This window comes from Chanos chanos, chromosome 3 (assembly GCF_902362185.1).
Source record: "Chanos chanos chromosome 3, fChaCha1.1, whole genome shotgun sequence".
Taxonomy (NCBI): domain Eukaryota; kingdom Metazoa; phylum Chordata; class Actinopteri; order Gonorynchiformes; family Chanidae; genus Chanos; species Chanos chanos.
The window spans coordinates 10,414,242-10,465,966 of NC_044497.1; the positions used below are offsets into that span (position 1 = coordinate 10,414,242).

General features: G+C 39.6%; 4 protein-coding genes across 7 annotated transcripts in view; 1 reads left to right on the forward strand and 3 right to left on the reverse strand.

Moving 5' to 3' along the window:
- ube2wb (ubiquitin conjugating enzyme E2 Wb) overlaps positions 1-6,248 on the reverse strand; it is a 10,359-nt gene extending 4,111 nt beyond the window's left edge. The window contains exons 1-2 of the mRNA XM_030767553.1: positions 6,234-6,248; positions 5,190-5,281 (exon numbers count right to left, since the gene is read on the reverse strand). Coding sequence (XP_030623413.1) covers positions 5,190-5,281; positions 6,234-6,248 — 107 coding nt within the window. The remainder of the gene's footprint in view (positions 1-5,189; positions 5,282-6,233) is intronic.
- Positions 6,249-8,017: 1,769 nt separating this feature from the next.
- eloca (elongin C paralog a) lies at positions 8,018-9,990 on the reverse strand. The gene is made up of 4 exons (XM_030768985.1): positions 9,964-9,990; positions 9,047-9,092; positions 8,788-8,931; positions 8,018-8,554 (listed from the first exon to the last, which is right to left on the reverse strand). Exons 2-4 carry the CDS (start codon positions 9,048-9,050, stop codon positions 8,364-8,366), a joined length of 339 nt encoding a protein of 112 aa, XP_030624845.1. The 5' UTR covers positions 9,051-9,092; positions 9,964-9,990; the 3' UTR covers positions 8,018-8,363.
- Positions 9,991-21,479: 11,489 nt separating this feature from the next.
- jph1a (junctophilin 1a) lies at positions 21,480-43,590 on the reverse strand. Of its 4 annotated transcripts, none has more exons than XM_030769538.1 (6): positions 43,212-43,590; positions 40,973-41,735; positions 28,816-28,934; positions 22,190-22,367; positions 21,676-22,117; positions 21,480-21,560 (listed from the first exon to the last, which is right to left on the reverse strand). In XM_030769538.1, exons 1-6 carry the CDS (start codon positions 43,588-43,590, stop codon positions 21,480-21,482), a joined length of 1,962 nt encoding a protein of 653 aa, XP_030625398.1. The 4 variants fall into 4 exon arrangements, with proteins under 4 accessions (XP_030625398.1, XP_030625397.1, XP_030625399.1 ...); XM_030769537.1 differs by having other exon boundaries at positions 21,676-22,011; positions 22,072-22,367; XM_030769539.1 differs by having other exon boundaries at positions 21,676-21,960; positions 22,039-22,367.
- A 1,501-nt stretch (positions 43,591-45,091) lies between these two features.
- gdap1 (ganglioside induced differentiation associated protein 1) lies at positions 45,092-48,236 on the forward strand. Its single transcript, XM_030769798.1, has 6 exons — positions 45,092-45,259; positions 45,914-46,106; positions 46,742-46,915; positions 47,254-47,348; positions 47,675-47,789; positions 47,881-48,236. Exons 1-6 carry the CDS (start codon positions 45,092-45,094, stop codon positions 48,234-48,236), a joined length of 1,101 nt encoding a protein of 366 aa, XP_030625658.1.
- The last annotated feature ends 3,489 nt before the right edge of the window (positions 48,237-51,725 follow it).

Genomic DNA, 51,725 nt, shown 5'->3' on the forward strand with positions numbered 1-51,725 from the left:
ACCCCCACAAAAGTCAAGATGAGCATTCCCGTACAGCTGTTCACCGACTCTGATCTAGCCTGACTTAAAATGTGAACACTAACGACAAACAAAAGAGAACCCTCTGTCACAACAAGCACAAAAACAACAGCCAACAGTAAGGAGAATAATTAAATTAACGCGAGCTTCACTGACAAAACAGAGGTGTTTTTTCTGCTCAGGTGTAAGCGGTCGCGTCGGCAGGGTATACAGACAACGGTGGTGTTCAAAACGATTCTTTTAGTGATTTTGAACGGCTTTGTTCGGTACACCAAAATGACTCATATCTCTGACTCGCTGTTTCATTCGTTTCCACATCTGGTCAGCGTACGTGAACCAGTGAATCGTCAGGCTGTTTTCCAAATGACCAAATTCAAATCAGTGTAGATCACATTGGGTAGCGCAGCGGTAAAAGTGCTATCCCACCTCCGTGGACACTTGAGTTCACATCCCATGTGTGGCAGCCATGTGAATGCAACAACAGCATTCTGTTTTAAAGCTCACCCAGCATTCTTCCAACATTGTGGGCCTTACTAGTCTGCTGTGGGGTGAAAAAGCATTTGTGAAACCAAACGTCGTGAAATTTAAAAAGCAAATGATAATGAAGTTGTAGTATTCATGTTGCAAAACTGAATCAGACGGTTCAAACCATGCCATGCAACTGCAAAATTTAAAAAAGAAAAAAAAAAAAACTTGAACTTGAGAACTTGTATTTAACAAGGAACCCTGCCAGTAGGGGGCGTTTCGACACTTTCGGCAGGTCGCTGCCAGATCTTCATAGTCAGTTAACCAACGTACTGGAACCTTATCACTTCCTTATGCCGGGGGGGGGGGGGGGGGGTTAAGTCACACAGACAGCATAGTCGCCTAGTGTCTTATATTGGTGTAGTGGTGTGATGAACTGGGACACTGGTGTACTGATGAACTGGTGCATTAATGAAGTGCTCTACTGATGAATCTTTTGAGTCTAAATCAACCATGAGGAGTACATAAGGCCAGCGTGTACTGTAGTCACTGCAGTTACACATAGCACACAGAATATATAGTGGGCATATGACGGTTCCACAATGACCACAACATGCTTGTTAGTCATATCCCTAGATGTAAATGATGTCATAGCATTACCACTGCTACGAATTCTGATTCAAATTACACAACAGATCGTTTCAGTCAAGTAATCTGGTTGGGCAGGAGGCACCTCATGTGTGCTGCTATTCAGCATAACAGCACTGGTATGTTTTGCCACATGTATCACTCAGCTTGACAGGTGTGCTGATATAACCCTTGATAAGGCCTACACAAAATTCAAAATTCATGCGAACACAGTGACAGCACAAATGTGGATCTATTTCTGAAATATATTTCATTGGCTGCACAAGCAACGGAAACATGTAAATAATGTATATAATGAAAATTACGCAGCTAACTGGAAGTGGAGAGAGAGCCTGTCCACCTGCAATCTCGTGCCTACACCCAAATCACAAGCATGTCAATATCCAGTATAACAGCACTCCCTCCCATGAAATTATGTTTAAATGGCAGAAGGCGGGGCAGATTCGAATCAAAGTGGAAAAAGCGAGAAAGACTTTTAAAAGAGAGAGAGAGAGAGAGAGAGAGAACCCTGATGACTTCAGTGAAACGAGACCGACATGTCGTACACACAAGAGAGCTATACCACATAAGGGAGGGAACACATGCCTTTGGTTCACTCACTTGCGTGATACTGATTCTGATCTATAGGGTGAAAGTGAGGGAAGCAAAAACTAAAAGAGCAGCCTGTTCCGTTTTCCCCAAAAGACACAGTGTGAACTTTGTAATCCACGTGAGCAAGACTGTGCTGCTGCACGTCAATAATCATACTCTCAAAGTGAAGCAGGGTGTCGTCAGTCGAGATTCATGATCGCTTTTCAACAATTTGCCATCATTATAATAATTATCATTATTGCATCTTAAGCATAATTATCATGATAAAAGCAGCTTTCGCGATCATTCTTCAACTGTTGTTGCGGTAAACAAATTCTATTACTTTAAAACTTTTGTCTGAGTAGTACTTGAAGCCTGGAATAATCCATCAAAATTACCACTCACAAATTGGTATAGTAAATTGGTTAGCCTGGTATTCATGCATTCACTTTAACGAAGACCGTGACAAAGACTTTTAAGTACTTGGGGCGAGTGGTCAAAAGACCACAACGAATGGATTGAACTGACTCGTCGGAAACATACTACAGGTGGGGCATCCCGAATCTGAAAATCCAAAATGCTCCAAAATCCAAAAGGTTTCTGGGTGCCGACATGACACCACAAGCGGAAAATTCTACACGTGACCTCACCTGCCCATGTGGGACTCTGGCGCTCTGTTGGCGCTGAGATATCTCACTGTGTATGTCTGAATACGGTTGGCGTTAGATTGGATCCGGGGGAAGGATGAGAGTGACGCTCTGCTCCGTGTGACAAAATCGTTTGCATGCCTCTGATTGGCTAACCCTAACCCTAAGCCTTTTGAATGCTGAGCATCATCAGTTGCCTGACAGCAAAACAACCAATCGCAGGAGGAGCGTCCCTCCAGCTGATCCAATCTAGCTAGCACCATTCCAAAATCCAAAAAAAAAAAAAAAAATCCAAAATCCAAAACACTTCTGGTCCGAGGCATTTCGGACAAGTGATACTCAACCTGTACTTCAATGGTCCATGAGGGTCTGTGTCCTTTTCTCACCCTGTCGCCTCTTAATGCTTTTTCAGACCACCATTACACCACATTCAATTTGTATATGTTCTCTATGTAACCTCATCCACTGCACACTGATTAATATTAACAACCCTGGAGCAGTCATTCATGGAACATATTATACCAAAAAGATAATGCAAATGTCAAATTAACATATTGTTTGAGTATATATTTACTGTACATATGCAGGCTTTTTTTATTACAAGCTTAATATGGAGATTTGGTGACTATCCTAATTAAATCATTAAGATCCTGAAAAAAACAAAGTGACTGGTTATGAAGTGGCATGAAACCGAGATAAACAAGGAAAGTTCTCCAGAGAGTCACTTATGTGAATCCTGCGCCAAAAATAAAGCCAGACTCGAGAGGATTTGCTTTGGTTCATTGACGACGTTTTGTTCCTTCATCTCTATGCTGACTATGATGGCAATAAGAAGAAGCACCCTCTGCGTGCAAGTCTCTCTGTTCAAATGACTGGTTAGGAAGACAGAATCAAACAAAACCCGCTAGGAACCTACACTTTTCACATCCCCTTTACCTGACAAATGGCAAATGACTCATTTTGTCGTTTGCATCCACGTAATGTCCTTGATTTAATCAAAACATGACATTACGAGCAATCTGTTCTGTCCTGACATTACTAGCAATTAATCATACTGAGAATAGCCAAGATAAAACATAGAGTTCTGACAACTGAACAAAGATACACTGTACCATTCACTGCTGCATCTTTGATTGTTTTAACAAGTCTGATTATAGGTTTATACAAGCAAATTAAGACAGCAGAGGGTTTTTTTTTACCCTTAAAAAGTCAAGAGAAGAGAGGAGAAGAGAAGAGAGGAGAAGAGAAGAGAAGAGCAGAGAAGAGAAGAGAAGAGAAGAGCCTGAATCCTTTTTTTTTTTCTTTTTTTTATAATTTACTGCCTCGATGAGAGAGCGGAGTAAACCTGCACAGAAAGGGTTAATGCAGTACTCACTTCAGTCTCTCCAAGGTTCAATAGTCTAAATTAAAGTAAGAGAGCGTAACTATTTGGATTCAATGGCTTTGAAAACAAAATTGTTATGTTAAAGCAGAGGGTAAAAAAAAAATCAAAGCTCATTTGAGAGGATTTAAACCCATATGGCCAGTTTCCCTGATAAAGATTAAGCCTAGTCCTGAACCGGGCCGTATTCTGAGAGGACAATTTTTCAGTCATTATGCAATTTAGTCCCAGACCAAACTTAATCCTTTCCAAGAAACTGGTCCAGGATCTGCTCAATAACAACTGACAAAAAAAAAACCCACCAACCACATCTACACATCAACCAAACATCGTCAGGGAACAAGACTCAGCCAAGACTTGAGGCACAATGCCAAAAAAAAAAAAGATAACAGTCAAGTCTCACTGGTCTGGCAAGTTTCTGTCATACAGGTATTTCATTTCTGCCATTCCACGGCCAGACATACATAAATGAATAGTTAACGATAGTTATTAATAGCTAACTTCATATCACTGCCTACTCTCTATTCTGCAGACAGCCTTCACCCTTCGCAACCTTTGCCAGAACAGAAGTGGAAAATTTTTGATGACTTTAACAATAACAGTTCTGTAATACGTTGGAAAAGGAGGTATCAAGCACAAAGGTCAAACTTTTTAAATGAACTTAACCTGTTCTGAGCAAGGTAGATAAAAATCTGTTTTACTGTGTCATGCTGACAACCAAGTGACGCATGACAGCTCAACAGTGTCAGACTCAGGAAACAGATAGATATTTTTAAAAACAATGGAGTCCGTCAGTCAGGCTACTTACGAGTGAAACAAAACATCTTTGTTTGTGTTGTTTTAATGTTAGTCTTATGCTACTTATTCCACACAACTTACTCGCACAGCAACAGTAACTATGGCCGTGGCAACGCAAAAAAAAAAAAGGGTCAAGCGACATTCGTCACTGCAATGCTATCCTCTGACAACCAACCTCGTTCATATTTTATAAGAGCGAACAACGATACCTGACTGTACATTAGACTGGCTCAACTTCAAAACAGTGACATGGAAAGTAATGAAGATGCAATTGTATATAAATTAAGTGTCACAAAAACAGAAGCTTTCCTTAAGTTGATAAGAGTTCCATTGTAAATCTTTGTGTGTCTGACCTCTAGTTAATCTGTATACTACACCAAATCTCGTCACACAGTGGTAGCAGGCAACACTGGAGCAGTAATCTTGCAGTGTTCCACAATGACCACTCTCTTAAATATGTAAACACATTTTCCATTCTAAATCTAAAACATTCCAGAACATTCCTGACATTTTTCAGAAGGTTTACTCAGAAATAACTGTCTGATGATTGTTCGCCCACTGTGTAAGAAGATATAGGCTGAATAAGTAGATATTGGTATAATTTATATGGTGTGATAAACTCTTCACTTTGAATTCGAGTTTAGAGATACAGAACTACTTACTGTGTGATTGTATTCTGAACACTCTTTTCATTCAATGTCATTCCTGGGGGTGGATCATTTTGCAAAGCTAACAGTTCCTTCTGTAGCCGTTTCTGTGTAGAAAGAGGGAACAACAATGGAATGAAATTCACAACAGCCTAGTGGTTAATAAAATATTACTAACAAGCTAAGTGTACTAGGGTGAAGATCTCGCGCTTTGAGCATTTCTTGACATTGAACACTTGCCTGATCCTTCATTTCAGACCGGCTTGTTATCACACCGCAAATTTAAATGTCATCAGCCAGCTTGTTCTATAATAACTCACACCACTATGACTTAAAAAAAAAATATATATATATATATTGTTTCTCTTTTTTGTTTTATTTTACATAAACTTAAAGACTTCAATCAACTGACGGACTGTGTGACTTCTTTTTTTTAACGGTCGACAGATTTGATGAAGATACAGAACACTTCACAGGCTTAAAGTTCGAGGTACAATTCTGATGACGAAAAGCAAAGCAGCTACATACTATCCAATAATATGTCAGTCAGTGAGGGTGATGAGCTACATGAATTTGGAAAGTATTATTTTCACATGAGTAGCCCGCAGTTTACAGCCGGTTCAAGAAATAGTAAACAAATCGGACAACTAAGTAGCAGAATCGCTAACCTGCTATGTAACTTACGCTGGTTGTCAAGCAGGTACCTCAAGCTATTTAACCTACCATATCAGTCATTTCTCAGCATTCAGAAAGAAAGTACAGGTTTCACATATATCGTTTATGTACAGTGTTTAACCGTTATAACGGTAATAATAGTACACATTGCGGTATCAAGCTAGCGGGCTTGCTACCACTAAATACACCGATAATTCCGTCCTGCTGATGGATGAGCTGGGAGGTTGCTACTGCAGTCGCTTGTAAACAAAAACCACAGTATTCCAGTTTTCATCGCCAGTGTGTGAGCAAAACGTTATTTCAACTGCAATTTAAACTCTATATAATCATGAGGAACTCGAAAAAATAGACAAGACAAATGATGAGTGTTTGTGGACATCTTACCTGCATCGACGCCATGATGGTCCCCCCGCATCAGGGAGCTGGGTGTGAACTGAGCAACAATAACCAATTTCCAAGATGGCTGCTTAGCCAGCATGTTTTTTTTCCAAAATAAAACGCCTCTGTACGCAAACAAGACATCTTTTCATTTTTCATAGAGGCAGAGCGCAAAAGAGGCCACTCCCATCGCGGTGGAAGATAATTAACTTATATGGATAGAGTCTCTGTGCGTCAGCTTTGTGGCCCAAAATGTGTGTTTTGTGTCTGATGTAGCTGAGTCTGAGTATACGCCCTTTCCTCTGCATCACCTCACCTCACCTCACAAAAGGACAACAGCACCCCAATTCTGCTAGTGCTTGATGACCCTAAAAGTACCAACCCCAAACAATCAAGGATGCTCATCAAAAGGGCAGCTCTGTCAAGGCTAGTAAGCGAGTAGAGCAGCTGGGGAATGAGGCACAGGCTCACATCAAGCAGTTTCAGAGATGATGACAGCTAGTGCAGACTGATGATACACATGTATCATCTCAAAAGAACAGAGACCATTTGCTGCTGTCTTCCAAAGATGTATTAAAAGGCATGTGTATGAGTTATCGTAATCTCCTCCTTCTGAATTTTAGTTCAAAAATTGCAATGCTAGACAAAATTCATTGATTTTGATTTCGGACATAAACCATGAAAGTTTAAATTAATTGAACATGAATGATGCGGGATATCAATGTTGGTGATAACTGGTATTCAGGGATATTTTGTCACCATTATTACGGTTAACAAAGCTTAAAACCAGTAGGCGATTTGTAGGGGGATGCCATCTCCCTTGTTAGCAAAATGACCAAAATGCATCCCCCTTGTTAACCTGCCATTCTCCTATATACTCTATAGAGTAGTGTCAGTGAACATTAGACACCCCCCCCCCCCCCCCCCATTAAAAAATAACAGATCACCTACTGCTTACAACTCTCATTTAAAGCTATCAGAAGACAGCATTGTTTCACGCTTCATGTTTTTAACGAGGTGAGGATCCTCAGTGCAGGATCTTCAGGGTTTCTTGATACATATTCAGAAAGGAATTCTGATATGTATATTGAAACTAAACCAACCAGGGCTTCTGTCTTTAGCACTGTGGTTACTGGACCATCAGATCTCCCAATCTTCAGTTATTCATGCAAATAGTTGCACTCAGAGCTAAAATCAGGCCATAATTTCACGCTTTAGCTTTATAGTGAATGCTACTGTGTGTGACTACTTCTTATCGATAGACCCCTGCTAAACAACCAGGGCCTGACTACTGAATTGTTTCTGAAAATTCAGTTTTTTGGAAAGATTGCACTAAAGATATCACCTCAACGAAATGCTCAGAAATGTTCATTGGGAAAGTGTGTGATTATATTGCCATCACCGAGTGGCACATTTAGAGCCCAAACCTACTTCATCAATGACATCTGATAATCTTACAACAGCTATACCTTATATGTATCAACACAGACATTTGTGTCAATCAGCCAAACTGAGAAAACTCCGGGAATCTGTTATTCAAATATTAATAAAAAAGTTTGGACACAATGTAATACAAACTAACTCAATGCGTGGATCTGTTGATAGGCATTTTGCTACACAGAGGTTAAATATAAATGAAATAGAAGCTGTAGATGCAGTGAAGTGCGGTAAACCGCCTTTAAAATATACTTGTGTGCAGAAAAGATGCACATGCAATATGACACTTACACTGACAAAATCTGAATAAAAAAAATAACAATGCACACAAAGATCCACTGGACCATGAAGAATTTATGATATCTACAGATTTATTTTCCAGCCATTCAAGACCAATTCTTTCCTTTCTGAAACTGAATATTACTCTTTGACTCTTTGTACCTCATGTGCATTGTTAAGCAAACACAATGAATGCTTGTTCATTACACATGAGAATATCTGTGCAGTATGAAATGTTTATTATATTAAAACGAATTTTCTTGTTTTATGACAAATAAAATATTAGGCAGTGCAAAAAAAAAAAAAAAGATCTATGTATACAAACACACTTTGAACACAATTGAAATTGTAATACATGGTGAATACAAATTAAATACTACAAATTTAAAATATTTCAAATGTAAATCTTACGTCGAGAATTTAACAATCTAAGAAATTTGCAGCCATCAGCAGTTCCAGGGCAATCTCTGGTGCTATTGGAAATTCCGGAATTTCTGTCGAACTGTTGGTGTAGCGTACTTTGTAAGTGAAGTACATACAGACTTTTGAGAGCACATGAGAGGGGATCTCCCTGAAATTGACTTCATTTGTTTCATTTTCAGAAAACTGACCTTCAAACAAAAAAAATATTAATTACGGTTACTATACATCAAAGATCAGCATAAGCTAGAGAAAAAAAAAAGGAATCTTGACTTGGTAACTAAAAAAAAACTTTGATCTCCTATACGGTTAATCATCAAATCTAGCGATATCCACAACCTGAGATCGCTAAGATTAAAACGAAAAGAAAGCATTTACTTAATAATCATGACAGTTAGCTTTATATCTTTAGGAGGTTACTGACCTGGACCACTTAGCATGGCTTTAATTGTGCCAGAGGTTAAGGCATGCTCTCTCTTCACGATGAACTCATGACCATCAGAAGAGATCAGCTTCACATACATAGCATCTGGCCCTTCACAGCCACCGTATATCTTCTCTTCACCATCTGGATGATTACAATTGAAATATTTGAAAATTATGGCCACTACACACACATCTACAGAAATCAGAGCCACATCTAAAGCAGTTAAAAGAATAGAAAACAGAAAATCAACACAAACCCATCCTTTCTCGAACACCAAACTGAACTCCAAGAAGGCCTTTTTTCTGAAATACAATGAGGACGTTTTAGTGCGTCTTATTCAAAAAGAAACACACGGTGCATAAGGTGTGGAGTAACGTTTGGAGCTTATTAATAATTAAGTCTTAATTAATTAACTTATTAAGAATGGAGACTGTTAATGATCACCTCGATTTGAAGACCCGTGAAGGTCAACGACTACACAACAAAACTTATTCTTTAGCCTGCACTTATTTCAAAGAAAAATAGCTTGTTTTGTTTTCGTTTTTTCTGACCATGCGTTGACACGAGCACCAGTTTCGTAGGGTCAGACCAAAACGAGTAGCCTATGTCACTCGCTGCTGATGAACGACATTAAGATCGCTTGATACTTTATATATGTGTGATTCATATACTTCGACAGTCATCAAATTATATATCATAACATATATCGTGTAACCTAGCAAAGGTATGGGTAAAATAGAAATTCCTTGTTGCTGGGGGAGGGGTAATGCTAACTTCAAATATATAGGTTATCTTCCGTGGTACTTTGCTCACCTCTGGGCAATGACGAACTTTTCCTAAATTGGTGATTATCCAATGACAAAGGCTTGTGAGGTGAGGACTTTAATTGAATTATGTATTAACTTGACAGGGTTTTCACGTCATTTGATCACGCAAGATGTAGCTATAACGAAATGCGAAACCATGATTTAGCTAGCGCAGTGGATTTGGCTTAGCTTGCTATTGCTCAATCTATACTTATAAATGCCGTGAATCATTACTTTATTCACATTTGAAATATCACATTTTGTGTGCCTTTACTAACACTATCGTACCATACTTAAAATATTCAGCGCAAGAATGACAGAAGTTAGACATTGACTAATTTGTCGAAAAAATTCTAAGAACACTCACCAGTTCCACCACCGGCGCTTTTAGTTTACATAGGGTGAATTGAGCAACGGTGACGCAACATTTCCAAAACGGTCACAAGAGAAATCAAAATAAAAGACCGGGAGAGAGCGAGCGAGACTTACGAATATTGAATTCATCCTATCCAAATTTCAAAACCTTGCTCCAGAAAACACTGCATATATTGTTGTTGTTGTTGTTGTTATTGTTGCTGTTGTTGCTGCTGCTACTGTTAATTAACCGGTTAAATCCACTGAAAATTTGCATACTGCCCTCTTGTCTTCGGCTTTGAAGCATAAAAACAAGAGCAAGAACAAGAGCAATAACAAAACCCAACAATAATAATGATAATACTGCTACTACTGTTGATAATAATAAAAATAACCAATCACAATTACCAATCACTACCTGCAGTTGGGTGGGGTGGGGGGCAAATTGGGATTAAAAGACCAGAGTTTAGTACTCTTTTGAAGTAGCCTAACTACAAACTATCATCTAGTCTCTAGACTCCAGCCATGATCCAGATACAAACACATGACTTACACTGCTAATCCTCACTTCTTGTCCGGTGTGGATCAAGGATCAGACAAATGTCTTTCATAATTGCTATTAAATAGCTTTAACAATTGATTCTGAGCCAAGTAAGGCATTTTGCCCTCAGCTGAAGTGATGTGCCTTAATTCTGAGTGTTTAAGAGGAATGAACAGGACAGTAATCATTAGGCCTACATCACATTTATGACTGGGACAAATCTCTGGCCTGATTGATCTTCAGTAATGATTATATTAAATTGCCTATAGATGGCACTCTTGCTCCATTTTCATAACAACAGGGTATTTGCAGTGTGCCAGTTTCTCTTGATGTTCAGCAGCAGTCTGTCAGCCTTGACCCTGACATGGTGGAGCAGGTGATACCAAAATACTAGTCAGGGATCATACCAGTCCCTGTGGATCTATCAAACAACATTGTTGTGTTTGTGTGTGTGTACGCGCGTGCTTTCACATTTCTCTCTCTCTCTCTCTCTATCTCTCTCTCTCTCTCTCTCTCTCTCTCTCTCTCCATACATATAGATATATATATATATACACGCACACACACACACACACATATATATTTATATATAAACTTGTATGTTCCTCTGTATTTGTATGTGGGGGGGGGGGGGGGGCTTCAAAAATTAGAGGCTGTCATTCTTAACGCTATGTCTACTAACTCTATGTGTGCAGAACCACGAATTTCTCAGGCACATATGAATTGCATCAATTTGGCCATGGAGGTACTGTCAGATTTACAGTATGTGATGCACAGTAGTGATCAAGTATAATACTGAGTTACTGAATTTTGACCAGCTGTTCATTCTTAATATAGTATTAAATCTATTATAATTGCCTACCATTACCACTATTAATGTCAGCTGGCAAAAAATACATTTTGGGTTGAATTTTAGAAATGACACTGAAAACAGCTATGTAGAACACTGTTACAGTTACATTTTTCCCAGTGTTGAGGTTAAACCCTTAACTTACACATCTTAAAACATCCTTCAGGTGTTCTGATACAGGTTCTGAGATGTTACAGAGAATTTATTTATGTTGTTTTGCCTTGAGTAATGCAAAATTTAATAGAACTGTGAAAAAAAATCTCACAGACTTGGCATTTATTTAAGTCTTATCTTTATTTTACTTAGCACTGAAGTATTTTCAGTAGAAAAAGTTGTTTAGTTTAACATTTTTAAATTGTTATTATGATGTATCAACATTTGCAGGTGATCAGTATATAAGAATTTCCTTTGAATTTTTATTTTAACACAAGTAAAAGCTAACAGCTATAACTTGTGAAGTCTCACGACTACTCTGTTCAACTGTAAAAACTCAGTGGTCGGTGCTTTCAATGTAATGAAATATTCCAAAGTTTTAGAATTTCCCCTTAAATATCTCTTTTTATGTGAAACATCAGTAAGCTCACAGAGAACATTCAGTAAAGGTCATGGAAGTGCCATACTATATGAGGCTGAACTAAAAGAAACAAGAAGGCAGAGGTATGTGATAGGTATCCTGTTCAGCCAATGACTTTGCCTTGGTACAGAGCGGGTTTCTTTTATAAGGGAAAAGTGATGACCAGTGAAATGTGAGACTGCATGTAGTATGAGACGTCTGAGGTTTGGCACTTGCCAGAAGCTGCGTGCTTAGGATCTTTCCTGTTCGACCTATGGCTCCTTTTATCAAAAGATCTCTAATGCCGCGGTTTCAAGCTCTCTGGAATATGTAAGCAATGAAAATGTTGTTTTATGTTCATGAAAAAATTGATAACGGTTTTCAACAGAAAAAAACTCACTCCCCTCAGACATTTTTCTTTCTTTTTCTGATGAAGGTAACCATTAAGCAGGTTGTGACAATAGGACAGGGTGTGATTACACTGTCATTGTGAAGGAGAAAACCTCAGAGAACGGAAGGGGGGAGAGAGGCAGTGCTCTCATATCAAAAGTGTTGGACACCTTATAATTTCTCTTAATAACGGCCTTGGGCTGGCTTCTGCTGCACATAACAGGATGTTCCTCTGATCAGCTATGCTCTTAAAGACTCTGCCTGGGAAGTGTTACTCTCACCATGGAGTTCATCAAGGTGAGCATCAACAGAGTGGACATCAACAGGGTGGACACCCAAACTGAAACATGCAATTGGGGAATAAAAGGTTTACTTTGATAGGGGATCTATTCTGAACACTACTCACTAACACACACACACACACACACACACACACACACACACACACACAAAGTCATACACAGGTTTCCCATCTCCGCTGCTGTAAAAATAAAGACATAAAGTTCATCAGTGTTATTCACGGAAACACACACTCACACAGTCTCTCTCTTAACAATCAGTGACTGACCTTTTGGTTGACCGTAACACCATTTACGCAGATGATCAAATGAAGCCGCATGCTCCCAGTGCTTTGAAGGCTCTCACATATGACACTTCCCAGAGCAGCTGCCCTGCACTATTTTAGAACTTCCACTGCAGCCTCTGTGACTAATGTCCCTTTACACACTGGGAAGTACACCCTTCAAATTAAAACATATCTTCATGACAAATTGGCTCCATTGTGGAGGCAGGTACATGGCTGCATGTCCAGATTTAATTGAGACAGAGAGATGGATAGCTAAATTAAGGTAGGATTACCTCCTGGAACTAGCAAAAAAAATAAGTTAGTGTATGAAATATAAAACTAATATACTGAGTCTGTGTTACAATATTTGAGTGGAAGGAAGTGTTTCCAAAATGAGTATCTATTTTTCTAAAAGTTGGGAGAGAGGACATTCATAATGTGAATGTTTTTCAGTCCACAGAGACAGTATAATTGTGGGTTTGCTGATGCTGGGTTTACTCATAACGGTAATAGTTAATAGAACGTTAATAGTTAAAACAGTTAAAAGATAGTAATAGTTAAAATTTCACCTGTCACTCATCAAAGCTGTATTCCTTTATTGTGTTTTGGTGTGTTGTTTTTGTGACAGTATTTTTTCCTTTTCACATGAATGAAAGGTTTAAAGGAAAGCCCAAAAAAAAGAAAAAAGAAAAAAAAGCCAAAACAATGAAATTCTGCGCATATGGAACATGTAAGATGTGTTTCTACATTCCTTTGGTTATAACATTAAGTTGTGACTTCACGTTAAAAACTGAGGTAAGGTTCAAGAATGACAAAAACCAAAATGTGCATGAATATTGAATATTTAGTAGCATACCACAATTTCGAACTTGTGGTCACTCGAAACTTGGGATCATTCAGAATGCGTGCAGCACCGTGTGCTCATCTGCCACACATCAGTTTTCAAAGAGGGGACGAAAGCAGTCTAAACCCGTGCAACGGACTGCTTTTCCCACCTCACAGTCCACAGTACTTCTTAAAGCATTCACTCTCAAATAGGACAAAAATAATATGCGCATTGGTCACATGAAGGACTCCTCTGAAATTTGTTGCTGAACCTTGCTAAATCAATGAGTGCAGCAGCTATTGAAGGTCTTCCATGACAAAGGGGCTTTTTGAACAAATTACTGTATGCACTGGAGGGTCATAACATAGCTGTCATTGCTTTAGAATTTCCAGCTATTGGCTGGTGTGCTGTGTAAAGTCCAGATAAACATGGGCCACCAACGCTTGTTGTTTGACACTCTCACTCTGTGTCCTAAATCACTCACTACTCACTATATAGTGCACTATACAGTGAGTTCACCATTTTGTAGTGCTGTCTAAATGTATAGTGAGAATTGTTATACCCTATATAGTGGACTCAATGTATCCCACAATGCATCGTGAAAAGTAGTGCACAACCGATGTACGCTCAATGGTCTAAGTACCCGATCAACTTAGACCATCATGCATTGCGGCCTGTCTCATAAAAGTGATGTCAGAGTTGCAGACCAATCAGATGCAGATGTTCTAGAGTTTGTTTATGTGACAGAGATAACAATTACGAATATCCGACGCATAATTATGTAGCAGCATAACATCCAAATAGTGTCCGAAATATATCAACACCTGTCTGCCCTTATCCGCTAGTGAGTGTTCTATGTAGCAAACACTATATAGGGAGTAGGGAGTAGTGAATGCGCGAATGATTTGGGACACAGCTTCAGTCTCCGATGTCAACCCCACCCATGTGTTTGTTATCCAGGTAAATCTCAGTGTGAGCTGCTCGTGGAACTCTGTTGTGGGCGTGCTTCTCCTTACTCCATCTGATGACAAATACCTCAGTATCTTGTTTCTTGATTTGTGCTATTGGCATAGTTACAACACAATTGTTCCTCTTTCAAGCCAGCATTTTCTGCCCCTTGTGTGAAAACTTCAGAGTTTCCTCTAGGACTTTCAGTGGCTTGAAAGGATCATGAGAGATGCAGGTTGGTTTTGGTGTACCACAGTCCACAAATTTCTTCTACTGTCATCTCATCGAGGTGGAGTAGAGATGTGAGAAGATTAACATGGCTTGAACTTGCATTCTTGTAGCGCTGCAGCTTCGTCATCGACAACAACAACTTGGGCCCCATCAAGTATCCAGTCTGAGGGAGGAGCATACAGGCTCCACTATGTGGATCCATATGTACCTGTGCCCATTCGATGAGGAAAGACTCCAAAGCTTGTAACCAAACTGGATTGGTTTACCCCTTGTAAATTGCCTCCATTGCTGTCAGCCATACATGGTATTGGGCAATTCACTTTCATTCAGTGACATATTCACGCTTGCGAGGATGCACTGCATAAACAACAGCCAGCACACATTTCTCTGTGTTCGTAAAGATCTGTTGTGGTATTCCACTATGGCCCGCGATGACCGCCAACACGTTTAATTCAGCTATAAACATAGAGCGATGATCTTAACACTTTGAAGAATAAATGATGATACGTGGTATTTTAATAATCATTAACCAGTTCGTGTCCGTTGTTGGGCAAAACGTGTGTTTTTCTTCGTCTCTTTCAGATAAGTGAAGATAGATGGGCTGGGCCGGAATGTTTTGAATGAAAATAGGTCACAGGGGCTATTGAGACAGGGGAGGTAGGGTGGTGTTGCTTTCCTCCACATGTACAGAGGAAAGCAACTTGTCACATTGAATTTAATGCTGTAAATCCTCCAGCCTAAAGCCAGATCTAGGTCCCTGTTACTTCAACGTCAGCCTTCATCTCCGTAACCACGTAACAAAGAGCAGCACTGACCCAGGGCATTGGCTCCTGCACTTTGCCTTCAGCGTGAACTCTGATTTACTGCCCATTCAATTCTGAATGCTGTTGGATACGTATTTAATGCATTGCTATTTATTGGTATTTTGTTAAATGGTTGGGCTGCCTCCCCTCTCTTGATTGTTTAACCTTGTGCATAAATGGGCTTTACAAAATAGTCCAACTACAGTAAAATCATTGACTACTCAATAATATTAAGAACACAAAATACTCATAATAAGAAGAAGAAAAAGAGGTATTACTTTATTGATCCCTGTGGGGAATTTCATCCTTTGCGTTTGAGGATGCAGTGAGCGCACAGTGAGCACACACACATTAGGAGCAATGAGCACACCCACACACACACACACACACACACTAGGAGAAGTGGGCCAACTCCAGTTCTTTTCGCCAGTGCCTTGGTCAAGGGCAATGACAGGAGTATTAACCGCAACATACATGTCTTTGATGGCGGGAGGAAACTGGAGCACCTGGCAGAAACCCACACAAACACAGGGTGGACACGCAAAAGGACTTGGGATGGCCAGGATTCAAACCCAGGACCTTCTCGTTGTAAGGCAACAGTGTAAGCACTGAGCCAACACTCTATGGTCAGATAGCTATCTTCTTTTCCCTTATTGGGGTGAAATAAGCCTGTGAGTCATAGGCTTCAGACTTCCCAGAATTGACACTTCAGACCATTTTTTAAAGGGAGAGTAACAGCTGAGAATGCATAATAATAACACTGCAGTTCCATGGAGAGGAAAGGAACTTTTGTCTCCTATATACCTTGAGTAAACTTTGGATTGATTTTTATCAGTGAATCGTATACGCTGACAGTCAGTGATCCACTGTTTGTTTAGATTATTGTGAGTCATCCAGTACTGACCTTCGTGTGCTTACTACAACTGCCTCTCACAGTCCCTCAGCCAAAGATCGCTTAACATTATTCAGCGCATGTACCTGTTGTATTTTTGGTTTTGGATGTTCAGTATGCCACTGGGGGAATGCTAGAGTTTTGATCATTTTGGCTTCTGTTTGTGTTTTTGTTCAGTAACCTAAAACAAAGAAAAGATATTTTTATATATTTCATTGGGAAGAGTGCTCATAAATCATTTCAATCAATGGCATAGTGATGTGATGTGATCAGCAGCATGGTGCAGTAATCAGCGGTGCCATCTGAGATGTGAGAAAATTTTGTCTGGCTTATGGAGCTTTGAAGTTCGAGGAAACAAGATCTACTTAAAATTGATGTCTTAGCAACACTTTTTTCACAAACAAACAGCCAGCACTATCCCGTCACTGCTTACAAGCCTTAATCCAATTTTAGCAGCATGCCATGGACACTTTTTAGTAGGTGCTGGAGATCTGGCTTCAGAAGAAGTTTAAGATTACATGTGTGAAACTGACGCTGTAGCATGGTTCAACATGGCAAGGTATACAAGTCTACGTTTAGTCATGCAAAAGTGAAATGCAGACAGTATTTTAAATGGCTTCAAGTATTTATAGCTTCACTCAGAGTTATACACAGCTAAACTGAAAACGATTTCCCTGCTAACTGAGAGTTTATCAATCAGCTCTAAATATTCATCACTACTGTTTCAAAGTAAGTGCAGTAAGTAGAAAAATTCTTGCAACAGTTCATCCAATCATCCTCGACTTTCTGTTTCACTTGAAAGGCCTTTGAGAGCCTTGCTTAAATGTTAATTGTAAGTGTGTTAATATACAGTGCTATTTGCACAAAGGAAGTGCATTAATATCATTTGATCAGCATTCCTTCATACACTATAGCCATTTTTGGTTATGTAACATGATCCTTACAATATGTAACCCCTTATAATCCAATATTAGGTCAGTCTACCTTGAAGATTGCTAGCAAAATTTCAATCCATACCCAAACATTGGTAAGAAAATTTATATAACAGGTGATCATATGGTTTAAGAAATTTACTGAGTTACTAACCTCAAACACATTTATCTTTGGTAAATATGTCAGCTATAGTTGTTGTGCATGTGAATATTTATGATAAAGTTAAATACGAAAGTTACAGCAGAGTACATCATTTATGTATGGATATATGTTTGCCAATGACTATATGTTGTAAAACAAAAACTCTTGTCTTATTACAGGGTTTCTCTCCTGAAATGTTAGGGCTGCCCTTTCATAGATGGATCAAGCTTACAGTTACAATTGATCTGGTTGTCAACCACAAATGGCTGCCTCTCCAGTTTGTATGTTAGATGTATCCTCATGATGAAACATCCACTTAAAAGGTATGAGGTTATATTTGTCAAGGATGGCCTGTATCCTTGAGTTGGATCCAGCATTCTGGAGTCTGTTAGAATAGAAACAGATTTACTAAGCTATGTTTGATAGAAAGTATCTCAGTACACCACTAGTTGGTGGTACAGAGCTGACATTTACACATCTGAATGCTTTAAGCAGCGAGGACATTGTTGTTCACGTATATATGTCAATTTAGATTGGTAATTTTACTCTAAAAAGCCATGATAATGTTCATCCATTGACTACAGAAATGAACATTAAATGCTTTCATAATGTTTCAGAAAGAAACCCTTGACCATTGACAGTAACTGTGAAGAGTTGGTTCAAGTAACCCTTCAGTCTTCAGCCTCACTGACACATTGCTTGTTTCTGACAGATGTCAGTGCTGAGTACTGCAGTAATCCCATACTGGCACAGAGTGGACAAGCAATGCCTGAGAAAGAAAAAAACCCAATCACAGTCAGCACACATGAAGAATGCACCTGCCTTAGCAGGGATATTGTAACAGGGGAATTGGTTTGCAATGAGCGAATGCCAAACATGAGCTATAACATAAATAACAGGGCTTAAGAAAGAAGGAAGATCCATCTTTTGAACGGAACAAAGTCTTAGAAGAGCAGAGAGTAGATATTCAATAGAGAAATACACAAATAACATAGAGATATGAAGACTTCAAGGCATAACAGTTTTATTGTTATACACAGAAATACATCTCCAAAGACTTAACAGAAATCAATGGGGTCCAATCATCTTGACATAACAAAAGCCACACAGTACGAAACTGCGTGGTAAAAATTGAAAGAATACTTGCATCTTGTGGGTCATCCATTAGACCCACCATAAAGTATATATACTTTGCTGTCAACGTTGAGTGAACTGTATTAGTGATTACAAATACTTTTTTATCCAATTGACAAAATACAGGTGTGCAAACATTTAGAAAAATACAATAGAATTAATCAAAGTTTGAAGATTTTGCTCTGTAAAAATCCTTACAAATAGAATATAATCTTTATTGTATGTAAATGTTTTCTACATGCAACAATTTTTCTCTCTTTCTCTTTTTTTTTTCTTTTTAAAAAAATAATCCCAGGTTCTGTTTTTCCATCCTCCAATCCAGCGTATCCACTCCTAACATTTTGATGGAGAAAATGTATTAAAAGAAGCCATATACATAGCTCTAGAAAGAAAAATGATTGATCAATGTCCCATATTCATAAAACAGAACAAGGCAGCACTACACAAAACCATCTACCAAAAGCAGACTGATGTTTATGTTTGTAAAGCATATAGCATTGAGCAAAATGTTTTCAATTTGCCAATGATTCACTGCCTTGCTCTACTGCATACCAGAATACAATGCTTCCATCTCAAAATTCCTCATAAAATGCTTTCCATTGTGATGTCTGCATTGCCCTTAAAATATTACAGGGTGTCTCCAATAAATCATGCAAAATATAATTAAATTAAATATGCAGTAAAATCCCACTTTTTCCAAGCCCTTTTACATAGACCAAAAATTGAAACTATATATGCCTGTCACTGTATATATAATAAATAAGTATTTCATGAAATGACAAAAAGCACATGAATACGGTAGTATTTTCAACAAAAAAAATAAAATCATCACACTGTACCAGCGACATATAACACAACAGTGACAATGTAGTGGCACAATTCAAACTATGTTTCCACTGATTTACAACAGTCATAGTTTCCACACTTCATAATTAAGACAAAGACATCATCTCTCTTTTGAGGCTTCAGTTTTTTTTACTTTCACTTTTGAGGTAAACAGCAGTACTGTTAAAGACTTTGTAAAGGCAACATCCCATCCCTTGGGTACCACATTAACTGTGACACAACCCTGACTCCTTTCAACACAAAAAAAAGTTGCAGTGAATCAATCTGCTGCAAACATGCAATCATGCTTAGGCCCATTAGCTCTTTTCACTTCACCTTTTTCTGTTGTTTTCTTTTTTTTTTTTTTCTCTTTTTAGAACCTGCCAACCTGCGCTTCACAGCTTCAATGGTGCAACGTCAGGAGCAGAAAATAAAAGAAATGTATATATATAAAAAAAAAAAAAGTCTCATGCATAATGGTTGTTGCTCTTGTTAGTTTGCTGTGAAAATTTGCGCTCTTTAGAATTCAGCTAATAAATCTTCATGTAAGACTTTTCCAGTTCTTTTCAACGGTGTTTCGTGTGGGGAAGCCCCCCCCCCCCCACCCCCGCCCCATGTTAGCGTGAAGGCACTCACATAAGCCTATCAATCCATAAATCCAAACTTTGACTCAACTAAATTCAAGCTCTGTATTCTTGTTCTATGATGGAACAAACAGGCCAGTCATGGGACTAAAATGATCAGTAGACTTAAAAAGCCCTTGTTGGCAAAATATATATTTTTTTCTTTTAAAAAAATAAAACATATTGCACTTCTTTTGAGATAAGATTTTTTTTTTTTACTTGGAGATCATGATACATACACACGCACACATACACACACACACACACACACACACACACACACACACACACACACACACACAAAAAAAAAAGAGGGAGAGAGAGAGAAAGTCTGCATGACAGATCCACTGTGACTTCTTTTTCCTTTAATTTGTTCAATTCAAATATGTCTGTTAGTGAGGATTGCAGACACAACGAAAGAGACTACAATAAAGAAACAAACAACAACAACAACAACAACAACAACAACGACAAAAAAAAAAAAAACACCTAGGGCTGAAACAGTACCATGCAAGAATTCGACGAACTCAGAGTCTCCTAAGAGAAAGCAGGAGATGTTAAAAGAAACTGAAGCACTGGGTGATGGAATAAGACTGCAGAGTGACGTCCCACCATGAGATCGATTACTTCTTGTGAACATGGAGTGATCGTCGGAACGCGCTCCCACTGCAACAAAGTCCCCTGAACAAATTCCTCTGGCACTGTATGTGCATCTCCTCTCGAAAACGTCAGATGGTAAAACAGTAAGGCAGCTGTTAGTGCCCGTCATTTTAAAAGTGCATCTCCGAACATTTCCAGTTAAGTCTCTGTATATGCCGGGGCCAGATGGAGTGGCCATACTCTTCAGTGGCTTTAGGGCTTGGATCAGCACAATTTCCATTTGGAGATGATTTCTTTTAGATTTATTTTACATTTTTATTTATTTATTTATTTATTTTACTCTTTTTTTTTTTTTTAATTTATTTTTCAACATTATTACTCACTTCAGCTTTCAAAGGATCCAAAAGAGCCACAGATGGAGGTGCAGGGGAGATGCTCGGCTCCTGATGGGATGTGCCATGTCTCGTGTGAATTCCAGTGCACCCCTGGCCAAGCCTGAGTTGACCGTTGACATAACAGTGCTTGTTGCCATGACTTCACTGAGTAGCCAAAACAGTCGGAAGATTTAAGCATGGAAGATTACGTATGCTGGATCATATTCAGACATAGCACTACTAAAACGATCTCACAATGAAACAATGAACAATGCTTACCTGAAACACTTGAAATGTCTATCATGTCAGGAAGTGGACAAAAATGATTGCTAGGCCAATATTCAAAAGCATAACCATGGCAACCAAAATTGAGTTAGGACCCTGGGGTATAAAGAAGACAGGAAAGTTGTATGGGTAACTTTAACCAAGATACAATTATTATCCAGTGCAAAACAGAACATGTGAAATAAAATATATATGAAAAAGGTTCACTTACTGATTCTTCTTCGAGCATTTCATCAGGAATATCTAAGCTGGCTTTCTTGGTTTCTGCTAGGCTCTTTGGCTTTATAGATTCCTGTTTCCTGAGCTTGACTTCAGGGGCAGGTTTAGGGGAAGGGGTCCTGAAAAGCTTGGGTGGTGATGGTGGCATTCTGGCCAGATTTAACTGTGTTAGTTCAGGCTCTTCATCCTCAGGTTCCTCTGGAGGGGGCCCCTTTACTGGTGCCTTAACATAGTAGCTGTGGTACTGCGCATGGACCTGCCCATTTCTGGGGATAAGCTGGTTGTCTGCAAGCTCGGGGGCTTTGGGGGGCTTTGGTGGGGGCACGTCCTGTAGTTTGAGTGGGGCTTGGGGTGCAGGGGGTGCTTTGGTAGCTTCTGAAAAGGAGGCTTTCTCGTCTTTGCTTATTTTTCGAGCAACGCCGGTGCTGTCTTTGCTTATCTTTCGGGTTACACTGGTGTTGTCCTTGCTTATCTTCCGGGTCACGCTGCTGTTGGCAGGCTGGGACTTCTTTTTAGGAGAGGGAGGGGGCGTGGGACCCGGACTCTGAGCAGGAGAGTGGGATGGCGTTGTACCTCTCCGATAGAAGTGTGGACTTCCTGAAGGAGATTTATCCTTCTTCTTCTCCTCTGGGACCTCCTTGATCTCTGCAGGTTCATTAAACTTCTGTTTGATGTAGTCAAGACCTGAAAGGCATAAACCAATGGGAAATTATAAACCAATGTTCAATTATGTCACTTAGTTTTATTCACTGGTTTGCAGGATTTTCTTTTTCATCCCTTTTAATCGTCAATGTCCAATGTCCCGCAATGGCTCGACCCCTGGGGCAATCAGGGAAGGTGAAGACTACTGCATTCATCCCCTAATGTATGTAAACCACCACTACTTTTGACCTGCCCAGTGAATAAGAACACCCGTTGCTATTCCCTCTAGATTTGGCTGTAGCTGCACAGGCACCCCAAAGATGCAAGGGGTCGCTGAAGTACGACGACTGGGAGAATACCTACCAAAACATGAACCAATTGTGTTATTTGGGGAAACAGAACCCTGCTAGCAGTATCGCTGAGATCCCAACTGGTGATGGCACGCAGTATAATTTACTGCTCTGCTATCTGAGCACCCCAAGTCACTCAGTTTGCGCACTGAAATTACTCAAGGGTCACAGTCGCTGCTAACGATTCTTTTCACTGAGAAAGCTCTGGGGAAACTTTATTTCCCATGTAATGTAGGGCCTTGGTCCAAACATAACAGAGTAGTAGAAGAGTTCTTCACAATACCGGACAGTATAAAGATAACAAACAGTGTCATCTATTCCAAGGCTAATGTCCATTTCAGTGCTTACATACCTTAGCGGATACAGGGAGAATGGTTATGTATTTAATATTTTACCAATATTCACCAAGTTTACATAGCAAACATGAAATCTATCACACAGATCAATGGCTGAGACACTTTAGTGTTGCTACGTTTAGTATATAATGATCTCTCATCGAATGAAAAAAATGAAAAACAGTGCCTGTTGTTTATCTAAATTTGTTTTTGTTCGTTGGGAAAATGGCATAGGAAGACTAACTTCAAGTACATCCTAAATATTAGCTTAGACGCGTGTCCTCTGAATAAAACTACATAAAACAATATCAAGATAAGCTGTGCTTAAGTTCACAGTGTAAATCTTGCTAATAGACTGCCCTTGCCCCCTCTTTGATTTATATGTTCTTTTCAGAGAGAACACATTGTTCTAGAACCAATTAAATGATGAAACTCTTGTGCTGACAAGCTAAGAGCAGAACCGAGGTACACAAAATCCTGACTTTGCATAATGAGTCTTTCTCGGAAATCTGTCGGCTCTTAAGCCCAAAGTATTTTACTGTGGTTGGCAATTCCTAATTCACTTGACACCAGTGACATCCAATAAGACCTACTACAAAGCAAGGGAGTGGATTTTGAAGTTTACTGGGCTTAAAGTATCTTGTGAACTTAATTTTATGCTATAACTCAATATGTGGTCTAGCTTCATGGGAGGTTCCATGTGATTTTATTCTGTCTGTGTACACACCCGTGTGAGCCTCCAAGCATTGTCCAGATACCATTATCCAGTGAGAGAGCCAAAGTAACTCACAACTGACTGTCATTCTGGTAATGAGAAAAGTCCATTCTAATACCCAATACAGAACATTTTTTGATTCAGACATATTGGATTTCACTGCATGACAAAAGTTGCTTTTGATTGACTTTCAAATCAGAAACGGATGAAGTCAGCATCTGTTGTTGTATTACAAATCAGTGCCACAGAATTTTAATCTGAGAATGGAGACAAGTTTTAAAAATAAAGCCAACCTGAAGCCAAGAATAAGAAGGTGTAGGGTTGGTACCTTGTTGACAGTGGCTAAAATAGCTAACGACAAACAACAACAATACTACTTCTGCTACTACTACTCCCAGTAATAATAATAATAATAATGTCTAATAAAGCATTAAAAACAGAATTCCTTGTGAATATTTCATAGAATGAGTCATAGCAACAAACAAATTTAGTCTAAAGTAGATGAGGAAGATGGCAGATGCTTCTAGATGAAATACAAATTCTGCTTAATGACAGACACTAATGTGTTTCTAGCCAACATTATTTACATATTATGATGGCTTGGGTATTATCTAACACAGCCTATACTCATATCTCTGAGGCTTTGTAAGAATAATAGATTTCTTTGTTTGGTCCACAGATGCCAGCTCTGATCAGGATAATCCCGGGCGTGTTTCTGCCGCAGCGAGCATACACGGGTGGAATATGATAGATTGGCTGTTTAAAACCTTTAGACCATTTCATCCTTACTGACCTTAATTTTGAATGAACTGACTATAAAGAGAGGTATATCGTTAATGTAAGAGAGCAGAGGGCCTCTTTGACTAGGGGGAAGCTACACGACCATCTCATCTCATCTCTTGCTTTTAAACAGCAGTATCTTAAGTGCAACTGAAACATATACAAGTAGTGGCATTGCATAACCAGACAGAGAGAGACTGAAAACCCTGAATGATATCAAAACACTTACAACAACTTCAGATAAATATTACATGCACAACCTCTCAATTTAGGATTTGAAAACCGTGGTGTGTTGCATGTGCACACAAAGCTTCAATTCTTCTGACAAATCTTTACGCTCTCCGTTGAAAGACACAACCCCATTACATCCAACAGGAGGCCAGCTGGCCATTGTTTGCACTCATTACAGATTACAGACTGAGACACTAGAAAGCAGTATAAACAAACCAACTGAATATGTGCTCCACAGGCATATTGAGCTTCTGAAATCACTCTCATGGGTCAGTACATAGTCTACTCTTTGCATTAATTTGCATGGGCCTCCTACACAAACAAATGGGCCACGCTCTCACGTGCAGTGACATGTGATATTGGGCCATATGAATTTATTAAGCTTTTCATGAGTAGCCTGTCCAGTCCATTTAAATCACACATGCTATTTTAATGACACGTTTCCTGAATGACCACCAGCTGATGTAGCCGGTTTACTATGTACAGTGTATTGTATATAATCTGCAATAAAATGTTACTTTGCAGGTTGCTATTTTTATGCTATTGTTACAATGGTTGTATCTTATGAGGGCAGTCATTGTCTTTTTTTGACATTATGATTATGAGTATGGAAACTAAGTCTCACCTTATAACACTGACCAAATATCCAATAGCATGTGTCATATTTTGATTTAACAACCATTGACATTAAACGGTAGATCTTGATAACTAGCACCACACAGCTCCGGACAGGCTTCTGTGCTCAGCTGCCAGCACGGGGGGCTTTGGCGTGGAAGGGACACCTGGTTCCATGACACCTTGAGTCGGGTGTTTGGGTGGGGGGGGGGGGGGGTGGCTGGCGTGGGGCTGAAGGGATTGGTGAGCAGACGTCTGACTGAAGGAATGGACAGCTGCAGTGAGTAAGGGCTGGTGTGCGCTAGACCGCACCACTGCTCAGCCTGCTACCATTCCAGCAATGTCTCCATTAGTCTCCAATAGGGACGCATTCAATCCAAATATAGCTTGATTAACGTCACTCTATAAAGCTCTTTGGGCCACAGTACTTTGAGGTGGGACGAGTAAACACAGTACTGAAAGGTCAGCAATTTTTTTTCCTCTCTCTCTCTCTCTCTCCCTTCTGTCCAACAGCACTCTAAAACTCGGTGCTAATCCGTGATGAGTCAGGAATGCCAATTACAAGCAAGTGTGGTAACCCTTCATACAGTTATATTCTGTTTCTTTTGGAAAAACTTTGGTGATTTACAGTGGGGGTGCCACTACTTTGCAGGTACAGCAATTTGTTCAGCTCAGAATAACCTGACACGTCACTCACATAAACTGGTTTTAACTGAGCAATGACTCAGTCTCCCCTGAACAGGCTAATAAAACAAACAAAAAAAAAAACAAGTTGACCTAACACCCAAGCCTGACCTTACCCCTGAGTTATTACATCACATTATGATATATTCCATCAGTTATGCCATCACATTGTAGTGGACCAATGCTACCACAGGAAATGCTGGAGAGATATCATAAATACATGTGTTAACACAGTGTAAACACAATGAACTGGAAATGTAAGGGATGCTATTTACACAAAATATCAGCATAGTGGTAGACTCACAACAAATAATGAAGGTATAACCTTAAAAGGCATAACGGCCAAAGTGGTTCATTCACAATGCTAGTAGGTTACAGGTCAACCTAGTTATAGATGACACATATGGAAGCTCGCTAACTAAAAATGTATGTTTTCGTGAATCAGCATTTTTAGGTTTTATAAGTGCTTAGGATGTAATAACTAAACGAATGGGACATTTATGGCTCAGTTTTCTGCTCTAGGGAGAGAACCTGTTGCTCTCACTATGTTGCTATTGAATATTACCACTTTTTTCCACAACACAAACAACAAACAGTGTCCTCATCTGGGCTCCTTGCCTGTGTACAGATCCGTATTCAAATGCCTTTCATTGTCTATCCATGACTCATGCTCTATTTTATGACACTTTTTGGCAACAAGCCCATTGAAAGCTAACATGAGATTAATCATAGCACAGCCAGAAGCAGATCTAATCTCTGTTTGTATGAAACACACTACAGGTTTCATCCTTCTGTTATAAGAACAATTCTTCATTGAATTTTTCTGTTACTACAACAACTATTACAACAATTATTCATTCAGAAGCTTATATGATATGTGGCGCTGGACAAGATTTTTTTTTAACTGAAGTTTTTTTTATCTTTAATTAACTTCCACAGAAATGGTATTCAGATCACATATATCCATTAATAAATGTGTTGACTGTGAGTTTTCTAACAGAGAAGTTGTTTAACCACAGTAACAGTATAAATACAAGTGTTACAGAACACCTGTACCCAAAGTTTTATTGTAGGTTTGGTTCTTTCAAAGTACAAGCACAGGGCTTCATTGTAGCCATAGAAACAGCTTTCAATGGCTCCAGTCTTACATTACATTTCCTCAGAAAACCTGCTTCTGAGGAAGCCAAACACACGACATTCAAACAGACACAGCCAACAGCTCCTGTTGAATAAACAACAGAGCTGAAGTTGGGGGCTATTTGCGTCTAAGTTGTACTTTAGTTTGGTTAAGGTACACTGAGGACTTAGATGTGGTATGTGCAGCTGCTACTGTGTAGTAATAAGAAAAAAAAGAAAAATTAACAGAAAAGAAAGTGCCCTGATAATCTATCTGTTTGTGCTTTATAAAAATAAGTTAGGTTTCCCTGTGTCAAAAAGCTGAGTTAATTCAAACTAGCCTAGGTCTCCCGCATATATCATAATAATGGGTACCAAAAGAGAGAGAGAGAGACAGAGAGATGGAGAGAGACAGAGACTTTTGTAATTTGGAAGGGGATTCCCTTTAATTCTAGGGGCGACGCTATGGTGACAAGAATTCCTCTTTGCAACAGACACAAAACCCTGCTTTGTCTGTGAAAGCTAACAACACTAATCGCAGTCATAGCCTCTCTCCGTTTGCATGTCTCTAGTTTCCAAACAGGGAATTTCCTACAATGATGCATAAACCACCAAAAACCCGACGAACGAAACCTTTCTTTTGAACTGTGTGTGGACAGCAGGTGATTTTTTGGGACGGAGTTTAGGGTTAACCGCTGAAATCTACTTTTCGGATGTGAGAGATGGTGCTGCGGACTCTACGGTCTCAAGCTTGCTGTACAACGGTGCCCCGTGCCCTCGGCTTATCTGTATCAATTCAGTAATAGCTCTCTGTGAAACAGTTGCAGTACTCAACATACTTCACATTCTGTTTTCCACTACAAGAACTGTGTGTGTCTGCAGGGTTATCTGCAAGACTGCTCTCATGCAATCTATTTCTACTGCCTAAAATATCTGTGTCTGAGCATGATGCTGTCAGTCAGGAACAAATGGAAAGATACAGACAGTGTGGTCTTTAAAAGACCCCGTTAATGGTAAATATCATTCGTAATAAGTATGACAACAGAAAAAGATGTGAAGAAGAAACAGAAAGGACTATCACAATATCTTATCCAGTAATCAATAAGTCAGGTGCTCGGTGGAATATTTTTGAATAAATAATAAACGTGAATAATTGATTAGTTTACTAACAATAGTGTGGAGATGGATAGGGAAAGGATCACAGTTTTTAGTGGTGGTAATGAGAAAATGTCTAACGCAATAAAAACAAATGTAACTGAATGGAAAACCAAACTTTTTTATGACATACTTTCGGTTAGTTTTGCAAAAGAGAGGACAGAGTAATGAAAAGAAACGCAACCTTCTGCACTTGCTGTGGTCCACGTTTACAGACTCAACACGGCTCTGGACCTGCGTGCCCTAGGCAAAGACCTATGCAAAAAAACCTGCTGATTCAACTCTAAACAGTTCAGAGTGTTTATCATGGGTTTCATCTGTGAATCCCAAGAGAGGCCATAGATGTCCTTTGTGAAGTATTGTGTGTGGCCTTGTCAAAATACACCAGTCATGTCAACGTTCGAGAGCGGACAAAGTAGGTCTTATGGGTATGTTCTATTGTGGGTTATGTAGAATACTCTGTGTGTGTGTTTGTGTGTGTGTGTGTTTGTGAGTGCATACACCTCTACCTGGCTGGTGAAAATTTGGCGACAGTTCTCTGGCTACAGCTCGTGCAATATCTGAGTCCTGACTGGCAGCAAGAGCAGCCTGGTCTGCAGCCTCTGCCTTGGTTCTGGCGTGAGCCGTCCTGCACACAGTATATAAGAGAGAGTTAGATCCTGCCTGCACATTTCACAATCACAAGCAAATAAAGATGGCATTTTATGGATATGTTTAAGCTTAAAACACAGTCTTTTTGTAATGTGAATAGATGTTTGTGTATACATTATCTCACTGACTGAATGAGTAAATAACTTGGCGGCGGTCAGGTACTTTTCATTAAAAAAAAAGTAATTATCTTTAAAAAAATATATACCAGCATTCTGTAGTAGACTCTAGAGACCCAACTCTGTTTCATAATTGTGTCCATGCTCATTGTATTAGATTACACATTTACACAATAATTACAGCAAATACAACAGTGTTTGTCAAGTACAAGATATAGTTCAGCTACCAGCCTATATTTTGTCCAATGTACAGTACTGCATGTTAGATGCAATATATGTTATACTCCGTGTATTAACAGAGGTGCTGAAAAATGTTTGTTTACTGTAATGAGTAACTTTTATTGACAGAGATTCATCACTGCGTGAGTGCCTGAGAAATGTTTGTGTTAGCATGTGTACATTTGGGGAGTAGTTTGTTAGAATAGCGTTGAACTGTTAAACTTGTCACCGGGCAACAGGAATAATGATATGTTAGCATAAGTATTGATGCGGCTGGACGGAGTGAAGGGGGAGGGGAACACAGAGGCACGATAGAGTCACGCACCACGGCGACCCCTCTGTCTCTGTCAAATCCAAATCCTGCTTTTACAAATGGATGCAAGGGGATCCGACAAAGCACTTAATCCAGTCTGGAGGCCCTGGCTGTGCAAGTGCCCTCACCTCAAACAGTGTAATATTACACACAGATGGGGCTCGTTCGTATCATCAACCTTTGTGCCTTGGGATTTGACCAAATTAACAGGGCTCTACTGTAGTAAAGCAACACGTTTAAGAAGGTTAGGGAAACACTTTTTATTCTTTAACAACTGCACGTCAAAAGAATTTCTCTCTACATCACAAGCAGAAAGTGCAATGCTACAGCTGGCACACAACAGCACAGCTCAACAGCGATGCTAATTTCACCTCATTATAATTTGTTTATGTTGCAAAATTTGGTTTGCAAATGACAGCAATAGAGAACTGAAAATACACAATGAAGACAATATAAATATATATATATATATATATGTATATATATATCAAAATACTTTAATCAGCATTTGGGATCATGGCAAGCTTAGCGCTGACCCCAGACAGTTTTAAGGGAACAGGCTATGGTGAAAGGCAAGCTTCTGGACAGGAAATGAGGGGTGACCTGTTTCACAAATCCTCTCCAGCCCTTGGGCTGTGGAGCACACTGTTTTCATCCTCCCAGAAAAACCCTGCATCCTGTCAGAGAGGGACCGTGTGCTTCGTGCATTAGGGACCAGGGATTTTTTTTTTTTTTTCCTTTTTACCAAAGCTCGTTCTGGCCGTCACTTGTTACGTAACGTGACATCAAAAGTACAAAATAAATACCATAAAATTCTGAAGATTAAATCCAGCTCAGTGCTTTTATAGGGACTTATTCCAAATAAAATGCAGGATTCTCAAAATCTCAAGGGATAGTGCCATGGTGTCTTGAAACCAATGTGAAAACATTTGCCACAGTGTGGTTTCACACACAGAAACTGGGGTTTGCTGTGCCCCATTTAGACTTCATTCTGGATGCCCACGTTTATGACTCTTTTTTTTTTTTTTTAACTCCTTGGACACAATAGTGGGTTTTGTTTCACTCATACGGGAGTATGCTCTGAACATGTTAAAATGTATGAGTGAGCAGATGCTTTGGGATAGCCTAGCTTCCAAAAATAAACCATCACCAGAGACAAAGAAGAGTATTTTACACCACTGCTGACCAGCCATAGTTCACAGCTAACACACATACACACACACACACACACATATACTTTCTGTATGTTACAAAACAGGGTACAATCGTCTTGGTTGTGAGGGCAGGAAATTGATGGGGGTTATAAAGACCAGCATGCAAGACCTATCAATGCCACGTATTTCACACCTTACAGTCTGAGGCTCCAGAGGAGCCGGTGACTCAGTCATAAGCACACAACAGTTAGGTAATTAATATCTCAGTGCCTCTAAGCCCTATGATGGTAGCATTAAATTAGATGACTAGGACATAGAAAAAGTCAGAGTTATATTCTCTCCATTTCTGACATCACATTTAAGAGAGATTTTTAGAGTACCTCAGGGCAGCGACTGATTAAAGAAATCTTTTCCCACTTTTCTCCTGTCTCTCATACGACTCATTAACGCCTAGGAATACACCCCTGTCAATTATGTTCTCTTTTTCTGAGGACGCATTCATTTTGTTGGTGCGCCCCTCTGAAAGACTTCTGGGTATTTAAAAACACAGAAGTATGCATCTCAACGCCCCTCTAATTTTACAGTGCTCTTGAATTTCAGCCCCTGCATGCGACCTCCTTTCTGGCCCGCCCCCTTGCTGAGCCAGACGAGTGCTTAGTGGCTACAGGGCATGCCCGTCTCTCCTCAGGCCATGGCCTATTTGAAGAATCTCAGCCACATATGCTGACACAGTTTGGTCGGTTCCATGGCCTAAGCAACTGGAATGCATACTGGTGCTTGAGCATGTGGAGAAGACTTCCAACCTTAAAAGTGACCTTCTCTTTTCAGTCTGAGGACCATGGTATGAGTTCATGTCCACTCCACAAATTAAAAATAAGAGTTGGAGTGCAAGTTAAAATTATGATTGTTCCTTCCTAAGGAAGACTGTTTAATAAACCAATAAAGCTTGTGAACCATCAGATTCATAAATTATAAGGGTAGTAAATATTTTTTGACTCAAAACACTCTCATAATAATAAGCTACAAAATTTGTTTAGAACAAACAGAAATGTTTGCTGCAATTATATGTGTTGATGAAAATACTGTTATTACCAACAGTCCCAAGTATTCATTTTTAAGATCTTATATGTACATGACTTGTCTATGGCCTTTGCTAAAAAAGAGTCCCCCAGTTAAAAGAAGCACATTGCATACCTAACATTTTACACAATTAGCACACGGTCTCACATATCCACAGTGTGTGTTCAGTCTCATATTGGATTTCCAACTGCTGGTAATTCAGGACTACTTAAGCATGACTAATACTATTAATGGCCAGCAAAGGGAACACCCAAATTATGTCACAATTATTCATGCCCAGCATGATAAGTAACTATTTATTTGCAAATGATTAAAGACTGATGTAGTTTTATCCAAACGCAGTAAAATATTCAGAAATAGAAAGGCTGTAGTACAGTAATATTACAGTAAGTAAAAAGCAGTTGTTAACTTTGTGACAGTTGCTAATTTTAGCCAAACAATTAAATGGAATATGGCAGGCAACATACAAATATAATCTACTCAAATAAAGGAATACACTAATAAAAATATAAAATAATAATAAACCACTGTAAGAGACCGTCATCTCTAAACGAAATCTCTTCATGAGATCCTACTTCTATTATTATACAGTGTAATAAAAATATTAAAAGCACATACAACCTGTTTTTAAACATGCAATTCAATTGGACATGGAAATCTACACTGGGATTTTATATGGACAGTGGATTGGCCTTATGACAAGAGTACAGCAGTGGAAGAGATCACTGAAACGCATCCGGCTATGAGTGCTATAGTTACTGCAGATAAAACTCAGTTAGAAGCCCACAAATATATGCTGCACAGTGCTTTTCAGTGAGTCTGAATAGACCAGACAGACAGTAGGACAAAAGAAGAGGGTTAACAATGGAACAATGCCCGGTGGTACCCGGAGCACCGGGGGCTACTCTTGAGGGAGGCTACGTAAACATCTGAGAGGCTCACATAAACGGGTGAACTATATTTCTTTTTTTTAGAGAAGAATTTAAAAAAAGAGACATGTAAACTATGAGTTGAATGTCATAGATTGTGCTTGAATTTGCATTTTTCAAATAAAGAAATAATATACTATAATATACGCTACTATAATATAATATATCGTGTATCATATGTACCTTTTGGTGTTTCTGTGTCAGCCTCTTAAGTAATAGCAACTTCATTTATATATTTCTGCATTACTAAATTCCGTAGATAATGGAATTGTTTCAAGCTCTGGCAAGCTAAAGTGTGAAATCGTTCTTCGTATAGAAGGAAGAAAAAAATTCAAAGAATGTAACAGCTTCGCAGATTCCAAAACCAAAACATAGACAGATGTTTTGGCCTGAGAATTGTCATGAAAATCAGCTTTGATTAAATGGAAAATTCCCAGCGTACTGACAGTTCTGTATGGATTAGATCTCTAATCCGTTTTTGACGTACTTGCTGTGGAGAGAGTAATGGATGCTTTCTCAAAACTCTCCAGACATCACCTGTATATGCTTATGGTGTATGGTGTGCACACGCACTTGTTTGTGTGTGCGTATGTTTGTATGTGTGTGCATATGTTTGTGTGTGTCTGTATGTGTGTGTGTGTGTGTGTGTGTGAGAGAAAGAGAGAGTGAGAGAGAATATTTTCTGCTGTGATTTAAGCCCTAGATCAACTTGCACTTCATTAAACAGGTCATTACTATTATTATTATCCTCATACATTTCCCTGACTGCACACAACTTCCAACCCATATACAGTCTACCAGTACATGCTTTTTAGGTATTCAGAATACGATCATTAGAGAATTCTTCTCATTTTGCCATGTCTCTCCTGTTATCTAAACAGCAGTGAGTTTTGGACATATGCATTACATTTGACATTGCTCGACATACTCTTAAAGTGGGCACAGAAATAAAAAAAAAAGGGAAATAAAACACTACAATTGAACTTGGGTGAACAGTGAATCAATTAATGTACATGAAAACAAGCGGGAGCTGCCACATTGCTCCACTGCGATATAAAGAAGACAGTCCAACAGACTGATGTTCTACCTCCTCCTCTATGCCCCATCGAATACTGTACCTCACTGTTACTTACAGACGAAAGAAAAAAGCATAACGGTACTAATGAAAATCATAATCCATAATGCTAATATCTATGCATTGTACTGTATTATATTTTCTGTGTCCTCTTGTGAATGGCGAAGAAATCACACTGTATGTATACAAACACATCACTGTTTTTCATATTTACAACCTCTTTGATAAAGTCCTCACCCCCCCTTACAAACCCCATATGACCCCATATAAACATTAACCGAGGAGAACAAAATATCTGGCTTATTTTATACGGCCCCTATGCATAACACTTCTTTTCTTCTCCTTCATTCTTCCTTCCGTTTTCCTACGTTCCTCCTTTGTTTTTTTGAAAAAAAAAGAAAAAAAAAAAACAGGAAGCATGAGTAAACATGCTGTCTTGCTCTCAGCGACTTCACTAATGTGGAAAACCAGAGCATGGCTGACAAGATGACTGGAACAATTGCCATGGCAACGTTACACCACTTGGCCAGGCAGTTCAACATATCATCTGGCCCTGTGTTAACAAAGAGATTCAGTGTACTACATACTTGTGTGGAAAAAAGAAGCTTTACTGCACCACAGCAAACAGGCAATCGGCACTGAACAGTGCTGGCTCCAAAAGTATGCTGGGACGGGCAATTCCAAACACACACACACACAACAAACATGAGAAGACACACACACACAGAAACACGCGCACACACTCTCACACACTCTCACACACACACACACACACACACACACACACACACACACACACACACACAAACTCCTTTATGGTGTGGAACTGAACATCTTCCATGCTATGTTCGACCGTGTGTTCAGCAGCCAGCTCTGAACCTGTTGGAGGAAAGGTCATATTGCCTGGCAACAGACTGTGCTCGTGCAGTAGTTCTAATTAGGACAGAACAATATCCGGTCCCTCCCCCATCTACTGTCAAACACAAGTGTGCAGATGAGTCTATGAGGTGAAGCAGGCCAGTCTTACCACCTACTGCTGTTAACCAGCACATCTATACACCGATCCAAACACTCCAGATTTTACATCAACAATGCCTCGCTAAAATGCCGAGCCAGCATCTTTCAAACGCAATTTTAAAATAGTTTCAGATATTTAAGAATACGACCAACTTAGTTCAGTTTTTAAGGGTTATTTTTGCCACTTGGATTTACAAGTGGCAAAATCCGCTGTGGTTTCAAGCTGAGCACAGATGTGGCTGAATGTTTTCTAAACTAACATTAATAATAATATTCACAGGTGATCCATTTGAAAAGGTTCCTTCAGACAGTGCCGTGAAATTCGAATTCTTTTTATGGAAAGGAAATGAGGTCTGGTTAATCAACTTCACACCAGTAATGCAAACTAGGTTTGACATGAGGAAAAATGCAAATTTTTTTTCTCTCTCTCTCTCTGGACCCGTTCTGACTCATACACTGTCTCTGTCTTCTCTCTCTTTCTCTTTCTCCCTCGCTGTCCTCTCTCTGAGTTAATTATTGTTGAATAAGTTCACACTACAGCGTACAGATTTATTAAAGCCCATTAGCTGTAGGAACTGTGAACTCCACAAAAATGCACGATGAGAGTCTACGCCGCTCAACCTCTTAGCTTCTTTTGTAAATTCCACCATTTTCCAAGGCGAGGGCTTTGCTGTGGATTAAAGGCAATTGAAAGTCCTGGTGGATAAAAACCTGCTGAAAATTTAAGTACATCCTTTAGCCTCTGTCTAATGCACAAATATGGATAATATGCTCTGCTGCGACCTCTACTCAATGTACCATCCAATTAATTTGAGATAAATGAGCTTAAAGAGGTCAACAGTGTAGAATGGCAGTCTGAAATGGATGCAGGAAATCTGTAACCAAAAAACAGCAAACAATATTTTAAATCCAGAGTTAACAAATGTGCTATATATACGCGGCGCAATATCTCTACAGATTACCGTCCTTAATTAAAAATGAGCGAAGGTAACATTACCTGCCTCATAGAAAACTGCTGAATCGAAAATTCTGTTCAGTTATTTTTTTCGTAATTCCTCTCTCTGACTAACAAACTTGTTTGTTTCCTCTGTCTATGATTCATGGCCTCAATGTGTCAACATCTATAATCTCTGTTTGCTTTTTATATAAAGTAAATTATGATATTTTAATACCGCTCTAAAACCGCAATGTCATATTTTGGTCCAGTAAGCGCATTCATCATCGTAGCGCTGTCTGGCTACACACTAAGCAAATATCAGGCACTCAGACAGAATCCTCCACCAGAACTGGACACCAGATTTTCACCCTCTCTGACTGTCTCTCTTGTCGCTTGACATGCAAACTGTCTAACTTTCTGATTACAGTTTTCATGGGCTCATCTGCTCCCAAATCTCCTTGGCATGTTGAGTGCTGTTTTGGGCGACAGGCGTATCACACATTCATGCCATGTGACGTGGCAGAAGAGAACCTCATATCAAATATGGTCCAAAGATCAGGCTGACAGGAGCATGTTATGGTTTAAAATACTTAATCAGCCAGTGACAGACAGATAGCCTTGGGTGCTTTACGGTCCACGGTCATCTTCAGAGAGACGAAGATGTTGTCAAACAAGAGCTAACTTTCTGTACGGGAGAGAATGACTTGAGAAGCATCCAATTAAATACTGTTGTAAAATAAAAGATAAAAAAGATCTCTCTCTCTGTCACACACACACACACACACACATATATATATACATATATATATATATGTGTGTGTGTGTGTGTGTGTGTGTGTGTGTCTGTGTGTGGTTCTGGTATTATTGTATCATCAGCACACAGGGTTGAAAACATACATAGAATAATGTCCCTTGCTGCTGTCACCTATCCATCTTTCTATATGTTGTTCCTATCAACATCTTGAGAGAGGTAGGGTAAACAATGGCATCAGCAGATTTAAATATAGGCTTTAAATTCTGATGAGGGTACAGTGGCTCACATGGTGGAGGAAAGATTGAAGAGCTCCAAACTCATTACCTGTCAGCATGAAGTAATCTCTCACTCTACTTCACCTTTCGCAGTTAACACAGCAGAGAGGACTCTCAAGACTCAAAGAATGACAAGAGCCTTCAACTTCCAAATATTACCACGCCTCCTGAATAACACAGGCTAAATCAAGTAAATTACTTATGTTTATCAACAACATTCAACTTCAAAAAAAAAAAAAAGTCTTTCCACAAATTGAAAAAATTCATGTAAACTGGGCAGCATGGCATTGCCTCTACTTGCTCAATTTAAAAATAGTTTACCATCAATCAAAGCATAGCGACACAAATTTCTGTTGGTTATCTCTATCTTCTTTTAATTGTTTGATTTAATGTGTCTGGGCACTACCATATCCTGTACCCACAGATGATATGGCAGTGTCCATACGGTTTTATTGTACAGGGAATAAAGATCTGAGTGCAGTCAGTAGCATAATAAATGTAAAACATATGTGCACTCTCAGTGGCACAAACAGATAGCATGATAGCATGGCAGTGATGGGCTTCTGTATCAACTGCCGGCTGGTTGTATATTCCTGTCCAGTGCTGATAAGCTGACTCCTGCTTTGCCTTATTTAGTCAGCCAAGTGAACAGTGCTGACACACCAGAGCGTGCATGAGGAAAAGAGAGAGAGAGAGAGAGAGAGAGAGAGAGAGAGAGAGAGAGAGGACTCCATGCTGACTGAAGAGAAATGACATGAATATAAGACACAGACCCTCCAACAGATTCCCCTTTAGGCTAATAATTAATGATGAAGTGAGAGTAAGTCAGTACATAATAGAAAACTGAGGTGAATTGGCACTTCAGTAAAACTGATGTTGCTCTATTAGTTTTTTAAATTGACAAAGCCAGTTAATTTTGAGCACTGATTGAGCCTAGATGAAGTTGTTTTGATGGGACACTGTGATTATTAACTTTAAACTCAAGTAAAAGGGAGTGTTGCCCGAACTTGTTATCACTGATAAGCCCTGAATTCTAAGACTTCTGCCTTTGTTCACTCCTGAGGGAAATCAAAGAAGGCCAAGCTTATCCATGCGTTTCAAAGGCATTGTTTAAGTAAAATCATCATCCTCATATCAGCCAACAATCTTGTCCTGACGCGAACCCCTGATACAGTTACTCTGATATTGAATACATCACCTTTCCTTTCACAGCACGGCCTTATGCATGCTAGTTAACCTTTGCTTGCACCCCTTCAACTGCAGATTCCGTTGAGTGCAGCAAAGACTATGCTAGCAGGGGTTATATTTACAAGCCTCCAGGTTGGACTATAATGATATTGCACAGGAGTGGGTTTATATTCACTCTCCCCCCTTTTATGACTGTATTAAACTTCAGAGTAATATTTCTGAGTCTTTGCCACGGGTGCAACTTGCAGATGAGCTCTCACTCCGCAGCATCTCAATGCACTGAAGTCGTAGTAAAAGGGCTTTACTTTAATTTCATTTCTGGCACACGACTAATGAGCTGTAGAGTGTGTCTCGTAACTGTGACACTCTGGTTGTTGGTCAGAGGTGTAACCACAGAAGTTGAGTCACTCCAGAGAGGGAAAATGCCAGACTATAGAGCTCACTTATCTTAATTCACAGGCATAACACACACCCACATTCACACCCACATGTACTGCTGTCCATTCACAGACTGACAGTTACCATGCAGGACAAAAGAGCGTTTAAAAGGAGAGCCCTGATGCTATTCGCCAGGGCTGACTGTAGAAGAGACTTTTTTTCTGAAATCTCCCATTAGGCACTTTGAGTCCCTTTGAGGACTGGCACCAGAGAGGCTACACATTTTACACATCATGTTAACTCTCTTATTGATTGGCTACTAAACAGAGTGAGGTCAGCAGCTCAGGGACATAGGATGGATTAGTTTAAAACACACACACACACACACACACACACACACACAAACGGACACACTAAAGTGAAAACTGCTCTTAAGCACATTTAAATCCTCGTGAATCAATACTCATCTCTTTCTTGTCATTCATCTGACAATGAGAAAACGACGGTGGTTTTCCTCATCCTTCCCTATAGACTACTTTCTCTAACTTTAAAGCAAATTACTTGCACTGGAATACAATTATAGTAAATATTGTGAGGTAAGCACACTATATGTGAAATAAAATGACTTAATATCACCTGGACAGTGATTAAGGAAGAGCAGTTTGTTCATTGTAACTTAGTAGTAAGATATTGCAAGTTCATAGGTATTCAATTATGATATTTTCCCTATTTTACTTCAACTCATCTTAAAACCATATTATTAACTAGTTGTTACCAACCTTTAAGATGAATGTACTGATTTAGAACGACAGTCCCAGCTTGGTGATTGCTTGGTGTTACCGGCTCTTCCAGGAAAATGGATTAATATGAAATGTAGCTAAACACTCCTATGACACATTGTGATTAGCCTTTACTTATATAGAGACAATATATTAATGACTGGATTTTTATAGCCAAACATTGAAAATTCCCACTCTGAATTGTAAGGTACATTTTAATAATAATACTGTGAAATGATTGAAACAGTGATTTCCTATAGCGACGCAGAGGATGAAGTGCTTGGTTTTAATTTAAATAACGAATATTACAGCTATCACTACATTATAACCATCTTCAAACATTTCACTATGGACAGTTTTACTGTGAGGAGCATAATTTAAAACATGTAACACATTGTGAGATGACAGACCACTGAATCTGTAACAGAGTTTTAAAAGACGTTCTCTGCTATGGCAATACAGTAACAGAGAGTCTGTTCTTACACTATTAAAACCTGTGCTGATTACCATCAGCCACTGCAGAAATCTGTCAGTGATGCGCTTGCTGCAGGTACTGCAGATCTCTGAACACATTCATTAGAACTGAAACCAATCAGCAAGGCTTAAATTACCAATAACTGTTTTCATATCTATCACATTATCTCAGTTTCATTATGTTATTAATCCTTTCAGCTTTGAAAAACACATAAACACTCTGCCTAATTTAAAAGGTACAGACGAGAATGATGCTCTCCCATAAAAGCTAAAAAATGTACAGAGTGGTCTCTGGAGACTCAGTTCACTCAGTAAGGGTACACAGGGCTAGCTATTACCATATTAACACGTTCTAATATGGCTGTTCTCCACAGTCGGGTGCAGACTTGGATAATCCTTTACATTGTCTATCTGATGGTAAGTGACCTCAAATCCACTATGTGTATGCTCAAGTGTGCGTGGATGAGAGAAGGGCCTGGTGGGGGAGAAGAGAGCATACGTGTGTGTGTGTGTGTGTGTGTGTGTGTGTGTGTGTGTGTGTGTGTGTGTGCTGGCATGCTGTCCTTATGACATACCAGAACATTTAGTGAACACTTTATGCTATTAGATACATGAAATGTGATTTATGAATGTTATGTCTTGGCAACTGAAAAGTCAGGTTGCCCATCATTCATAATTATGAGGCTGCAAGTTTGAGATTACTCCTGTCCTCTCATGAATAAAAGTGTATATATCTCTGTGTGTGTATAAATACATATATATATATATATATATATATATATATATATATATATATATATATATATATATATATATATCTGTGTGTGTGTATATATACATATATTTGTGTGTGTGCGTGTGTGTGTGTGTGTGTGTGTGTGTGTGTGTGATTTCATAAAAATGTCCACTCATGAAAGTCAGAATGCCACCTCAGAGCATAGCTTGGCATTGGTAACAGGTAACATAATAGTCTACACGAGATGCATGACCACATGAACTCTCCCTAAGCATCTGAAACACGAACAAATAATAGAAACCATTCTTCTCAAAGGCTGATCACACAGTTCATGATTCCAGCTATAAAGGATCAGACAGAGGCATTCATAACAATAAATCAGAAGATCTCATTTGAAGGAAGTCACCTTGGCACTAAAGAGGCAAAGCAGCATTTGACAACATCTACATTTAAATCCACATCTACATCTCCATCTACATCATGCTACATCTCTAGGTCCAGGAATACACCAAAATGTTAACGATGGTCACAGCCTGCAATTTGAAGAATGGAACACAAAGAGACATTTCGTGGACAAAACAGAACGCATACCTTGAAGCTGCTATTTCCACTTTTGTTCTGGCGATAGCTGCAGCTCTTTGGGCTCCCTCTACAGCCCGGTCCACTTTCTCTTTGGTTTTTGGATTTTTAAGGGGAATTAGCTGCTTCCTTATTCCACGGACCAACACGTTATTTTTATATTTTCCCTCCTCCTTGGTTCCATCCGGGAATATAGTGCAACCATATCCATGCCTCTTGTTGTTCATCCATTCTCCCTCATATTTCATCCCGTTGGAGCGCTCGCTGATGCCAAAACCATTTCGCTTGTCGTTCTTCCATTCGCCCATGTAGGACTCGGTGGTGGTGGCGTCCACGTGGTCCTCCATTGGGATGTACTCTTCAGGTGCCTCACCGTCCCCAAAGCTGATAGTGGAGTTGGCATCGCTGGAACTGATGCGACTCATCGTGGCGTCGCTTCGCACTGAGCTGCGCTTGCTCGATATGGAAGTTTTCGAATCTGATTTTCTCAGCTGTTTGAGGCTGCCAAACAGAGAACCTCTCCTGAAAAGGCCCTTTTTCTTACCAGTCACTACTTCGCTGTCACTATGAAAGTTCAGCACGAAACCCCCACGGCTGCCCACCGGCGTGTCAGCTGCAGCATCCTGGAGAACAGTGCCATTGCTCTGGACACTGCGGAGGGAGGCCAGAGAGGTTCGGAGCGGTGAGCGGATAACCGTAGCCATTCCATAAGGCACACTCTGACGCACACCATAACCATGGCGCATCCCTCCCATCCACTGGCCCTGGTATGTACCTAATGAAAATCAGACAATGACATACAGTCATATTACTGAATGATAAACCAAGTCACATGACTCGTACTCTATCCAGCTCAAGCAGGAGTTCATAGGCAAAGAAAAAATACAGCTAAGTTACAATTGTTTTGTCATCACTGTTTGATGATCAAAGGAAGGACAAAGACAACTTATATTTTCATACTAGGTTAAAGCAATCATATTAATGTACATTAGACCTAGTAGGTCCTCCTGCCTGATGACCAGCATTGGAATACCCAGACATCTTTGAAGTACTAGTAATGACACAATATATAAGGAATGGACAGCAGGCATTCTGAAGGTGTTTCCAAGGTATAAAAAACCAAACAGCATAGTGTGCAGTTCTACAACTTCCTCTCTGCACAAGTGAATGTCAGGATATCATGTTCAATTGTCTTCACTTGTTAAGCCCTGTCCATTGATGTGCATCAGCACTCAAGTGTGCAAATGTACAAATACAAGAAGAATTTCATCTTCAACTTCATAAACAATGCAAGCGATAATTCCATAATCATTTAAAACAACATTGCCATTGTTATCATTTAACTGTAACATCAGACTGTTACCAAGACACGTACTGTGGCAAGTAAGACTCCTGAAAAATTCTTTACAAAGTATTGATAATAGTAATAATTAACCTGGTGGTGACATTTCTCAAATTTTCTTAATTGTTCACTGGTCAAAGACAGCCAGCATAAGAACCTGGTAAACACACCCCGCATAGCTAGACTGAAAAGGTATTTTGGTAGTGTCGGAGATAACTGCATTTTGCTCAGCTTAATTCGTGAAAGCACACCATTGAGCCTTTTGACAATGTTTCAAAGAACTAGGCAACTGTTACTTTGAGTACTTGATCACTGACGCATGATAGGGTGTCTGGGGATTAAAGAGCAGAAAGATAAGCATCCGTGTCTTCCTAATCTGTTCTAACTCTCTCTCCGCACAGGGAGAGTGTTGACATAAAACGATGGTGTGTTTGGACGAGAGATACCTTATAAAAACACAACAAATCGGTTCAACTGACACTGAAATAAACTATCAGTTTAAAAGTTACAGTAATACGACTGGTTAGAACAGCATAGTAATATGCTGAAACGCGGCAATAGGCTATACGGTTATAAGAATATGCGCTGCTTTGATGGATTTTAGATAATGGTGAGACATATAGCCTTGTCTGTGCTCTCTTCAATCGCCTGCTGTACCATGTGCAGTAGAGTGGGCTAAACCACATGAACAAAATCGATTTTTTTTTTTTAACCGAGTAAGACCAGCTGCCAATGTAGCAAATATGAACACACAGCAGTCCGCCTTTCCTCTACAATTTAAAAAGAAATTTATCTTGTATAATCATCAACTACGTGTTTGTTCATAAATTAGTGTTGATGCTAAAAATGACAAGCCCTTGGTAGTTTAATTCAACATCTGAATAAGAGATCAATTTATCCGGTACTTACCGCCATCTCCGTAGGTTTCGATCCCATACCCATCCTGCAAACCATTACTCCACGTTCCATCGTATCTCGCAGGTGTATTGTTGCTTTGACGAACTCCATATCGACCTTTAAACCCATGACTCCACTCTCCACGGTAGATCCATTTTCCTTTCGTCTCCACACCAAGCCCATGCCGCTTGCCTTGTGACCAGTAGCCTTGGTACGTATTCCCACTGGGCCAGGTATAAACTCCTACTATCTCAAAGCCGTGGGACCAGGCCCCGGCGTATTCGCCTTGACCCTTTGGTCCAGTGCATATGCCATGTCCGTGGGCTTTCCCATCTTCCCAGCCCCCGCAGTAAGTGCCTCCATCGTCGAAATCGAACCGTCCGCCCGTCATTCAGAATAGGGTGAAAACAAAAACAAATGCTGTGTTTACCGGTTTTTTTTTTTCTTTTTTCCCTTTTTTCAGTATTTTATCCCTGAAGTTCTGGAGTAAAGATAAGAAGGATGAGCCAGTCGATGACTCTGAAGAAGTACAAGAAACAAAAACAAACAAACAAAAAGCGGTTGAGGATGCTGAGCAGTGTTATAATTTCAAAGCTGGATATGTGAGGACAAGCATGCGTGGTTGTATGTGAGAGTATGAATGGGGAGGCAGGGTTACTGCATAATTACCGGAGCCGCACGCTGAAACCGCCGCTGTGGTTTCCGACTCCCCCCTCGCACTCTCACTGTACAGGGAGGGAGACAGGAGTTGAGAACCGTCAGGCTAGAAAGACACAGCCAATTATGACGTCATTTCTGTAGCACCTCCCATACATCTCCCACAGCTGATCAAGAGGATACATGTTTTAAACCTTTTGAATTATGAACTGCTATTGAGCTGTAAATCTCAGCTCAGATGGTTACGTAGTAGCCAGTTATCACATGGAAGCTGCTTTCAGGAAGTTTTGAAAAAGGCGCCTCCCTTTGTACACAGGTGTATCTTGGTCACGTAGACAGTCTGTCACATGAGGAGTAACAAATTACTGAAAACTGGTTACTTCTGTAAGAAATTAAATGCGCAATTCCTTCTATCTGTGAATCAAAAAGATGATAAAATTGCCTTACAATCGAAACCAAGTCAATCAACTTAGGGTACGGTTACCACCCCCCCCCCCCCCCTCCACCGGTCATGTTTTTTTTTTTCTTTTTCTTTTTTAATTGTAAGCAATTCGAAACACAAATTTAAGCGTCCCGTGCCCCTACGTCCAAAGAGAACACCCTACTGCGGAAACTGGAATGTCCAAAAAAATAAATGAATAAAAATAAAAGCGTTGAGAACTGTCTCGATTACTGAATGGTTGCTTGACCATGGGATGTGTGGCATTGGTACCTGTAAAATCTCTCAGTTTAGGTTTTAAAAATTACAAGTTTTCAAGACTGTCTGCAAAGTGCACAACTATTACTTGTCGGCTGGCTTAAAATATATCTTTGGATAAAAAGTGGAGGAATACAGTGACATCTAGTGATGGAAGTCATGAAAATGTTCTCTAAACTTGCTTTAGAACAAAAAATGAGTAAGTTGCATTTTCTATCTGTCCATTTATGTAAAATAGCCTGTAATGTAACGATCATGCAACTGAAAAATGGGCCTAATGTGAATAACCAGTCTGCTATTTTCTAATACTTTTAGAGGTTTTGATGCTTTTTCTGAGTGCCAGGGTGATTGAAAGCGAAAAAAATATCAGCATGACTATAAACAATTAAAACCAATATTTTCCGACGGTCGTTTGAGGGTAGGGACTATCTGTTAAACTAACAGAGAGATTTATTCTGGTCTGTGCCCTTTAACGCGCGGGGAGCCTGGCACGGCTGGGCAGGGAGGCTGCACTGATTTCCTGACACTGACAGCTAAAATGGCGGCCGAGAACAGCAACGAATCGCAAGATGAGAAAGAAACACTTATTAAGACAGACAGAGTAAAAGAAGTGCCGAATGATAGTGGAACAATAGTTGAGAGCACAAAAAACAATGATTCCAAACTGATACTGTATCACTGGACCCAGTCTTTCAGTTCACAAAAGGTAAGTGAATGGACGTTTCAGCACCATGGTTGTGGACAGAGCTCACTGCACTAGGACGGTTGCATAAATGAAAGCGATTACCTTTGATGTCCTTTAAGGTCAGCGGTTATGATGCATTGACATGAGAACGTTCTTCATATTTCCACCAAATAATACAGTGAAGACATACTCATGCAAACGCACCTATGTGTTTGCGTTTGTTTACATTTGCAACACTATGAAGAGCATAATCACACAAATACTTTCATATGCATTTCACATGACGCCGCATACCGAGGATCACAAGTTCTTATAGTTCTAGGATCCAGTTTGGTTTGGATCTTATTTTGACGTAATTGCTCAAACCGACAACAGACAATGTATTCGGAACGTAATATCTGGGCCTGTATGGAATTTGAGCTTCTTTATGGGCTACTTTTGAGGTCAGCACCACAATGTCATCAAATATATTGTGAGTACATAGAAAAGGCAAACCGACAATTAGGCTGTAAACGACAGATCGTCGTGACAAGTTCCGCTAACCACGTTGTTTTGATCTCACACTGCCACAATCGCATGAATACGAATGAAGAATAACCAATCCGTGCACCTGTCCACATTAAAAAATTTAATATTGGTAACACTGGATGAAACATCGCTTTTTGTGTTTTACAGGTGAGGTTGGCCATCGCTGAGAAGGGCTTGCAGTGTGAAGAATACGACGTGAGTCTGCCTCTTAGCGAGCATAATGAGCCTTGGTTCATGAAACTCAACCCTGCTGGAGAGGTGCCTGTGTTAGTCCACAACGACAATGTCATCTGTGACCCTGCCCAAATTATGGATTACCTGGAGCAGACTTTCAGAGATGGCAAGTTACTGACGTGAACTGACATTTTGTATAGTAATATGGAATACACTGAAATCATCAGCTATCATATTTTTTTCATACCCTGCAGTGTCACAGGTGTTAAACTGGGCAATATAAACACACCCAGAGTTTCACTGAAATGACCAAATTTGCTGTGTATTTGCACAGTTTCTTTGGAACCTGTGAGTGGTTGTGTGGTATTTTCCATTTCTACAGTAATTTATGATATTCATTTTAAGTTGTGCTTTTAATTTTTTGTTTGTTTGTTTGTTTTGCTTTGTTTTTCCTCATCTCTTTTACGAATGATTATTTATTTTCTGTTATTCTTATGTTGACACTGTTTTTTGTTATTCTTATGTTGTCATTTTAAGTTCAGCATGTCTGTTGAGAAAATGGGGATGAAAAGAGAAAAATACAGAGGGTGAGTTTTAGTTCTGTGTTTATGTCTCTTAGAGACTTGTTGCTGCTCCCTGAAGTCTCTCTCTCTCTCTCTCTCTCTCTCTCTCTCTCTCTCTCCCCCTCGCTCTCTCCCTGGAAATAAAAAGACACAATATTTTTTTGTGTTCCCGTATGGTGCAGTCCTAAGGGAAAATGTAAATTTTGGGCGTTATATATCTTTGTCTCTTTTGAATTAGAGAACACACCAAAACTGATTCCTGAGGTGGGGAGCATGTATTATCATCGGGTTCAACACTATCGGGAACTGCTGGACTCGCTGCAGATGGACGCTTATACCCATGGCTGCATTCTTCATCCAGAAATTACAGTAGACTCTCACATCCCGGCATATGCGACCACCAGAATCCGTGGTAAGCAGCTGCAGCAGGGTTCTGGACCGATGCATTTAACAAATAAACATATTTGTTTATTTCATCTTTCAGTGATACTGAATATCTTTCAGTATCTCTCAGTGATACTGAAAGAATAATTGATTGAAAAACACATTGAGTCCTATTCTCTCTGCCACAACCAGTGAACCGCTGTGATTAAATGAATGTGGGATTTTGGACGATGGAGGGTCTATTTTTGCTGTGTTCACAGTTTACCCTGTATACATTAATCAGAATGAAGCATATATATTTGTATGAGAATGTAGTTACTTGGATGAAGAAAATGGCGTAGAACTATCCTATAATGTATTTCACAGCTCAGATTGGCAACACAGAGTCAGAGCTAAAAAAGCTTGCTGCTGAACATCCAGATCTTAAAGATGCTTACCTGGCAAAGCAGAGGCGCCTAAAGGTAAGTGTCATTATTCATGTCGGGATCTGATAAATTATTTATAAGTCTGGCTAACTTTGGAAATTTGCAATAAACTGCAGTTAGGAGTATACCCTCTGTACTGTGTGCTGTTGGGAATACTAAAGGAAATCATGTGATTTGCCCAAGAAACTTAACTTCAAAACCTAAGTAGAAAATACTGTTAATCCATCACTGTTATAAACTAGATTATTACTGAGTTTTTGGCTGTGTCAGATAAAGTTACTCACAATTAGAATCATAAAGGAATTGAAGGTTATTAAAATGATGTTACAAGCTGATTGTAAATGCCTCTTCAATTTCTCCAGTCTAAGTTGTTTGACCATGATAACATGAAGTATTTGAAGAAAATCCTTGATGAGCTTGAGAATGTCATGGACCAGGTGGAGACAGAACTTCAGAGGAGAGTTGAAGAGACACCAGGTAAGAATTGCAAATCGACAAATAAAACACTACCACACTGTTTGTCATCCAAGAAATATGTTGCCCATTTTCTGCTGCATCTTCCTTGTAGAGGAGGGTAGTCAGCAGACCTGGTTGTGTGGGGAGTTCTTCAGCATGGCTGATGTATCTCTTGCTGTCACCCTGCACCGCCTCAAATTTTTGGGGCTTTCCCGCCGTTACTGGGGAAATGGGAAACGGGTCAACCTGGAGACGTACTACGAGCGGGTTCTGGAGCGCCCCACTTTTAGGAGAGTGCTCGGACACGTCAACAACATCCTCATATCTGCCGTTTTGCCAACTGCTTTTCGGGTGGCTAAGAAGAGAGCTCCATCCATACTTGGCACTACTTTAGTGATAGGTTTGCTAGGGGGAGCTACCTACCTTGCTTTTCTCTATCTCAGAAAGAGAATACTAATTACCAGCTAAGTCAATCACGTTAATATACTACCATTGTTCTATCTTGTTGCCTATTTGATTATGTATCTATACAGTAAGCATATCTATATACTCTTGATGATTGTTGCACAAGAAGCACTTTCTTTTCATTTACAAGCAATGCATTCTGAAATAGCCAAAACATATGTTCAGCTTTTCATTCACTGATATGTGGCTTGGATTAAATTTTACTTTTGTGCTTTCTGTGGATTCTGCTGAATGCGTGTCAGTTGAACCTGGTTATAATTTACCAGAGTCAGTTTTCCCATCAAGCATGCTACACAGAATATCACAGTGCATTCAGGGTGATTTACAGGTCTGACAACAGCTGGACCAGTGACAAGCTGTTACAGATGTCCAAATAATTTGTCATCTCTTGGTACTGCTTACCCAATCAGATTTTAAGGAAATGTGCAGTATCATTCCATGTCATAGACACAGTTTTTTTTTCTATAAAATGTTTGTGTGTTTAGGGAATTATTAATTATTGTCTGTGATTAAGTCATGCATTCATACAGATAACATACATTAAAGTGTGAATTGAAGACATTTAAATATTTTGTTGTGATTCTCAGATTATGTCTGATCAAGTATATATAAAAACTATCAGAGTAAATCAAAGCATGTAAAACGAAAATGTAATGAAGTATACATCACAATTACAAAATTATTATTTTTTTTTTAAATATTCTATGCATTTAAGGCCACCAAGCTATCAGTTCTGTTATTTGCTCAGAGCACACATCAAGCATGGACAGCTATAGTTACACAACTATCATTTTAAATTTAGTGACATCTCGTAACTGTAGGAAATGTCACTCATATCGCAGCGGGCATGCCTGTTCCAACTTAGGTAGCTTGATTCATCTATGTTCTACAAATCTCAAAATAAGTATTAGTTTAAGTTTTCTCTACTGAGGTTGTGAATAGTTTATATGCGGGTGTGGAATACTCACCTACTCATTCACATCTGTTCTCAGAAAGACAAAAGAAATTAAATATACTTTAAACAGTGCATTGCCAGAATACACAGGGCTTCAGCAATTAGTCTGAATACTTTTCTGAATTTAGCGTTCTCTTGATTAATGGGATGAATACCACACAAATGTAAATGTCTGTTTAAAGAGTCAGACAAATTACGAGGTTGCAGAAGACCAAGAAAAACCCCGTTTAATCCCTCGGGAATAGTTTGATTGACATTCGCAAGGAAAATACAAACCAAACAAAACAGCCTCAGACGTCCACACCGGTTGGAAAAAATCAGTCAACCAGCAGGATTAAACAAGCACTGCGAGATGGTCGTATTTTGCATTCTATACATATTTCTCTATATACCATGGATATCAATTTTACAGCTCTATCCCTGTCTGTAAAAAAGGCAAAATAACATTGATTTTGGCATGCTTTGAGTGTGTACCTACCTCAGATGTCTGCCCTTTATGCTAATGTCTGAGTAGGTGCAAAGCAGTGGAGTTCCTAATGCCCTCACTAGATGGCAGTGCATAGCCGGTCTAAAGATCAGCTAAATTGTATTGGTGTACTTTTTTTAAGTCACTGTGTTTCATGCAGGCTGAAATGTGGTGAAAGAAACTTCGTGGCCAACAGCAGGGTCATGCAGCTGACAAAATAAACCTCATTTTGGAACAGCATAGAGTCACTTATTGTTCAGTTGATTGGACCAGACATCTTGCTATTCAGTTGTTTAAAATTTATCAGGTGTCTCACAATGATTGGACTGCTTTCTTAACATAATCATCATGTAGAGAGCATGCTGATTTTCCATCACAGCCCCTCAGGAATCCAAATATTCTTATTGGCGTCTGGTCCATAAACTGCAATTATGTATTGCAACCATACAGAATGAATGCAGCAGATTTAGACTGGACTCTAAAATTGACCCACGGGAAATGAATGCTTTGTGGCCATCTTCTGTTTGCATGAGAGAAAAAATGTAGACAACCATGTCTTGTATGTATTTGTTTCTGTGCAATGTTTTTAAATTGTATTTGGCATTTTTTTTTGTTGTTTTCATTGTCAAAATATTAATTTTTTTAAAGTGATTGAAATGTAACATTCTTTTAACAATAACCTTATTAGAGCATCTATTTTAATATTTTTTTGTGTTCCAATTAAAAATGTATCATTTGTTTATGTGCAAAACATACTCCTCTTCGGCAGTCACAGTGCATCGTCGCACACCCCTGTATTGAATAATGCTGATTGTGAGTGAGACAAGGCTGCCGTGGTCCTCCTCTTCACTACTGTGGGAGTCCTCCAACCGATACATGGTAGCGGCTGCTTTTAAGTGCTCCTGCTGTCGACCTCTGGGGCGGAGCTGGCTCCATTACGTCCTAGTGAGGAGTGGAACTTACTCCCATTGCATTGGGCAGACAGACAGTTGCAGAGAGGGGGGTGGAGTGTGTGTGTGTGTGTGTGTGTTTGTGTGTGTGTGTAGTTTTTTTTTTGGGGGGGGGGGGCATTGAATGGGAAGGTCTCTGGCCTTGAAGAAAGGTAAATAACATCCCACGCAGCTGAAGTTGGAGTGGCCGTGCTCCCAGTCACCAGTGGGTGGGGTGCATGGAAAGTTCCATGGTGATTTTTCACAGTAGTCACCTCCGTACCCTCAGGAGCTGACAGCACAAGGAACAGACAGAGAATCCATGTCTCCTTAGTAACCCATGATTTAAAACATTTCTAAGTGCTTAGCAAGATCTCCTGAAATATGGCTCGAATTGCCTCCTCTCATTGTCTCTCAGTGGATGATGAATGCATTATGAAGGCTATTATCCTGAACCCCTGAAATGATCTCAGTTAGGCTCATAATTTTGTAATGTAATTAATTATCATACCCACCACACCTTTGGTAACCCATTACATTAGTTTTGTGAATGCAAGAAAAGCCATGGGTAAAATTTCTATGTAACCTTCAGGCCTGTACTCTGGCTTTGCTATTCAAAGTCTCCAAATCAGAGTTACTCCAGCCTTACTGCGCTGCATGATATCATCTCCATGGTTACTGTGTGTCATTACTGGCCAGTAAGCACTATTGCATAAGTCTCTCAAATACAGTAGTGGATGACGTCAAAGCAGCTCCATGGGAGGAAAAAAAAAAAAAAGTCTAACAGCGTGTTTTTCAGATTGTCACATTTGGCATGGCTACATGTTCTCATTGGCATCAAGGAAAGGAATTGCTTTTTAAAAACACTGGCTTCATCAAAAGAGTTCTGAGAATGGGGAGCTTTCTTCCAGAAACTTACCCTCGCTTCTGTTAAAGCTTCTTTTTTTTATGGTATTTGCTGATTGGCTTGGTAGGATCCCTTACTGTTGACATGAGCGTTAAAATGGCCCCCCCTGCAAGTTTGCACATCGCAGCTTTATGATGAAATCTGCTGCCATCATCCATCTGTACATGTGTTCCTCAAATGTTTAAACAAGCTCAGCAAAAACAGAGCCGAGCGGGCCATAGGCCGGCCAAGCCAG

Bases quoted from the DNA above. Each gene is read 5' to 3' on its own strand.
- jph1a (XM_030769536.1), bottom strand. From the start codon at position 43,590: ATGACGGGCGGACGGTTCGATTTCGACGATGGAGGCACTTACTGCGGG. The intron at 41,736-43,211 runs GTAAGTACCGGA...GATTTTCATTAG, and splicing joins CGAAACCTACGGAGATGGCG to GTACATACCAGGGCCAGTGG. The intron at 21,561-21,675 runs GTAAGTGAACCT...TTTATACCCCAG, and splicing joins AAATGCTCGAAGAAGAATCA to GGTCCTAACTCAATTTTGGT.
- eloca (XM_030768985.1), bottom strand. The intron at 8,555-8,787 runs GTCAGTAACCTC...TTTTGTTTGAAG, and splicing joins AGCCATGCTAAGTGGTCCAG to GTCAGTTTTCTGAAAATGAA.
- gdap1 (XM_030769798.1), top strand. From the start codon at position 45,092: ATGGCGGCCGAGAACAGCAACGAATCGCAAGATGAGAAAGAAACACTT. The intron at 46,916-47,253 runs GTAAGCAGCTGC...TGTATTTCACAG, and splicing joins TGCGACCACCAGAATCCGTG to CTCAGATTGGCAACACAGAG. The intron at 47,790-47,880 runs GTAAGAATTGCA...TCTTCCTTGTAG, and splicing joins GAGAGTTGAAGAGACACCAG to AGGAGGGTAGTCAGCAGACC.